Raw genomic sequence first — 72,089 nt, forward strand, 5'->3', positions numbered from 1 at the left:
TGACCCCAGAACATTAAGGGTCATCGACTTTGTAATTCCTATCATCGTGATTGAATGTCCTGTCTCAAATGATTCTAAAGTTATTGGTTGGAAACTGTTTTCATATGTGCTGGTGAAGACAAAAATCCCTTGGCCCACTGCTATGATCTTCGGGTTGCATTTAGTCAATTTTCAGCTGTAGATTAATATAATATGCCTCATAATCATGCCAATATGCATGTTTTAGTGTTGTTATATTTTCTGGTCCTTTGGGATCATGGAGTCCATTCAACATATGTGTAATAAAGTTCTGCTTAAGCTGGCGCTAGGGGCACATTTCATTACCTCGCATGAACAGACTCAATCAAACCGAGTCTAGCTGCTATCTGAAACAACTGATACGTATTAGACCTTCCTGCTGCTATTATTCTTCTTAGCTGCATTCTATGCATCCAGAGGAACTTTTTACGAATTTTATTGTTCAAATTCAAATATTAAAAACTGGAATTTTTCCAACTTTGTTTGAATGATCTGAAATTATTTCATTGCAGTTTTCCAAATCCCGCTATTGTATAATTATCCGAGAAGAAACCGTACGCCAGAACGTGAATATTTGGGGACGAAAACACCGCAAAATTACCGGCGATTAAAAAGGCGAATTTGTTAAAAATAAGGTTTCTTTCGAATTAATTATACTCTTTAATGATATGTCAATCACAAACACCAGCTGGAATGTAATATTAAATCAAATTGAAGTGCATAAAATCGTATTTTCGGGAAACAGGTACGAATTTTTCCCTCCGTTACGGCTGCAATTATTTTCCTACGTCGTCCAAATAAAAATTATCTACGTAAATATTATGAAATGATAGTATCTTTCTTTATGAAAAATAAATAGGCTAACACCTCTTCTGTTGATTTCATGCAATATATCTTTCCATAAACCCATTTCTATGCTACAAAGTTCAACGGATGCTTGGGTGCAATTTTATCCGAAAATAGAACGCACGCCGTGCTAGTTAGATGTTTTCTGATCATGTAACCAAAACAAGCTCTTTGGTGTTGTTATGATAATAAAATTTCGATTAACTTTTCTAGCAGGAACTAAGTTTTAATTTAAAACGTTCACAAAAGACGCAACTTGGTTTTAATACCAATTATAGATGTACGCGGATGGTGCTGAAGTAGCCTACTATACTGTATTTTCGTAGGTTATTTATAGTTTATTTTAGTCACGTGATGAAGAATTGTTTTGGTCATGTGATCAAAGCAAGCATGCTCATTTTCATACGCGTTGTTTTTGTTATAAAATATAGATTACTGCAAATTTGTACTTAAGCAGTGCATTTTTGATAAAGTTGAATCTCTGAATCTTTCTGAAAGTTAAACAGACTTGAATTACGTAAAATTTATGGAGGACATGGAACTACTTGTTCTTCGGTTTCGGATAAGCATTTACCATACCACAAATTTACAGTCAAAATCTGTGGTCACGCTTCGCTGCCCACAAAAATCAGCTATGTAGACGATTTCTGTCACAAAGTGATTTACAAAATTAAAGGTAAATTTAAGCTTTCATTTTCAGAAATTTTGTATTTTGTGCGCAATTATTTCATCATGCTAAACCCATTGCCCTGTGGAACATGTATTTTTCGACGGTTAACGTAAAATCAGTTTAAGGATGTTAACTTTATATATACGAACATAATTTAATGCAGAGTCGCAATAGAACAAATTTGGACTACTGTTCTTGATTATTCACATTCTTGTACTGTCTAAAAGCTTTGCAAGTTTTCGTACATTTGGCAAGAACAAAATTTTGGCCACGTTGCTGTGCTTAGAGTAAAAACAGATGTCTAAAATGAATGTATCTTTTTCGTAAAGCAGAAACATAAATGTTTGAACAAAGGTTAACAAACGATTATTCTGTATTCAAACATTTTGAATTCCTGTGTCAAGATTATTTAAGAACATGACAATGCTTGTTTCACCCGGATACGGAGACCCACCAAGCCGTACTGAGATGAAAATTTCAATGCAAATTTGACGGACAATATTTTATAGTCTATTTCCAAGGCAAATCATAACGAATGAACAAATGGTCGTTGTTCCCCAAGTCTAAACAAACTAAGCAAACTACTTAAGTAGTGGTTCGGGTATATATATTAATTCAACAGTATTCTACGTAAGGGTATGTTTCAAATCCAAGCCTTATTCAAATATAGTCAAATCATATAGTCGTGTAATTCAAATTTAATTTTTGTAGTAAGAAAAGTCAGTTTAAGCTGCACTTTACTGTTCTTTTGAAATTTTGGCTTAAAATTTTGAACGGATTTTTGAAGGACGCCATTTGTCCATATTTTTTAAATGACGTCAGATTGCGCATGAATGCGGAAAGGGCTATCCTTGACGTCGTTACGCCAATGTCGTTTATACGAAAATAAACGCTTTTTTTTGCAAATTTACTATTAACAAATTTTATACATGAACGTAATGCCATTTTATATTCATTGCGTGACATACAAACACGTAGTATACAAACATGTTTCAACCAATATTTTTGAAGTATCTGACTTCATTACATCTGCACTTGATATTCAACTATTCAAGAAAACGGGGGAAAGAAATATTTTAACCCAACAAAACAGAAAAAGAAAAGAATTACATAATTGGATATTTAGTCCTTTCCTTCCTCATTAAAACATTATTATCAGTCACGTGGAACAGATAACATTATAGAAGATTATGAGAGTTGATGTTTTAGACCTAGACAAAAATATATCCTGATTTTGTAAGACATTATTAACGGTATGTTATCAGTCCAAGAAATATTCCGGTAACTTATCAGTCACTCGTTTATCTTTTAAAATAAATAGACAGATAAAAATTGCAAGGCAACAAATGCTATAACGTGATAACTGAAGCATTATTTTCAACACGAATACTATCATTTATATGAATAAGCATTCCAGTGTAAAAAGTTGATTTGTAACGTTTACTTTTTATCAGTGGAAAACAATCTTTATACCCTTTATTATATAGGATAAATAGAACAAGGAACAAAGTAATTGTTGTAATGGTATTAATACATATAGGACTTTGATGAGCAACGTCCTTACCTTGATTAAAGATATCCAATGGCCATCTTTCTCTTAAATATCTTATCGTTAAATATTTACTTCAGCTGTATAAAATCCTCATCACATGTATTTAACTTTACTAAATATATAAAATAAGTTAGAATATAGAGCTACATTCATAATTAAATGGTATGCAGTAACAATTGATTGTTTAAAAACAGCGAGTTGTTTTGGTTTTTGTTGGGTTTAACGTCACATCAATTCAAGTATTTATCATATTGCGGCTTTCAAGCTTTTCGTGACGGAGGAGGAACATAGATGCCCCTCGATGCTTTATCTCATCATGGGCTGGCACCTGCGTAGAACCATCGACCTTCCGTAGGCCAGCTAAATGGCTTCCTCGCTTGAAGTATTCAACGCCCAAAGCAAAGCTTGAATCCACGCCGGTGAAGGGTAAGTTATTTGAAGCCAACGACCTTAACCACTCAGCCGCGGAGGCCCCTGTCAGTTTTTTGGTTGCAGTACACTTTTAAACTGTGTCTATCTATAAAATGTATATAGTCTGTACTATTTTAAACCCGATGCTGTAATACACATAAGCTTTGTAATGTTATGTTTACATAAACTATATGAAGTAATGATTGTTCTTATTTTGTTATATGAAATTTGGATCTAATATAACTTTATTAATCACCCTGAATTTCTCAGCACTCTTATTAATACAATCAAGTGTGCACTGACGTCGTAAAAATCGTTTTCCTGAATAAAAAAATTATATTTTGACTTCAAGTTGTTTTGTTGTTATTATTATCAAAAGATAATATTACACAAAACTTTCGTTTACTTTTTTCCTGCCCAATTCTCCAGAACTTCTTTATAATTATTTGAAAAACTGTTTTCCACCACTAAATGAATATTTAATTTATAATTAAATTTTCATTTTCTCATGCCCCTACATTCCTGTGCAAAATGTAATTACACCATTTTCTAATAGAAGCTAATCACATGACAAATTATGTTAGCAAGTCGGATAAATAGCTTCATTCTGTCGTTTCCGGACGGATTTCAAGGTAAATCCATTGCATTGTAATCTTTTAACACCTTAGAAATAGCCTTTCATATGAGCATGCTTTCATCCGCCACCTGTTTTTTTCTAGCGTAATAAGTTGTTTAATTAAACCATTTGAGTTTGCCAAAAGTCACGCAGTTTGATATTATTTTTCGAATTCATGGATCTAACGAGATAACTTTAAAAGGATTTCATAACAACATATTCCTTGATACTCTAAACAGGAAGTATTATTAAATCAGGAATTCTAGGTTCGCCTCTTGGCCGGGAAAATATCGCATAATACTAAGTTCAGAGGTTAATTCACGCAGTTTGATATTATTTTTCGAATTCATGGATCTAACGAGATAACTTTAAAAGGATTTCATAACAACATATTCCTTGATACTCTAAACAGGAAGTATTATTAAATAAGGAATTCTAGGTTCGCCTCTTGGCCGGGAAAATATCGCATAATACTAAGTTCAGAAGTTAATTGTTTTCTGCTTTAATTAAAACGATAGCCCTTTTATAGGCTGTCTATAAATTGGCGAAATACATTTTTGCCAGGTATTTCTGTTCTTAATAACCTATAGTTCTTAATCAGATCTGAATTTTGTTATTTTATTTACACCATTATATATCTATATCTATATGTCTATATCACTCTTTTATTCTTTTATCCTAGCTGCTTCTATATTGCTTATAATGCCAGTTTTACCAGTAATTGAATGAATAAAAAAATGGACATAAAACATTGATACTGTCGTCTGGTAAACGTGGCAGAATGTTTAACAAATTGAGTAAAGTGTAGTTTAAAAGATGGCGCTATAAGATAAAAGACAATATACTCTAAATGCAGTTCACTGCATTACTTGAATTATGACTCTAAGGATCTTACATGGCTGCCTGTGTAAGACGGGGTTTTCCCTACCCGAGGAATGGAAAACTTAGCGTTAGCGAGACTTTTCATCCAAGCTGTCCCGAGGGTTGGAAAAACAGCTGTCTCACACACTGTCAGGCAGACATGTTAAATAATTTTTCTGGCCTATCCCGTTCAAAATAGATCGTGAAGACAAATAGATCTGGGTATTTCCTGACATTATTTATACAGTTTGTGACGTAACAATAGTGCCAGTACTTTGTGACGTCACCTTAGTGCACGCTATTTTAGACCAGGTTTTTTCCGAGGGAAAGACAGGAATACCTGTCCCCGGCGCGTGCTCGGACAAATGTACACATTCCCTGCTAGGTAGGCAAGAAATATGTTTAGCTGGTAATACATGATCCAAATAAAGAATTTAGATGATGATACGTGATGTACAATAAGTGCACTTAGATTATAATACATAACCCGCATGAAGTACTTAGATCAAAGTAGCCTACATGATCCATACCATAACTCCTGATCCTATTGAAGCATTTAAATGGTTTACGTTCAGATGAGCTACCGTATTATTAATATCAACATATGAACACTGATGCAGTTCCAAGCTCATCGATAGAAAAGCAATTTATAGAATAGACCGATCGAACAAATGAATAAAACATAATGTCCTTAACATATTGCAAGGCGGGTATAAACTATTCAATTCTTGACATGATCCAAATATGTAGCGCGGAAAAAAATAACTTTGTCTGTCACTTTGTACCAATGAAGGAATAAAACAAGAGGAATTCAAGTACTTCTTATCGTATCAATGAAGGAAGGTTTGTGTAAATGCATATGGATAATTCTACTATCTAAGGTAACATGATTTTTTTTTCTTATAATCTTATTCGTATTATCATTAACATTTTGATATATTCGAAAACAGCCCTTAAGCCACAGTTTGCATGGAAATAGTATAAAGCTGTTCCGAGAAGTATAATTATAAGTAGATGTCAATTCAAATATATTTTTGGAAACGTTTCACACTAGCTTGTTGTTGACGCAGCTATCCAGATATAAAACAGAGAACACAAGACAAAAACTCACAAGTTGGAATAACAACATAATATAAGAATTGTGTTTCTAAACTTTGCTTCCTAGAGGACAACTAGAAAGTATTATAGCTAGTACAAGCTGTTACTGCTATAAAAGCTGGCTTTGTGGTTCAAAGTAGTTCAAAATTGTTATGCTGACTAATGTATTATTATATTAGAACTCTAGTGCTTTGCATCTCCAATATTCAATATTATACTCTTGGTTCCCTTTACGCTGATAACATAGACAACTTGCAAGATGAAACACACGAAAGAACAGTCTTCTTTGCTGCATGCTAAAATCAATTATGAATATTTCATGACAAAGGTACATGCATAATATACACACGAAATGATGATAAGATGCTATATGTAGTGAAGACAACGGATATCAGAATCTTGATGATGTCATAGGAAGCAGTTTTTACACTAGATCTCTATAAACATTTAATAAAATGCATGTATGCTTTATGACAATATTTGAAAAATCCTAAATGTCATCTTCATTAAATTTTTTGTAACTTGTAACTACTTATTTGATATAATTGTTTTGATATACTAGATGAAACGAGTATTTTAAAGAATACAACGGCTTTGTTATTTCGCTTTTGAAACATTTATTTGTTGTTTTTTCTAGAAATATTTAAACATACGAAGTTCAAATATTTGTAATACACAAAACCATTATCTTTCCATGTAGATGTTCATATGCTTTAAGAATACGATGTGAAATTATGTCAATCAAGACTGCGTAGTATAATGCTTCTCATTTAAGTGTTTACATTTTTATTTAAAATACTAAAAAGTAATAAATGTATTGAACAGTAATAAGGGAAATCAAACTTGATGAAATCAATAAAAGATAGAGTTTGCGAAACTGACTGCTACGGAGAAATAATTACATGCATCTTTTCAAATGGAATAAACATTAATTTAGTCTGAATGAATAACTCATGAGACTGATAGAGGAATATTGAATGCAAAATCAATTACCGTGTATAAATCGCAATAAAACAGAGTGGACTTCAAATTGTTTTGTTTTCGAAACATGAAGGGAAGCAAAACGGATAATAGTATAATATTGTTATGACTATAAGAAAGAAAACAGTTCATTTTTGTTTGAATTGGTTTGCGCATGGTCCATTGATATACGCTAGAGGTCATCCGTGACTTCATAGAAAGTAAACACTTTTTCAGTAAGCTCAGCAAAATGCAAAAAAAAAAAAAAAAAAAAAATGAAATATAGGGTGACGGCTTAGACAATTTTAAACTGAGGTTTTAAGGTTAATCAAATCTGTGAGAATAACATCTGTGAGAATAACATATGTGAAAAGAGCCTTTGAAAGCATTGAATGCAACAAAACAACACAATAGCAGATTCGGTTTGATTGTGTCTGTTAATAATAGGCTATGAAATGTGCAACCCCCTCAGGTCCCTAGCGCCGGCTTAAGCATGATTCTATCATAATAGTTACAAAGGATGTTCTCCATAATTCCAAAAGACCAGAAAATATATAAAAAAATCATTGTGTCTAAGTACGTAGCGCCATATATTTTTATTATTAAATACCCCTGTTAAGACAGTTAATAAAATTTGTGAATCATAGAACACAACAAAACGACATCATATTAGACTCGGTTTGAATGAGTCTGTCCACGACAGGTTATGAAATGTGCAACACCCATCACCCCTAGCACCCAATTAAGCGGAATTCTATTACGGTAAAAATGAATGCTCTCCGAGGTATTATAATAATTATTTTCAACATCTTACTGAGGCAACATTGTCTTAGATAAATAAAACAAGTTTTGAATCTTATCTTATTCTTATATTATCTATTAATTGGGGTGATGAAACAAATAGAACAAGCTTTAACATTTATTAATATAAATGAATATAACATAAATTCATTCAACACAATTCTCAAATTATTTACCATTCGGAGGCATCTGCTCATAATATGTTTCAGGTTAATATGAAATATATATAATTTTATAAGGATGCACAATGGAAAGAAATGACAGCTCAAAATATGTGCATAACGGTTGCTGCAGAATTTTTTCGGCGAACGCCGTCTAAATTCGTTTTCGTTACCTATGCCACGTGACTTTAGTTTGCAAATCAAACTACTTGATAACGCATTATAGATAATTTATCAAAATGGAAGATTTTTGCAACACTCTGCCTGATTGGACGACAGTGTCAATTTCTTTCACTCTGTTGATTGTGCTACGCTGAGTGAAATGTAGACAAAGCGTTTATCCTAAACGACGCTGTTCACAGTTTTAAAGCTAACTTTGGCTCAGTATATTTAGCAAGAAAATTGATATATCTCAAAATGATAAGTAAGTTTAATGAATATGATAGAAACCTGTTCAAATACCAACATATATCAAATTAAAGAAAGAGCTGAAAACGGTCTGCGTATCACATGAATAAGGGTGTGATAAGAGTCTTTTATGTAGAGAAGTGCTTTTTAAAAGATTTTCTTTGTTACAATTGTCGTCTGTATACGAAAAGGTTTCTTGCTTTTGTGACTTATTCAGATTGCATATTAAAATGAGTACTTGTTTGCTTTGATATATTTGTTATAAATTATTTAACTGATTTATTAAATATGAATATTTTTCTTTAGTATGCTATGCAAATATTGAACTCAGTTGAAATCTGTTTTATTATATATATGCTATATAATGACTGAATCTCATTACAAGGAAATGAAGGTACGCTGCATACAGTTGATCTATGTGGGCAAACTTTGCTTATGAAACAGAAATATCGAAATAATAATTACAATTGTATGTTTTGCTTGACCTTCACTTTTTTTATAGGTGTGACGTCATTGTCCAAAGATTCATGAATAGCGAATATGCATTTGTTTAAGCGGGATCAGTTGGCCTATTTTAGAAATAAATAAAAATAATAAATAAAAAAACCCTTTAACTGATTTTTTCTCATGTATTCTAATCAAACTTGATTTGTAGCATCTTTATTTAGCCCGCAGCAAACTTTGTTCAGCTGGGACATTTGACCCCTTTTAGGGGCTGCTAGAGCTAAAACTAGAAATGCCTTAAAAAAAGTTTATACAGCGTCTTATGAACAGCTTGGTGGATCTTTGTCATACTTGGTCTGGAGCATCATTATAAGGTCCTCTTCCAAATTTATTTATATAGGAACTTAAAAGTAGATATGCCTTTCTTCGCATTAACCACTAAAATGTAACGGATTTTTATCAAACTCGATGTGTAACAATATCGTAAGGTCTCCTGCTATTTTGTTACAAATGGGGATAGGGACCAACTGAGCTAAAAATATAAACACGTTTAATGACCTCTTCTCATGAACCGCTTCATGAATCTTCATCAAACTACTGCTGTAATTATTCGTCTAAGGATAAACGAAACAAAATTGCAACCCTACGAAACCTTTGCGAAAAAATAAAAGAGAACCACTTAAATTGTTAAAGTGCGGTGTTTAGTTTTGCAATTTGAAAAATGTTAGATGAAAGATGAATGTTAGATGAAAAATTCATAAACTTCTTCCCTTATTACAATTCGCCGACCATCATTTTTAAAGATATTTCTTGTTTATTTCAGCATTCAGAAAATTGACTGTCTCACTAGAAGTAACACATAAAGTCATAAAATATAAATCTTCTTTCTCTTTCAGAGGTGACTAATCTAGCCGGAATTACGTCAAACTCAAACAGACAAAAAGACTATTTAATAGATTGTTTTTACAAACACCAGTGAACAAGTAGTTTAGATTTCAAATATTACAAATTCTTTGAGGGATCTGCACGATTGTGAACCAGACAGATTGCACGTGAGCTCAGTATTTGCTAATCTCAAAGGTCATGCCGCATGAGGACATCCAATATCTTCTATATCTTCTTAAATTAATAAACGCATTGACATAAGTTTCAGAATCGACTTAAAACTAAGACATTTCTGAACATTTTAGTATTAAATCACATTGGCAGCTACTCTTTTCAATGACAACAGAAAACAAAATCGCGAATAGATATAATTATTTATATATATTATACAGTTAAAACTGAATGTACTCGCGATCCAAAAGGACCAGAAAAAATGATACGAGACATATGTTCCTGAGTGAACCACAAATCAATGTTACATATTATTTGTCAGATACACAAACTGTATGAAACATAATACTGAGCCTTAGATCATCTCAACTGCAAATCTTTGAAATTACCTGTAATTGTGAAAAATCAGTAGCGCTTTTCAGTCGGAGGCTTATGTACTGAGGTAATGTTTGTAGCTTTGAACCATTCATATTAGTTCCCAACTGGTTGAAAACCAGTTTCGGGGACTCTAGGATTGTGCTTTTCCATCCGTCTTCCGTCCGTTTACAATGTTGAGTCCGGTCCATTTTACTGTCAGTCATCAAGGGATTTTAATACTAATTTGCACAAAGATTTCCCATGATGAGACCCCTACCTCAAAGATCAGTGTCACAATTGGAGGTCAAATGTCAACAGAGTTCATTTTTTTCCTGTTCGGTCTATAACTCTACTATCCATGAAGAGATTTTTACATTACGCGACACAAATGTACCCATAACAACACGATGATGCACAGCTTTAAGACCCCTAGCTCAAAGGTCAAGGTCACAATATCAATTGCTAACATGACATGAACAGGGTCTGTTTCGCATCCGATCCGAAACTCTGTCATCAATCAAGGGATAAAAAATAATTTCTGGGCATGAATGTTAGCCATTATCAGATACCCAGAACCATAGCTTATAGGTCAAGATCACATCTTGAAATCAAACGTCAAAAAAATCCTGTGTGGTCCATAATTTTGTCATGCAAAACATGATTCAAATATCAGTTGACACAAATACTTCCCTGGATGAGACCACGCGTCGTGCGCAAAACCCAGATCCTTAGGTTAAAGGTCAAGGTCACATTTAGAAGTTAAAGACCAACAAAGCTTTTTCCTGTCCGGTCTTTAACTCAACAATCTCAAAGGGATTTTGATATTTCTTGGCACAAATGTACCCCATGATAATACAATTTGTCATGCGCAACACCAATACCCATAACTCAAAGGTCAAAGTCACACTCGGAGGTCAAAACTCGATAGTTTTGTTTTTTTTGATTTTTTTTTTTTTTTTTTTTTCGTTTTTTTTTTTCTCGTTTGTGATCAAAAACTCTGTAATCCATGAAGGAGTTTAATATTATTTAGCACAAATGTTTTCCATAAGGTCACTGTCAGTGGTCAGATGTCAATAGGATTGCATTTCCTTTCTGTCCATAACTCTATCACCAATGAAAGTATTTTAATATAACTTGACACACGTGTTCCCCATTATGAGACAATGAGTCAGGTGCAAACCCAGACCCCTAGTGCAAAAGTCAAGGTCACACCTGAAGATCTAAAGTCAAAAATTGATATTTTCCTGTCCAGTCTGTAAAATATCTTTATATAAACTCATGTGTCATATGGTCCCAATTAAAGAACGAGTTGGTGTATTGTCTTCAGAATTACTTTAATATGATGATTTCTTTCATATTTTTTCTTATATTTCCCAACCAATTTCAAAATGAAGTGTTGTTTTATAACATTTTAGTATATATAGTACAATATTGTTTATACATCATTGGTAGATATCAGATCAATCATTATGTTATACTACAGTAGAAAAAATTAGGTGCCTTCCAGTAGGGGACTTTATATTACATGCCAATACTTCACTCACTTGTTCTGCAAAGTAATCGGCTAGATTTCTTGCGTTGTATGGCTATCAAATTGATTAAAAACATGGACTGAGTTACATGTATTATAAGCATACGCAGTTTACAAAATATCTGTACATTGTTTTTCCAGCTTTTATGGTTAGATATTTTACGCAATTTTCAACTTTGTCGGAATTTAATTATAAAAACTCGTATAACAAATTGGCATGATAATACGTCATTACATGAAATGATGAGACTCAATCAAGCTATTACTTAGCTTTGTAGGTTCTTTCGTATCCGATGATGCTCTATAACGATTTAATTTGCATTTGTCGCTTAGCTATTCAGATCACTTTTTGTAGACATTAGAAGAAATTTTTGTGGAAATGTTGCTGAATGTAAAAATGTTATTTCTATCCCATTAGATAATTATAAGAAATAGATAAAAACGATTTCTTTAAACGAAAATTTCAAGATATAGTTTTATATTTTAGGTCAAAATTGATTACGACTTCGGTTTCAATGATCATCTTTGAGATTTTAATCAGTGATCATCTCTGAGATTTTAATCAGTGGTGCTTTTCTGTTACATTTAATAGAGAGACTGTCGCAGTAAAGTGATGCCGTTATTTTTCAGTTTAGTTTCGTAGAAATGGAAAATAAAACAATGTTAGTTGAAATTTACTTTCAATGAGAAAATAGTAAACTTAGTGAATATTTTCACAGATATAGGAAGTAATATTTTGTGTGTATGAATTATGGAATATATCTTTTGTATTTAGTAAATTATTTGCGGGAAAATATAAAGACACCACTCTGTATGTATACCTTCTGTCTGTATTTTCACGAAACTAAAACACAACTATTATTACAAAGTTGAAATGACAAAGATTGTCGCACAAAAATGTCAACTTTATCATTACAAAAATGTCATTGCTGCATCTGTGCTATCTTCATAATATCATTGTAGAGATTTGGGTGTCGAAAACCGCTTTAAAAGGTTTTAGTCTTCACTGTTTTCGTATCCAGTCAGTCATTCGTATATGTCCCACTCGGCCATTCCCAGGACTTGATTAGAAACTTGATATAAAGTTTCTTTGTACGTTTAAAAGAGGCAGTTATACGAAACCATCAACACGATACATATAAAAAGAACACAGTCCTCAAGCATGTATTTGTTAATCAATGTGTAGCTATTTCCGGTGTAAGTTTTCCCTATCGGTCTTTGTACGCTTCACAATATTCGTACTCCAAAATTGTTTTGTTTCAAAAACCATTCTTTAAACAAACTATTTCAGATAAGGCATATAGTTAGCTGAGTTTCTATTGATATGTCAAGTGTTTCCTCTCGGTCTGTCAGCATCAAGTAATAGTGCATGTATATAGATATGAAAAGGAATGAACGAATAACAATTCTAAGAAATGATAAAATTACTAGGTTATCTAAGCACTGACTTCATCATTTAAACCTGATTATCAGTCATATGGAAGAGAGAGATATGTAACAAATGAAAAAGAAGATAAGGGAAGATGTTTTTATGTCCTAGAAATATTGCTTACTTCGAAAGACGTTAATGATATCATTATATTATCATTCTAAGAAATATTGCGGTAACTTATAAGACGTTTATAGTAATGCTGCAGCTGACATGAACTGATTATTGGAGCTTTCTCTTGTGCTCATACTTACATTCAGCAACAATAGGTGATTTAAATTAATGTAAAAATATAATTCTAAGTGTGTATTCAATTTATCGTTGCTTCAGTGAAAACAAATATTGTATGACCATGTGACTGAACGCGATAATGATAAAATGAATGTTAAAGTAATGTATATAAAGCCTTTGAGATTTAAAAAAATTGACATGCATTTAATGCATTTTGTTTAACAGCAAGACAATCGTTTATTTCAAATGCTACATTCATGTATTTGTAATAACAATTACGTAAGCATTATAATGACAATGAACTTAAAAACGTGAAATTTGTCGATGGTAATTAAGTCACTTATTGTCACAATAATATAACCAAGAAGCTAAACAATTTTAGAATTCACTTCCATATGAAAAAAACATAACAAAACCCTGCTATTTCTTCAAAAAAAAAAACTAAAATAACTTGGAACTTAAAAAGACATTTCTACAATAAATTGGATAAAACGTTTGTAGCTAGTTTAATGTATAAAAAAATGTTGAGTACCTTATACTATGAGATTTCACAGAAATGTCTTGGATGAATGCCGAGTCATTTTTATACATGAAAAACATGTGAAAATTATTAGATTTAGTATGATTCTTGTAACAAAATGTTCTCTGCTAAATACTATTTACATGAGTCAAACAAAAAAAAAAAAAACGAAAGAAACATCACAATATGTTGCCCACGAACTGATATTGATTTATACGTTTTGTTTCTGAGCTGTCTAATCTGTATGATTATTTTATTGTAAATAAATGAATTCTAAAGCTACTGGTTTTATAGCATTGTAATGAAATAGAGATTTAAAACAGCATGTGGGATTAAACGTAAGCATAAACATGTTTCGCAACGCTGCAACATAACGTTATCGTAAAAGACAACAACATAAGTATTTAACTTAAAAATTAAACCGTCATTTCTTTCAGTAGAGTATTAGCTGCATTATAAAATAAAGGAATTTTGTCAGTATATCCTATTTTACAATGCATCTACAGGAAATTTCGTCTGTGGTTATTACATTTTAAAGGGGTTTCGGCAAATTGTTTTTGTGCGGTTGTGGAAAGATTTTTGTTTGTAGGTAGCACATACGAACTTTATTGAAATATTACTTTTTAAAGTTTTTTTTTAATCTAATAGTATGCTTTATAGAGATGGTCGTCCGTCCCTTACGATTTTGCAAGGCATTGGAAATTTCGGTACAATCTGTCATTTAACTTGCTGCTAATTGTTGATAAATTTAAGGCGCTAGGGCAATAGTGAGGTTAGGTACCCATAAAACCGTAAAATCATATATCCCATGTACTTTTTTGCTGCAGTCCATTCAGAGACAGTACCAGCATGAGTACTTTAATGGATTTTGTGGTGTTCTGTAAGTTTAAGTTACGGAGTTTATTGTTTAAAGCTTAATGTACGCATGCATAACAAACATTGTCTATTTACAAATGCTTCTAATAAATATCATGCTTTCTAACTATCATGTAAGAGTCTGCTAGCAAACTGAATGCTAAATCACCAAAATTACACATTGGTTGCAACTGTATTTATGCATTGTAAATAGTATTGTAATGTAATGTGATTGATTTGTGACTTGTGACCATTCCAAACAATCACTAAATATAACCTCTGTATAAAGTGTCAAATATTTCTACGTAATTGGTATGTCCTGGTGTTAATAGAGTCATGTTTTTGGTCACTAACGTAGATAGAAGTGATATTTTTTATCATTTAACAATGCAGAGTGTCTCCTTCACATATTTCTGCAGAATATTTTATTAATAATGACACATATTTCATAGACATCTGCAAGAATATTTTTGTTTTACTATTTCGAATCAGTCGTCTTTGAAATGTTGATATTTTGCTATACTTCTTTTAAAACATAATACCTTTTTCAGGAATCATAACAAGTTTTAGATATATACATTCAGATATCATACCAGGTCTATTTCATGTTTGATATGATTTAACTTTATTTGTCTGCTTTATCAAGCCGGTTCTGTTATACTTCAGCTTGTTTAGTGCGGTAGTGTGAAGAGTACTAAGTTTAAATACAGATTCCGATACGCAATGTTCCTTAGGCCGGAAGCATATAATTTATCTAAATTAAATTTGAATGACTGTTGAAAAAATGTGATAATGTTACAAAAAGTGTTTTTCTTTTAAATACACACGCGACACAACTGTATAATTGAAAACTAAACGTCACTTTTCTCACGCCTTCCAAAACGAATGTATCGCTTTAGGATATACAATTCATATGAAATAAAATTCTTAGATTTTCTCACATTTCTTAAGATTTGTCTTGTCAAGCTATCACCATCGAGCTATTTTTAAATCTGCTGAAGGCTAAAACGTGCTGCATACTGGTTTCAGTGGAAACATTTCAAATTAGTTGATAACCTTCTTAGAAGTTTACTTTTTAATTTTGACACTTAGCTTTATTCATTTTCACTTTGGCACTAATGTTAAATACAGTTGAATAATTCAGTTATCACAATAGAACCTTCATCTAAATAATAACTAAAGTACGTAAAGGACCTTGTTCAGTTAAAAGAAGATTCGTTATTTTTTTTATCCTAATTGAAACAAGTGTAATGTTAGACAAGGGTAATACCAATTGGTGATTTTTCAAGTAAAGAAAATCAAATATTTCGCCGGTGATATAAACTCAGGTTACTTCGGAAGTAACTTATAAGAATGCTAGGATTAAAAATAGCCTGATATTCTATTTTCTTAAAATGGAACACTTGACTACAAAAATAAATATGAGATCTTAACAATATATTAATGCGCTGTCAGTGACGAAGTGAATTATCTGAAGTGGTTATAAATGATCTACATAAAAATGTATGTGAATGTACGGGATGAATTCTATATTAATGTATCTCTTTCACAAAAACACGTGAAGATTGTCTGGCAAATTATTATTAACCTCTAATAGGTATCTACATTTTGTACATTTCTTGTCTAGTAGGGAAAATAAGCATGTACAATAAACCATGCATTTTGTGCCATTTGTTGAAAAACGTTCAGTGTTTAGTGGCAGTAAACATTAATATTATGCTTAGGGTGTGAAATGTTTTAAACTTAAGCACAGTACTACTACATACGAACATGATAATTTCATGTTTGAAGAAATTGTTCTTTTTTTCAAATACAGATTTTGCTCTTATATATCTTAAATACATTTGATGAAGATTCTTTATATCTAAAGTTAATAATATATAATGTTAAAACAGTTTTAGGATGCGCATTGTATTATCTTTAAGCCAGTTTTATGAGACTGTATGTAAAATATATGAACAACATTTTATATCAATTCTATAGAATATTTTCATGGATAGAATAAAAGCTGAGCATGAATTGTATTTTCTTGGCATCGGTTTAAAGCGATGACAACTGCTGAAACGATAATCTGTAATGCAACCCAACTGAATGATACATACTTGGTTTTATTCAGTCTGTGCATGAGAGGTAATGGAAAGTGCGAAGCACTTCTCACACCCCCCTAGCACAGGTTAAAGCGGAATTCTATTACAAAGATATTGAATGGATCCATGATCCCAAAGGACCAGAAAATATAACAAAACTGTATCCAGATAAAATAAGGAAGCGAATATATACAAACAATCTCTCAATGAAAGAACTATTCAAGTTTGAAAAACAAATACAATATATGATTTTGTCGAAAGAAGTGTTTTCAACATTGCTTCCTAGACGAAAGCTTGAAAGTAAGTAAGCATGCATTACATGTTAGGAAAGCTTACGTAAGGATTTTGACATTTTAAATAAAGCTTCTGAATGTAACGGTACTGTTTAAGAGCTGATATAAGGTTACGTAAGGTTTCTGACAGCTGACATATAGATATAAAGCAGTGAAACTATCACTTTATATTCTTACAAACTAAATTCAAGAGTTAATCAGATATAGCTGTCGATATAGCTGTCACGTTTCATATTCAGTATTCCATATTCAGCCATGATTCCCAATACACTGATAAAAAGGAACGCTTGAAGTATCAAACGGAAAGAACTACACTGTGCATCATTAATGTCTGCCTTAACTAACAAAAACCCCACATCTGTATTAAAACCAGTCATAAATTCTTCATTGGAAAACAACATGAATGAGATACTTGTATAGTGGACGCAACTTGACCCCGATGGTTGACCTTTGCATTATAATACATAAGGAGGCACAACCTATTATTGAAAAGGAGTGTACATAAAACTCGAGCTGCACGGGAAAAAGGAAATATAAATCTATGTAAATATAAATTAGTGTATTGGAAAGTTTTAACTGATCAAATGTAAGTATATATACTTTCATACTGCAATGTATACAAACTAATTCAATATAAATGTACACGGCTACCCCAAGCACCCTTGAATACTATAATGAAATAATCGATATGAATAATCAGCCTAAGGTCAACCATCGCGGTCAAGTTGCGACTACTATACAGTATTTTACTGGTACATTGTTTAGCTTTTCATTCTGAGCATTTCTGCTTTGACTGTTTCAAGACTCCAACTTAAATAATTCACAACTTAGATGTAATGTCGGCTTTTTAATTTTGTCTTTAGCTTCTGTGATGTTTATTCCTGTGATCTTAATTCGTGTTTGTTTAGTTCTACACATTTTAAGGCTTGTCCGTTATTTTAAGTGGGTACCACACACACACTTTTCACGGAATTGCATTGTAAATGTATATCGTTGACGGCCCAATGTGCACAGCTGTATGGACACAAATGCAGATGTGTCTAGGAATATGGTTCCTGTAACATACGTAATTCTTGGGTTTTGCCAGGGTTAAAGTTTAAACGACGGACAAATGGTCTGATATAAAACGTCACCAGTATCAAAGTACGAATCATCCATTTAAAAAACAAAATGTAAAAAGCAAAATATAATGCTTGACACAAAAATGTTGCATAGTTTGATGAGATACAGACTGGTGTATACAAAAAAAATACAAAAATATGCAGTATATTGAAACAAATCTGTTGGCACGGCGTTTAAAGACATTATCATATGTTTGAAGACCATGTTAAAGTACAGGACAACCAAGGCATTGTTTGATTGAATCTGTTCATGAGAGGTAATTGAATGAGAAACAACCCGTATCAAAAGCACTGACTCAAGCGGAGTTCTATATTTCTTTTGCAAATGGGTTCCTAGTTCACATAGGGCCAGACATAATGAAAAGAAAGAGAAATAAAAATCATTTCTTATGTTCTTTTCTAAATCCCCTTTGCATATAAAACTGTCTGATTTTAAGTTTAAAACTGTTTCCATAAACTGTCAAGAATATCGAATATTACCATATGCTTCTATTCCTGTTCTGCTAGACATAAAAACGGATGTAAACGTGACATTGCTGGAATTATTCATGAACATTACGCTGAATTGTATTTTTTATTTCAATCAGTTGTCGTACTTAACTTGCAGAATATTTTCAAATGAATATGAGATGGATCTATCCATGTTCCTTTCCTGTAATTGTAGAAAATTTCAGATATTCTCATCTGTAGTTGTTGAAGTAATTTAACCATATTATACTTTTATCAAGTTATTCAAAGACCCACCACAACCTAGTGACCTAATTCTTTCCTCTCACATGAATATCGTACTGTAAAAATTATTATACAGTCATGCCTAGTAGTTTTTATGTTTGTTTTTTTTTAAATTTATTTAGTGTTGAAAATGTGGTTCGTACTGTTCTACTATTTACTTGCGATTCATTTTTGATAACCTTTGTTCTTTTCATTATATCATTTGATGGCTTTTGTTATATCTTTAATTGTAGTTTATTAAACGATATCAATTATTACAAACTAAGATATCATTAAATATATTTTGTGTCAAAAAGATATCATAAAATGCTTTAAGGATATCACAAAATAGAATACAAAATACGAATATTTTTTCATATACTTAATTCGATTTAATATTATCCTAAAATTATTTTATGATATCACATTATACATTTACCTTTTTGTAGGGCCTAACGTTGCACCGACATAATTATAGGTTATGGCGACTTTCCAGCTTTGATGGTGAGGAAGACCCCAGGTGACCATCTGTACATTATTTCATCACGAAAGGGCACCCTGGTAGAACCACCGACCTTCTGATATTTATAAATTATTTAAGGATTTCTCAGAATATGACTGATTTTTATGCTATCCTAAAAATTGATTGACGGACATGAATTTTCCATACACAATCTATTGTACCACTTTAAGCTATCAAATTATATCAAAATGCTCGATTGTTAGATATTAAATATAGTCCTTATTTTTGAATATCAAAAATTCAGTTACTGATATCCAAAAATCGAATTTAAAATATATGTGATTACTTTTATGAAATTATCTTAAAATGAATTTAGTTATATCGCAAAATCGATTTATTTGATGATATCTTTAATTGTATTTCATAATGTTTTAAATTAATTTCATGAGACCTTAAGATCATTACATATTAGAAAATAAAATCAAGAATAACAGTAAAATGAATTAAAGATATCATTAAATAAACCTAATCCAATAATCAAACTATAGATATTTATAAAACACTTTGCGAGAACTATAAAGGTTTTCAATTGATATCCAAAAGAATTAATAATATCATAGAATGAATTAATAACACTACAAAATGAAATTGTGATATCCCTAAATGTTAAAAAACATCCATAAATGAATTTGTGATAGCAATTAAAGAATTGAGGATATCACAAATTAATGAATTAATAATAAATACTGTCTTTTGTTGTATTTTAAGCCGCTTACGCTAACATTCTAGTATATTGCTTATTATTTGCTTGGTTGCATTGCATTTTATGCTTCTAAAGATACACCATTATGTTAACTTCAGTCCGTTTTCAGGACTCTTAAAGTGTTACGTCAAAACAATGGAAACCTACACCACTGACACTTTTTAAACAGATTTATTAGACATAGTGCGCTTATGTAAATATTTAAACCTTATTTTGTTCCCAGAGTTGCTTGAAAATCTCCATTGCTTTGGCAGCTGTCTGAGTGCAATCAATATATTACGTAAATATTGAGAGAATAACGGCCAAGTTGTTTTTGCCTTGACTCTATTTTTAAACTTTTTGAACATTCTATGTCAAATCAACGTAGAAGCTCATATCATTCAAGGTGCAAAATCATGAAAATTTCCTGTCCTGAAACTAACAGTTCAACACCAACAGGTTTGAACAATTATCAAACTGCTAATTTTACCGACGCTTTGGTGCTAAAAACGAATACTTGACTTTCAAAGTATTTACCGTAATTATTAATGATATATGTGAAGCATATATGTGAAGCAATAATATCATTGTCTGCATTTTTTGTGAGTAGAATTTACTTTTGTCGTATCACCAGTTTACGCGAATACTCATTTCCTTTCCTATTAGATTTGTCTATTTCTTGCTACAATTTGATAATATTAGCCTAACTTTTGTTTCGAAATAACCTGAAACGGTTTGTCCTTGAGTCATAAAAATCTAATATGAATATTTCCCGATAGACCTGTAATATCACAGACATGTTTGTCATCTGCAGAATATAAGATTAACTTTGATAAAAACTATGAAACGATAGCTATTTTAGTACTTTATGAAACATATTGTAAACTTTATTTGGACATTAAAAATCCATTATGACAAACGTGCTTTTTGTCTGTGACGTTGAAATACAGATAACATCTAAACTAAATTAATTCAGTGCTTATTTATCTGTTTTAGCTTTATATCTGTGTCTGCTTCGTCATAGCCAAACACAGAAGGTTTTATAAAGAAATGCTTGGTACAGAAAACAAATGCAGCACTCTGGTTTATTTGTTCAATTAATTCTTTGTATCTCTTGAGATTAGAGATTGTTTAAGGTTAGGTCCGAATGATATGCCATCCAGTTTCTCTCATGGATATTAAAAGAAAGAAATGAATGATAAAATTTCTCAGAATAATAGAGCTAAGGAATTTTTCGATAAAGCTAGCCCGTGGCCCGTTTAGAAAGCATACATATACTGGTATACCATATTCAAATTACGCAAATAGTTAAGAACTTTTAGCTAGAAAAAGTCTCTTTTGCTTTATAAATTGCTATAACTGGTTCTCATTTTGACAATTGCTCGCACAACAAGCAAGGTAAAAAGACTTCCATGGGATCGAAAGTATCAGTCATTTTCGTTTTTTAAACGAAAGTCCCATTGCAATACCAACATATCGAGACGTGTCGAATAATTGATATCACGGCTTGTATTTAATATATGTATTAAATATATCAACTTTTACAGTAGGGGACATCATATGCTGCATCGTTCCAAATCAAGCCACTTTTGGTCCAAAACCTTTATCTGCGCAGAAAAAATTAGATAACAGTAAAACAATGAGGATACAGACTGTTCGCAATTAAATATTGTATTGCCCCCACTACACGCAAACTTTGAAATCGTTCCTACACAATTGTTATGGCAAACCCTTCTTTCAATAACATAAAGTAAATCTAATGACGGCTTAAACTTTATGAACTTTACAGCTCTGACTTATGCTCGAACAATTCAATTGTAAAGGTAGGTCTGAACTGATTTGTAGAAGATACAACCAATATTGGAATATCTATTGTTAAACGTTTTCTAACAAAAAGATTTTTATATGGGCTGTAGAAAAAGTCCTCCAATAACCTTTCTCACGAATATTTGTAAAGATTGGCATTTTAGTAAACTTTATTAACAGAACATGTTCAAATGAAGTTGGATCTTACCAGAAAGTACGGATCCTTCGGTATGAATTTTTCTTAAATTGGTTTCTCATGTGGGAGTTGTGCACCAATTCGAGAGACAGAGGTAGTACGTATCTGCTGTTTATTAATGAACAATGCATCTGATAAGACTTATCCATTATGTTGCAACAAAACATAAATATATACAAAGAACATTCCTTAAAAATAAAAATATAAGATCACATGTTTGATTTAATTTGCCAGACCGATTTGAAAATGTATTTTATTTAATTTTTACAATGAATTTATTGTTGAGTAGACAATTTCGCGTATAGAAGAAAATCAAAAATGTAGATTTTAATGAACCATTTTAAGGCGGTTAATGGACAAATTAAATATATCTGTCTTTAAGTTTAATACTAAACGGAGATAAATACTTAAGAACAAGGGAACATTAAAATGGCATTAAGTATGGATATTATAACCAGACTAACTCAGTGTTATATATGGTGAAGTTCGTTTGCGGAAAGCAAAATATTATCATCGGCGTCTATATTAAACAGACATTACGCTGTTTTTATGTATCATAACTGACATGGCATTCTAAACACAAAAGGCCTCATATGGCAAGTTGCGTAAATCTGGCTTACGTTTTTGGCAAAATTACACCCTTCTTCCAATTTTTAAGTTAGAAATTTCGATAAAGCTTTTTGTTAGTAAGCTATTATAATATGGAAGGGCTTCAAATAGTCAAATGTGTTATTAGAGAGCTCTTGTTTAATATCTAGTGTTTGTAAAGCTGACACCAAAACTTTCGAAATCATATTTCACCTAATGTTGCTTCGTAATCATGATCATTGGATGTGAAATGATCTAAGAAAATAAGAACTCAGATGTTTTGTTCAGAAATAAGAAATGTATCGTTGTTTCTTTCTATTCCAATGTTTCTGCTGTGTGACTAGCTTAACAAAACCACTCAAAATACTTTAAAGTCACGCTGAAATATAAAAAGAAAAAACAATTCATAACCGATATTCAAATAAAAGATAGCAAGTAAACAATTCGTTTAACAATGAGAAGTTTACCTTATACGGCATATACATTGCCGATAAATTCTCGCCCCGAAATTTACCGGCAGAGTATATTCAATTTTAGGGAAAGTTCTCTTGTAGTATCTAAGAATAGGCGTTACATATTCATCTGAAACATTCCATATATATTATAAATTCTCTATACGCTGATTAAAGAGACATTTTGAACCATCAAACGTATAAATATACTTTGTGCATTAATGTGCAATAATGTCGTCTGACTTAATTGGCAAAAAACACTCCCATCTGTATCAAAATCAGTTAGAAATGTCTTATTGATTTTGAATGTCGCACGACTTGCATTGAGAAGTACTCGCAAGAAATAATCATGATGGAAATATTCATATGGAGAGATGACAATGCGAATTATGTATTTTCTTCACTAGAGCTACATATCGAACTGTTCATAGTTCTTTATCAATAACGTTGATCGTATATCACTATTGTTATATGATTTTAAGCTCTCTTAACGAGTATGCACTGTACTGAAAAATAATTCGTCATATTCACTTATTTTCTCCTCATCTATGCACACTTATCAAAGATAAGTGGCATACGGATAAAGATATCGCAGCATATGACCCTGGTTCTAGATGTAAAAGATAGAGTGGCGGAACTAACATGACATCTACGGAAGCCAATATGGGTCATTTGCACTAAGAACGCACAGATATTGAATTTATTACTTAGAACCTAACTGTAACGTTAGATGGACAAAAAGTGCTGTAGGATGGTTTGACTTTATAATCTTGTTGGGAATTCAATATCGGTTTTGACAATGTATAGTTCATAAGACGATAGAGCATGTCATTATAACCTTCTAAGCTTGAATCATTGATATAAGAACTTAGAAGTTAAAGAAAAGAACTTAAAAACTAACACTACCACAGTACTGCCGTAATGTTAAGTTAAGTCATTCTGTTAAATGTATAATTTAGAAACGTTTGCTGTAACTCTGTGATTCATGTTCTCTGTGAAATGTTGCTTTTCAGTTTTAAAGGTTTTTTCGAACTAAGCAAAATTTAAATAAAACAAACCATGGTCTGTTCTGGAATTATATACAAGATATGTTAAGCGAACGGCTAACTGACTGTCATAGTTTTGCCTTTGTTAGCAGTTTTTCTTCCAGATTTCTCTTGCCAATTGTAGGGGCATGGTGTTTTGAAATTCCTCCCTACTTTTTCACAAAAGGTTTCTCCACATTACTTCTTTACTCAAAAGTGGTGTTGCTGAAGAAAGAAGTTCCATTAGTTGATTTGATTCAACCCTTTGCTTCTTTGCTTTTACTTTCAACTTTCTTTCTGTATACAAGTCCGTTACATACACAAACTTACAGTTACTGGCGTAGAATTTACGATAGCCGCTATCTGTGACTGTGGCTATATTGGGTCTATATTTTCTTTATCTACACCTTCCTCGTGTAGAAACTGAAAGGAACGTATTTGTTTAGATAAATGGGTTTGACATTGAATGTGAAAAGTACAATTTCAACATTACAATAATTTTTAAGATTTGTAGCAGAGTGGATGAAATGCACAGAAAGGCAGTAGTTTTCTTTTTACACATAATTCATTGGAGACAAAATTATGATCTAATGACATCAGAAACAATGTCACCAATTGTAATACACTGATGAACTGATGCAGTAACAGACCATTGAAAACTTTATTATGATGGGTTATTTGATTATATCTTCCTGTTCTGTTCGACCGATTTATTCAGCATATTGTCGATGAAAATTTAAGACTTGTTTAATATTTTCCTATCTTATTTTGTTTAGTAATCTCAAATGTAAAAGAAACAATTTCGGTATTTGCTGTAATATACACTTAAAGTTCCATAAGGCTTTAAATTTTATGTTAAAATCAGATGAATCATATGTCTTAATAGATGTTGTGTATTATGACATACTTAGGAACATAATACATTCAATACTGCACATGAATTCATACAGATAGATCTAAAATGAAACTAATAAAAACAATGGATTCAATAAAACGTATGGCTATGTTAATTATTATCTAAACCTTTGACAAATACTGGCAAAACAGTAATAAATAGAATTTAACTAAACATTAATATATCTTTTGTTTGTAACAAAAATGTAGTTTATACTAATTTATTTTATGTCGAACATGAAACAAGTTCTACAACTTATATTAATTACACTCGACACCTTATTCCTGATGACACTTTATTTTTACTACTTTCCCCCATATCACGATGGTATGAGAGAAGAGGCCAATTTAACTTTTACTTTTACTGCAGAACTTCAAGCAAAGCAGCTACTGGTACCATTTTTCACGTCTTTGGTATGACGCGACCTGTGATCGAACCCACGGCCTCCCGCACTCAAAGCGGACGCCCTACCACTAGGCTACCAAGGCGGTTTAACAAAAAATGTGGCAGCAACATTTTAAACAAAATCATTATAACACTTCAAATTTTTCTAATTATTATATAAGTGGAACACGAACATAATATCGACTGAATGTGTTACTTCTTGCGCTTTTATAAAAGTACGACAAACGAAGACCTTGGCACTTTATTTTTACTATTTTCTCCTTGAAGCAATTGCAGTATCTAAGCTTTTCTTCATTTAATTTAGTACTGTCTTGTCTAGATATCGTCACCGTTCTATTAGAAGTAGCTATTAGTTATGCTTTTACATGCTGTTTTCAATTGAACATGATACCATAATGAAACATTATGTCATTAACTTTATTAACAATTTGATAAACCTTTTTATACTATGACATATAACTAAATATTCCAAGAATTTTACATTTTGACTTTTGTCTGTTATAAACCCATTCTTGTAAATTATTCTTGAGTGCTCATTTCAAAGCTACTGAACAATTTGGTTATCACGCAATATTTACAAGAGCCTTCAAAAAAAAAAAATAGGCTCAATCCAATTATTACTAAATGACGTCCTTGGAATATTTTAATTAAACAACTATCTTTTTTTTCATCTTTATTGGCAATGCTTAATTCTGAACAAAGTTAACAACGTTCGGAGACCTCTCCTAAAATTAAATAGAGAATATCGTGCTCGCTGCATAGACATACGCTCTGGTAAAAAATGAAAATTGTATCTAAAATATATTTGTGATATTGATGATATTTAACTAACAATACGGCATTGACATTTGATGTCAAGTTTATTTTTACTAAAAGTATGTTCTTCTGAAATATTTGAAAAGGTAATCAACATTAAATACTAACACGTATAGCGTACAAATATTCTTTGAAGGAATCATACTTATGCGGTATATTCTAAATAAGTTTCAAAAGCTATCTTCAAGGATTTATTATGCGATTTTTTTAGATATTGAACAACGAATAAGCATGTGGGCAAGTTTTGAAAAACATATAAACCGTTGACCTGGTCCCGACCGTGTGATAATCACACGACACCGGGTGTATACACTGGATAAGATATATTGTGTGTGTCATTCAAATAGAGCTAAGTCAATAGGTTTATCGCGGCCAGAAATTTGTACAAACCGGACAGAAGTTGCGAAATTGTCATTTGTGCAGGAATGAAGCGTTAACCATAATGTCCAGTACTGGACAGGTATAGTGACCATGCACGGACACAGCCAATTTTCTCAGAGAGGGTCCGATCCCCTGCCCCCACCCCCACCCGCCCTGGAAATTCTGCAGTTTGGCACTTCATTTTTTGCATTCTGGGACAGTTTTATAGACTAACCTGTTAAATTTGCGAAAATGATAAAATCAAGCTTTCTTGAAGGTAAAATTCTTAGTTTCTTTTAGATAAATAATATGAATTATGTCGGGGTCGTATGTAGCAGCAGCCGCATATACCTTACATGCAGTCCTAATGTTGCCTTTTTCGAAAAACATTTTCTTTCCTTCTTGTCTTCTTTCCTTCTTTAAAGATTTTCCAGAGGGGGTCCGGACCCCCGGTCCCCACCCCCATCTGGGTCCGCGCATGGTGACATATCATGCTTTCTGTTTATGCAGGTGAACTTGTGTTTGGTTAAATTTCAACAGAGCACAATTGTCTGAACAGTGTACAAACTCATTACTGTTTTTTCAGGCAAGGGTGGAAAAAAAGTGGTAGACAATGAAAGCAGTAACATTTTTATTAAAAAAAAAATAAACAATGAGACAAACATTTCCAACATCTGTGGACGGTTCAAAACTGCCATGTTAAACATACGATAAAGCCCGAAACGCGTGAAAATGTTCCGAATGTAAATCGGGTGAAGTAAGCGCTCTATGTAGATTATGCGTCTAGATTGAATAAACTGGGCGAGTCTACTTACTTATTACTTGAGGATGAAAAAAAAACGTGTTTTTTAAATGTTGCTCTTAAACAAGGGTTGCGGTTGAACTACTAAAAGTACAACAACAGTTGATTCACAACAAATCGTACGGTATGTTTTATAATCAGTAGAAGCTAGTCGTATTTACGCTTATGAGACCTGTTTCACCCATAAGTAAAGAATTGACAGGTCCATCATGAAATATTTTCCCCATCGTGCAAATACTTGTCCTATTCAATATGATCGCGGCGGCCGCGATCAACCAGAGAACCATGACAGTACCGTTTAGTATTGTTACATTTTGAGAATTATGGAAGTTTTGTGTAAATGTATATGGATTTTCTTGCTTTCAAAGGTACAAGAATTTAATAGTGTGTTTTATCTATATTTGTATATCATATTTTGTCTCAAATTATTTACGTCTACAGCAGTTATCTAAATAGAATATAAACAACTTCTATTTTGACTGAAAATAAATCGTCACCAGAGACAGCCAAATTGTTTAAACTCTCGGGTCGAGTTTAAATTAATGATTATTTACTTACTCATTAAGTAAATGCTTGAGATAAGTATCACCATTATGTTGTCAACGGCGTCGTTAATGTGATATCTAATGCGAATATCTTTTTGTCAGTGTAAACTTTATCTCCGTTCTATCGCTAAAATCAAAATGTATAAGAATTGTGGCACAAAAGTGTTTTCCTATAGAAAAACTGAAATGTTTTTAAGCAAACAATACATACTCGAAAAGGGAAAAGTAAGGTTTGTTTCTGATATTAAATTAAATGTAATACAAGCCTCAAACCGTGTCATTAATGCTATAAAGCAGACTTTTACGAGGTATACAGTTGCTTCAGTTTATGATATGAATGTTTGAACAATAAAGTCAACAAGTATTTGCACGTTACATCGCCAGTATTCTGTATTATAATCTAAATACACGGAGACATCTCGCAAGATCAAACGCGGTCAAATACGTGGCTCATCATTAAAGTCAGCCTAAAGATGACAGGAAATCCTGGCTGTATTAAAATCAATGAAGCATTTTCCATTAGAATGTCACATGAATGAAAATCATATGATAGACATGATAAAATCTTATGCATAAAGAAGACAATTAGAATTTAGTATCTGACTGATGATAGGGGAGAGTTAGTTTTCTACAAAGCTAGGCTCTAAGCATGATGAAACTAACAAAACAGTCAGCGAACCATATAAACTTATAAATGAATGGTTAACAATTTAAAAAAAAAAGATACCTTATGTTGATAAGTATTCTCATAAAATCAATGTGCTTTATTATAAACTTGTATTTGAATTTTTGAAAAAAAAAAATAAATCTTTACATAGATTTCATATGTATGTCATCGTTGCATGTACAGCTATTAAAATTCAGAAGGCATGTGTATATAAATATATTGTAGAAACTACATATGGACTTATTATATGGAGTGTAAAACGTTCGTTCCCATTCCCTTGTTTTCAGGCGCATATTACATTAATTTGACTTTGAAATGAGTTTTCTATTTTATTATGTAGAATTATGTGGTCATGTTACCTTCATTATAAAATTGTCGTACTGAAAATTCATTTTGAAAGAAAATACATTTCAGACATCACCATTTCGGATAAAATCATGTTATTTCCATTTTCTGTCATCGCTTTTTCAATAATATTGAAACCTATTAAATGATGCATTTTATAAAACACATACCTGTGTAACGCCGAAGTTTTAATTTTTTATATACATATTTTTTCAACTAGCAATGTAAAGTGTAATACCATAGCCTTTTAATTTTGTTTCTAATCAGTTAGTCAATTTGACTCTTTAAACGTTGTCTTTCCGCATAAGATATTTAAAGCAATGCTTATTAGAGGCCAAGCCATAATCTTGTTTTTGGTTCAGATTGTCTTAGAACTTTTTTAATTTTCATTTGTCACTAACATCTTTTTCATTTTGCTGACAAGGAGAATGTTTTGAATGTAAAATACGATGTGTAGAAATTGATTACGTTATCAAAACAGTACATGGCTTATTAATTTACAGTCAAATCTGTACTAAGCAGTCATTTATGGCAGCAGCATAAATCTGGCTTCTTTAAGGCAGGTAGCTGCTTAAAACAAAGTAAATTTAGAACAAATGAACCGCGCCATGAGAAAACAAACATATTGCCTTTGCGACCAGCATGATCCATACAAGCCTGCGCATCCGCGCAGTCTGGTCAGGATCCATGCTTTCAAAGCCTATTGCAATTAGAGAAACCGTTAGCGAACAGCATGGATCCTGACCAGACTGCGCGGATGCGCAGGCTGGTCTGGATCCATGCTGGTCGCAAAGCCACATGTTGGTTTTCCCATGGCGCGGCTCAAATAGTTCTTTGGGAAGTTTAGCAGATCTATAAGAACCTCTAAATCTCTAAGAACATCCTTTGGAAACAGTACACAACGAAGAAAAATATAACCCTACTCGTCTTGACTAGATCTGATCACGAGAGGTAAATAATAATATTTGTAACGCCCGTAAGAGCCGCCTTCAGGTTAACTTATTATGCTTCTCGGTGTAATACTGAATTGAATCATTTCTAAAAAGAAGTTATATTTTGAGTATCATTTTTATTTTCCTCTTTTACAGAATAACACTTGAATGCGAAAGTATATGATAATAGATAAAGAAAATTATTTGCAAAAATACACTTCAATAAAGATATAGTTAATACCTATACGAGTATGAAGATGTATGTTACATCTAAATAAAATGTAAAAGAAACCCGAAAACTTCAAATATACCATAATGTCACGACATTATGACGTGATGACTCAATTCACGTGACTTTGCCTGGGTGAAATGGGTATAATGTAGTTAAAACAGTTGAAAATCAAAAATAAAGAGAAATTTCGCTTGTGAGATCGAATTATATTTCACTGTGAACACCATAATTTACATTAATTACTCGTAGCTACGCCATTCTTGCAATATTGCATATGGTGTTCACTAGGTGTATATGTTGCGATCTTACATTAAAACAAACAAATATTCTTTGAAAATTGGAATGAAATGCGCGATAACAAAAGACAACAATTGATATCAGCAATTAGTATTCATCAACACAACTTGTTTCTCGTGTTTTTTCTTTGCATTTGAAGCATAAAAATGTTGTCTAAAGGCTGTCACACAAACCTTAATTTCCCTGGCATTCCAATGTGTTTTACCTAAAATCCTGCTATTTTAGTTATTGCTTTGAAGGAATTATTCATAAATATCACGTTAAGTGGTAATTTCTATTGGAAGCAGTCCTGGTAGTTAACATGTTGAATATTTACAAGCGTGAGCGAAGCAAGTAGTCTTTTTCTGTCCTAAAATATATTCAGAATATGTTTAATAAACAGCTTCTTGTGTATTTGATTTTAAAGTATTTCTACATTTTCCTTTTTTAATCATTTAAAAGACGTTGCTTAAGTATGTTCACTTAATTGGTTTTATTGAAATTAAATATATAAAAAAGATCCTCTTGAGGCCTTAATTAATATTAATAGCAGACTCGGTTTGACTGAGTCTGCTCATGAGGGGAAATGAAATGTGCAACACACCTTGACTCTCCCTAGCACCGGCTCAAGTGGAACTTTGTTAATTTAAAAGCAAAATTGAATGTAGTCCATGATCTAATAGGACCAGAAAGTATAACAACACTGAATCCGTGTACAGGGTTATATTATTTAAACGATTTTTTAGCATTCGATGACAATTTCGTGCAATGTTCGGGTATTTCATTACTAAAAATTTGTATCCAGTTTGGTTAGAATATTACAGCATTAGAGAATATAGTTTGACCTAGCATTACCTTACAATGATATATTTATCTTTATTCGTGCAAGTTTCAAGACGCATGAATAAACATCGTTTTGATATTACAAGTTTTATCGATCCTGCATTTTCTAGTCATGTAGCAATTCATTTTAATCAAAATGGTCATAGCTTAAATGACTTTAGCTTTATGACTATTGATGTTATCCATGATGATATGAGGAGGCTTCTAAAGGAAACTTACTGGATTCACAAACTAGATACTATTTTTCCAAAAGGAATGAATTCAAAAGTAATGTATAATTTTTCATAAATTTCTTCACTTCATAGTGTTTTCTGTTATGTAACACAAACTGTGGTTTTCTTAATGTCAGTTAGTACTGTTTTTGCTGGTATTTTCCTTTTTTGTCTATAACACAATTTACCCAGTGATTTCGTATCTTTGTGATCCTATACTTACTGTTATTATGATTATTAACATTATTATTTTAAATAATGTCTATCATCTTACTATGTATTAAGTATAACCACTTTTAATTTTACTTTTGTCATAATATACTTTAAACAGTACTTTAGATATACATTTGTGTAAACATTATGTAGCCTATTGTACATTGTAATTTTTACGCCAAAACGTTTGTAACGTAACGTCATCTTTTATGACGTCATATATTTATGACGTTGTTTATTTCATATCATATTTGTTTACTTCCTGAAGAAGACTAATAAAAATAGTCGAAACGTTGAATGAAAATGGAGTTAGCTTTGTAATTCTCTTGTTCTCTTACAATGATATAATAATATAATGATCGACTCGATTTTCTGTGCAGTTTGTGTGTACCGTTTAGCAAAAACATCACTTTAGTAGATCAAGAGATATCAAGTTTATGAATATTCAGCACTGTAGATGATGCTTATATCAGGTGATTTAATATAAATGGATACTTCTTCAAGCTGATCTCCTCATTTGTGTATGTTTTGTTCATGCATTTAGTTGATGTTGTTTCTCTCTGCGAGGTTAAGTTCTTCCAGGAATTCTACACTTACTTTATACTTTTCACAGCCAACGTCTGTGGGGCCTTCATGGCCGAGTGGCTCAGGTCACTGACTTCTCGATGTGGGTAGGAAGGTCGATAGTTCTACCTAGTTTTCCACTCGCAATGAAATAATGTTTGGAGGGTTACTTAAGGTTTTCATTTACCATCAAGAGCTGGATAACGGTCTTCCGGTAAATTCCTATATAAGTGTGACTTAAATTCCACCAAAAACAAAACCAAAACTCGTAAACCTTTACGTGTATTCAAAACTCATTCTGTAAGCAAAGCTGAATACTTTCATGTACGGTAACCCTTAGAATCTAGTAAACATCAAGTTTCCCTTTGCTAAAGTGCACTCTCAACAGGGTACAAGAAATTAATGAAAAACTAAAGAATCATATGTGAAGTTTGAAGACTAAACTTGCTTCGTTTCGGTTGTAGCAGCAAAAATTGAATACATATTAAAGCAAGCAACGTTTTTAGGGTCCTTTCGTATATAATTCTAAAACATGTTGGTGAATTTTTTTTAGTGCACGACGGTACTACTTAAACATACGTTAACAAGAATCGAAGGAAGTGCAAGAACTTTATTTAAAGGATGATGATTTTTTTCAGCTTAAAATAGATTTATCTTTCACCGAATGAGCAACATGCAGCCAAGACATAAAATGTGATATCTGTTGTTCCCGAAGGAAAGATATTTTGATCCAACTTATAAACAAACATGCGTTTTAACTTATACCTTTTTTCTAACTCATTCAAATGTGTAGTTCCGTGCCAAATTTCATTGTGAATGCACTAGACACATTTCAGTCAAGCATTTCGGTCAGTTTGGAATGATAATTAATGCCCACATATGCTCTTTAAATCATTTCTGTTTCTGATCTCTTGTGTTTCATAGCTATACGAATTCAGAAGACCTACGTACATGGCAATTTCCGGTTTTCATAGTCTAATCTTCAACACAAGAAGGCAGAAAATCCAAGAGAAAATATGTTTTCACTCCATATCCTCTTAGACATATTTCTCATTCGTTTGGTTCCAGTAAATTATTAACAATGCATAACGTAATACATAAAGTGGTACTCAAGCTATATTGTTTGATAAAATGTCCTACTGTTGACATGTAAAAAGCTATAAGTGTAAATTTATCTTACGAGCTCGCAGCAACAGCATTGTATTTTTCTAGCCAGAAAGTTTATAAATATTTAGAAAGAACTTTGATCATGACTGGCATTTCTTTTAATTTGTCATTGTAATGCATTCCGATTAAATGTATATCTGGTCATCCATGGCATAACATGAAAACAAGAAAAGTAGGGAAGAAAAAAGTATTCAATATTTAAGGTATCTTTTTTCTAGGTCACTTTCGGACTTAACAAGACAAATCCACATGGTTTAAATTCACATTGTAGTAATTTCGTTTGCACTGTAAAAAACAATAATCAAATATCTGATCTCAATTTGTCAGAAAGACAGAGTGCTTGTGAAGTTCAAAATTAGAAATTTTCATAAGTTTGTATATAGAAAAAAAGTATTTTCTCACTATATCTTTCCCTACGCCCTTTACACTAGAACGAATCTTTCTGAGAAGTATTCTCCAGATTGATAGAAGTGACTGAAGTCAGTGCAGAGTCTGGAAAACAATATTGTTTAATGTCAAATATGCATTACTGACATTTCTTCTCTTCTCATCGTTGGTAATAAAAGTTAAAATCGCCTTTAAGGTGATATCAAAAATATCAAGCACGAATGGCAAAACCAAGAAGCTATTAGACGTGACGCTGTACCAACGTGTGTTGATTTTGTTTCACATCATGTTCTGCCTGTCGCTACATTAGCTCTGGACAATAGACAAGGTGTAAAATATGCATTATCCATTTTTTTTACGCCGGTTAGTTAGATTTGAAGGTTCTTTAAAGAAATATATTTATGTATTTGTAGATGAAATATCTCTAGTTCAAACCTAAAAGCTTTTTTACGTGGTGATTGTTAAAATTTATCTTAAAATAATATAGGGGAAAAGAGTCAAAATTAATAGCCATGATCAAATACCTGTGCCCCAATAAAACAATTGTAAACATGATTTATGTGCATATATATATGGAAACTAAGTGTAAATTCAACAAAGACAAAAATTATGATATTTAAGAAAGGTGGACAGTTAAAAAATGATCTACAATTTTTGTTTAAAGGTCAGGTTTTAGATATTGTCAATAATTTTACATATTTAGGAATAGATTTTACCACTGGTGGCTCATTTAAAATGACATATGATACATTAGCAGGACAGGCTACAAAGGCAATGTATAAACTGAAATCAGCTATTGTTAAATACCCAGGTATGCCAATAAAAAGTCAGTTGGAATTATTTGATAAGCTTATTTTACCTATTTTAAACTATTGGTAAAAATATGGGGGTTAAACGAATCTATGGTGCTAGAAAGGGTACATTTAAGCTTTTGTAAAAGATTACTTGGCGTCAAAATCCAAACACAAAATAACTTCATATATGGTGAGCTAGGTAGGACATCGCTGTTAACAAGAAGAGCTATGGGTGTTATTAAATATTGGTTGAAAATTATACAAATGAAGAATGAAAAATATGTAAAGGCTGTTTATGATTTGATGTGCAGACAATTAGAAGTAAAACCAAACAGTAACTCCTGGGCAAAATCTGTGAAAAATCTGTTACAATCCCTTGGCTTTTATGATGTGTGGTTATTTCAGGAAGTTGGTGATAATGATGCATTTATATCTTTACTAAAAACTAGATTAACTGATGTATTTATTCAAAACTGGACGGCGGATATTAATGATTCAACAAGAGCAAAAAGTTAAGCTTTGTTTTCAAGTTTCAAGCTTCAACCATATTTAAAATTAATAACATTAGTAAGTTTACAAATGCACTTTGTAGATTACGAGTTTCATCTCACAGACTAGAAATTGAAACAGGCAGATGGCATAAACCAGTTCCAATCCCTTATAATGAAAGAAAATGTCACTATTGTAATAGCTTAGAAGATGAATTTCGTTTTATTTTAGAACGCTCACTTTATAATGATCTGAGAAAAAAGTATATCAAGAAATATTACTGGTCAAGACCAAATATACCAAGATTTATTGACTTAATGACTGCAGAAAATGTTAATATTAATAAGAACTTAGCGATGTATGTACATAAAGCTTTTGACATTAGAAATCAATATTGTTATTATTTTAATTGATAAAAAACCTGTCTTTCCTCATGCTGTATACATGATACATAATATATGAATTAATATGTATATGATATAATATTGCAGTTTATAATATTGATGTGCTACTGATATTTACATCATATTCAATTAACTGATACTTGACAATGTAACTATTTGTAAATATATATTTATGTTTGCATGTATGCTCAGGGACCTATGGTCCAATGCATGAATGAATAAACTCTAAAAAAACTCTATATGCAGAGGGAAACAAAAGATGAAGAGGATATAATAATCAGAGAAATATAAAGCAATGCATACGCCGCAGTTGGACGGTCAGTTACAAATCACAGCATCGCTGGGCAGTTTGATTTAAACGTTCAATTGTGTACAAACTGTCACTCTTTTAAACATATTGAGCGGTGTAAATTGAAAATGTACCCAGATTATTCCTTACCACACACAATGTTAACAAAAAGCAAGATATGTACACAACGTTAGTGGTCATGTAAACAGTACATGTATATAACAAAAAGTAGCGGACCAGTAATGCCAGTAATGCTGTCCAATGTATGTAGGTGTCTCATAAGCCAAACGTTCAGTAGGGGTGACACTATAATAAACAAACACTTTACTTTACTTTTACTTTACTTTTATACAAATGCACTCAGTTCCTTTGCAGAAATAAACCAAGAAAACAATCAGCAGTTATGGCTGAATGAAATAGGCCATATGACAAATGTCAAAGCAGATCAATCTCTATCGGCTTTTAGAAATGCCGGTGTTTCAGTCATCTACCTGTTCCGGCAGCCACAATGTTCTTTTGTCCGGAACAGAACTCAAAGACTATTACAGAGATTTTATTAAGGTTTTATACAATTAAGACATGGAGATAAAGTGTAGCGTAAAAAGAGCATAACTTAACATTGCGTACTTTATCGTCTCCCTTTATTGAAAGTAACTTTTGCTAGACATAATTCTGTAAGTGTCGAAGGGACTTAATTCAAATTGTAAACAAAGATGGAAGACATTAGGAAAATGTACATTCTATAAAATTTATCAAATTACAATGCTTACTTCTTTTAAATCGGTGGCCTTAATTACTTCTTTTACTTAAAACACATTTATCAGAATAGAAAATAAAATCAATTTAAGGGACTTTTTTTACAAAATCACACAACAACAAAAGACGCTGAAACAAAACGTTGTGTACAAGAACCACACCCTATTTCGTTTACCTTTTTAATGATCTCCTAAAGCAAATTTACAATATTTGTTTAAAAGGAATTCATTTAAACTTCACATTAAAGTAGTGAAGAAAAGTTGAAGAACTGCAGGGTGTTTAAATGATAACTCGTACATAGCTCTTGATAATATGCTTTCTCTTCTATGCGTGCTATTCATTGTTTCAAATTATTTGCTGTTTTATGCGAAACATCTGCTTTGGTCCAAAGATGGCATGTCCAAGATAGTTTGGTAATTTTTAAATGCAACAGATAAAATAGAATCAACTGCTTTAGTCGATTTAAAGCCAATACCCTAATGACATGTAGTACAAATGTTATGTCTTTTCCCAAATCGAAAAGGAGAAATTAATGAAAAGAATTAAAAATAACTGACAATTTCCACAACTTAATATGAAAATGCATGTCTGACAATGCATTATATTGATTAATCTATTGTCATAAAGCTTGCTTAAAGCATACACCAATATATGATAATTGAAAATAATAAAATATTTGGATGCTTCTGACACCTCGACACAGATGTCCAAAATGTAGAGGTTCCCGATCCGTTACAAACTTAGTGTATAAAAACGAAGGAATTTATTTTCGGTTTCATGGCCTGAGGATCTTCAGTTTTATATCAACGGAGAACTTTTAATTTAAAAGATACAAATATTAGTGTGATCCATGCAACTTGTACTTCATCAAAGAAATTGTAAAAACTTCAAGCTAACAATGAATGTGAAAGTGATAGATACAACGGCCAAAACTGATCATGAGCAGCTGTTTTCTAAGTCACTGTCACACTTTCATACTAACCTATGCACTGAAATAACTGCTTGTTTCTAAAGCTTACAGAAATACAACGTATCCAATATAAATGTAAAACAAGAAGCCAAACCAACCACTTTGTTAGTGAATGCATGTCCTAAGGAAGTTGAACCGGATAAGCTATGCCTCAAATCGCTTATGTTGAATGTGTTGCTCTGGAGGTTATGGCATATTCTGTCGAAAAATGTACTGGACTGTATTTTAAAACTTGTACAGTAAAATTATTTTAAAGCGGGTAAATGCAACAAGCCTTATGTTTAGGGTGTTGTATTATTCTGTCAAATTGATAAGTTTACGCTACGTGTTTTAATCCAGAAAAAGATAATATTGTTTTGAAGGGCTAGTTCAATGTTATTCTGATTCACTGGCGGATTTTAAACTGTTCAGATGTAACAAGCTTGCGAAGAGACGCGATACCATAAACAGTGATAAGCCATGCATTCTTTTTCCAAGTAACCAAGCGATGGATATTGTTCCACTGGCCATTTCTAAATCTCAAATGCCAATAAAACGAAAACAACAAAGTTTTGTAAAAATACTGGTGGGCTGTATGAAAAAAGCTCTTATACTTTTTAAATAATCGCATAATCCACTTTTTGTCGTATTTTTAAAATATTTATTGCTATAGCGACAACATTATTTTAAAACAAAAGGACTTACATATTTCCAAATGTCCATGTATGGACATCCGTATACCAAGTTTCATGAAAAAACTTATCCAGTGCCTGGATCGTGGTAGATTTTTCAAAGTCTGAGCTTTCCCGCAAGTGGACCCTAGCATGGACATGGCATGGACGCGGGGATGAGTAATTTTTCATGCATTACCGAAATCTATCTTACAGCTTCCATCGCGACAAATGTAATAAAAGCGACTGCGTTGTGTTGCGAGGAAACGTCGCGATCTTTTACAAAATGACAACACAATTAAAATCTGATTTGGTTACATACAGGGAACTTGTACTCAGAAAATTAAGGATGCCTCTTCTTCTTTATCAAGCTTCATATTTTGTTACAAATAATATTTAGCCTAAAATATTCTTTAACACGAAACTGTCCATTTCTAAGCTAGAAGGCATCAATAAATCATTTTGCGAACTGAGACATTTTTTCCAAGAAAAAACAATGATGTAGAAATGTCTCTATTCTTTTGTGACTGATTCATGTTATTTCATGTCTTCGAGCCGACAAAACTACTAACTTGTCATATCTTTGTCCTCGTATAACGGGACATGAAACACTGAAGTCGAAATAACGAAACATTACGAGCGAACACATGAAATATTCAAATAGAAAACTGTCGTATCGGTGGATACTAAACGTCATGTCGTTGCCTTGTATTTTGCGTGTGTTCAGCGCGACAAGCATTGATATGAAGATACGACACCTCACCATTTTTCGTTCTTTCTTGGCTTGAATACACAAAATGGCAGAAAGCAGCTACGCTAATTTCCGGTCAATTTCTCATATAGTGCTATTTTATGCAAATCAACTACATACATATTTATAACATTTTTCATTGTGTTTGACGTACATTTCATTGCATAACTCTCTTCAAGGGCAAGTTTGGATGCAATGATGTGTCCCAAACATTTCAGGATATCTAAGTTCTCACCAACAAATACATATTCTCAAAGTTATTTTACTAAAGAAATACGCTAATTCGACTTTAATTTCATAATCTGTCAATCCTATAAATCTTTCCAGATTATCGGTAAAATTGGCAAATATTCAGCAACTTAAAATATAGAACAGGAAATGATAGGGGTAATTTTCTACCTGGACTTCTGATCGTCAATATCATTTGTATATAGTTTTAACTGTTAACTTTTTTTATCATCCTTACAAGGTCAGAGTTAATATTGTTGAGCAGCGTATCTTCTGACACTGAGGAACCTTGTAGAAGTTATAGTCTGAAATCCAACGTTGAGGCAAACTTTCCTGAAGTCAGCGTTCAAAACATAATCGTCATATTGTGGTGCTAAGGATATACTTGTAATGGTATATTCAACTGTGAAGCTCTTTTTCTGATCTTTGAGGTAAAGTTTGAGAACATAATTATGCTTCTCGTTGATACAAAATTAACAGCTTGAATATTGAACTCGAAGGCATAAATAACATAAAAATACAATTAAACGGGTTTTATTTGCGCTAGAGGCACAACGTACAATGTATTTAATGAAATTGCATGGTGTTGACGCGTAACATTAGAATAAAGAAAGCTCATTATTATAGCATTCCTAAGAATCTAATTGTTCTGTGATCACTATCAGTATAAATGAATCGTACAAATAAACCTCATGACAAAGATAAAAAATTTATGTATGACCCAAATTTACTGTTTTGAAATAATAATTTTTATTATTTTTCATTTGTTACGTTAAAACTTAATGTTTTCATTGTCAATGTTCCTATCCTGTTTTAAACGGAAATGCCTGACAAATGTGGTCCAAACTGCAATTTTCCGAAACTGAGGATAATCCTATTACAGTGACAATAAATAAAAAAGGTGATATATCTTTATGGCTTCTAAAAGCTTTTATAAGAGTCGAAGATAATGTCACATATACTAGAATACATCCACTGCCTACTAGTTCTGACTTCTTCTTAATATATAAGTTACATCAGTATACAACAAATAAAGAAATGAAAAACCTGTTGATATCTAGTATAAGTACCGTTATTTAAGTTAAACATATTTTGATACTCTTATTTAAAAACAATTTAGTCAACTGTGTCACATATATTTAAAATGATAAATGAAAACAACTTGCATTTAAGGACGAGGGTTGAATATTTGAGTATATTTCCAATATCTATTAATTAAGCAATTTGTTTGTCTTAGCAGAGACATAAATCCATCGATGAACTTCTTGTATATGATTTGGCCAAAACTAATAGCAGAAATAGTCGAGAAATGGCGATGACTCTGAACGAAACAGGTATGTGTTACCACTTACATTTTAGTCTGATCATTACCGATAAGATGTTTTCGAATACCTATTCTTGTGCATATGATTAGCGAACTTTTATGTCTTGTTTTTGTCACTAAAGAATCTTTTCTGAAGCATAAAAATTGCAATGCAATCCATACTGTGTTTTGCTACATTAACTGCCAACTCTAACGCACTGCTTTTACTCACCATGATTACTCCCTTTCGAACGCTGCAAGCGAGGCAAGTTTTACACGTTATTCGTAGTCGTAGTATTACAGTTAATAACAGTTATTTTACAGTTAAAAAAGAACCATCTAACATGGAATAATGTTTTTGTAAGGAACTTTTTCCTCAGCACGTGTAATAATATTCTAGTCTATTCATTCAACTAAAGTAAGAATGCAGTGTAGGAACTTCATAATTGTTAATGCTACGATATGTCTAACATGGGTTTTATGTTTAATGGAGGTCACAACAGATAAATAGTGTCTACACTTTTTCCTCTCACCAGAGGTAATAAATGTTACAGCCGATACTAACAAAACAATCAAAACGTCTATGAACTGATATTGGAAACTCGAAAGGCATCATTGGCAGAACAGGTATATCACCAGAGTAGATGAAACACTTGATTTGTTTACAAGAGTTTAAGCGGGAAAAGTAATACTGTTCGTCTACTTTCTGTGGAGAGCAGCTTTACAGCTATTTTAGTGTGTAGAACTGTATATTCAGGAACACAGGTTATCACAAATTTGCATCTGATGTTTTAATTGCTTAGTAATACATGAAAGAATCATAACCTAACTATGAAATGCTTGTTTTGAAACTCGTTGTCACTAGTCACGGTATAGATATCGAAAGAAGTTTTATATCTAATCAAGCAAGTAATATTAAGGTTGTCGATCAGTAATGACAGTCGGTTATTTCAGTTGGATTACATAACTTTTATGCTCTATATTTGATTTCTACATTTTCAGTTTTCACCTACACAATTGCTTGTATGAGTCACATTTACGACCGAAGAATGTCAAACTAACAGGCGATCATACGGAAACGTACGATAATTGCCGAATGCCAATATGGGACATTAACTTTAAGACAATTTCTTACATTTAATGTTGATTTATAGTTACATACATCTTGCATAATGCTTTCACCAAAAATCAATTCTTTGCGAATTATTTCCCCTATTTTCATAAGTGGTCTTTACTCTTAGTCCATAATCCTAAATGGTTGTAAAATTACAGCTCGTTGACATTAACACATGAAACAACATCTGAAAATTAGAATGATAAAAAAGCGATAGCAGCAGTATGTATTTATTCAGTATAACCGTTGCAAATGCATTGTGTTGATATCAACGTATTTACAGAATGTCTTTGTTTACACAGCGCTAAAAGCATTCTTTGCGCAACTGTTAGTGCCCACTTTCACGCGATGCAGGATATAAAATTGTATTACGCCAGATTTTCAACTAGATCAAACGTCAGGTTTTCAATTTATTTGTGATGTGTGAGCAAGTGACTGGTATAAATGAAACGATCTGTATTTTATTTTATCTAATGAATATATTCCTTAACACTAAACTCTTACGGCCTAACTGGCTATTACTATACACTACGATTACATGTTGCCTTATTATACATTAAACTTTATGTTCACCCTTATCATGCTGGACACGATTGCCTTTGCGACCGGTGTAGATCATGATCAGCCTGCACATCCATTCAGTCAGTATTGTTTTGGTAAGCACCTCTTTTAACAGTTAATGGTACTGTGGACAAATTCATCATATAAACTTAGCAGGGTAAGGGTTAATAGAAGTCAACAGAAATAACGTCAAAGACTAAAGTTTTTGAAGAAAAACTTCATGCAATCAAAAGTATTTTTGGCAGAAAGCAAAATACAATGAGAAAGATTAAATGGTAAAAAAAAAATGACCGTGCTTTTAGATAATATGACAAAATACTGAAAATACTTATTTTATATGTACAGCCTATATTTTGCATGAAACAAATGTGTTTCTATTATTCTTCACAAAGCGAAATCAATTAATATGCGCTAGAAAATAAAGTCAGTACAATGGAGAGATTTCGTCACAAGTGGCCAAAAGTAGAAAACCTATAAATGCCAATTAAGTCATTAAATGTTTAGATTTCTTAAGAACGAACTGGCAGATTCAAATACAGCAAATAGGTGTATTGGAACAGTTAACACTGTACATTAATACGAAAGTGTAGAGATGAAGGTAGGTAGGTAGTGGGTAAAATCATTGATTTACTAGTACGCATTCTAAAAGCAAAATAATCTAGGTTTAGTGAAATCTCGTGTAACCGTTCCTTCTACGGTCAGTCATTAAATTTGTTGATGCCAGGAACATAATTATCTAGACTACATTGATGTAAATAAAAGCGATGAAAGTGAAGTATCATCAATCTACATTGCAACTGATTATTCCATCGGCATAATTGAGGTATATTTGCCAAACACAATTTCAAATTGTTTTCAAGATTTCAAAGGTAAATTATTACAGACGCTACACTTACAGGCTATTCAATGCAAGTAAAAGAATTGAACTGATTAAATCAGTATAATTATGCATGCAGCAGTACAGAATATTTACGATGCTTTAAGATATGCTAAATGTGTATCTTATATCGATCAATTTTGACATATTTGTTTTGAGATATTCTGATATGTGGTAAGTAAAATGGTTGATCTATAGAATGGCGACACTATATTGGTTCCTTTTTAATCTAGGACATTGATTTCTATATTTCTGCACACACATTTCACAAACTTAAGCACCTGATAAAAGTCTTTTATCTGCAATTATTTCCACTGTGGTATATGTAGAACCAAATGCAAAACTTAGGTAATTTATTAAAATCAAAATTTACGTGAAAAAGAATGCTTAACTTACAGTTGTGTGATGTTCAAAAGAAGGAAATCTTAAGTTTATATAGCTTCTTGTCCACTCCTTACATTTATTGTATTTTGTTTTCATTCTACAAAAAGAGTACGAATAACATACGTTAAAACAAAGAGTATCGATGGTAAATGGATTTTCGAGAAATGAAGTAAAAAATGGTAATCTGTTTGTAGACACTGGTTTTTACCATTTCTACACAAAGTTGTGCTTGCAATGTTTGACAAGATAAAATATAATGAGTCCCAGAAATAAGGAACATGACACATTGTTAAACAATATAAATTAGTTTCTATTCTCATAAAAGCCACAGCATCAAGAACTTTCCATAGGCTACAAAACAAACAAAACCGAGACATTTATTATCAAAAACCGACAATTTACAAGTCAAACAATTCCTCGTGTAACCGAATATTGCCTATATGGAATATATCATTGAAATGTGTAAGATCATGAAGATCGCGATTCTTCATTAAAGTGTAAATAAAATGACAAACAGTAGAAAAAGATAGTTATTTCGAATTTCAAGAAACGATCAAGGCGAATCATTTATAAACACAGAGGAAAATAATTCACCTGATAACTAATCGTTTTGATGAAAAGCACGGTGCTTATCTGATTTGTCCATGTTTGAAATGTCATAATACATCACACTGTAGTACAAATAATTGCAAACAGTATTAACAGAAAACATACGGACGTGGCAATGCGAAATATTTATTGTGTACAGAGTGTTATATAGAAATTGTGATGCTTAGTCAGACAACTGCTATGTCACAAAAGTTGTAACAAGTTATGTAACATAAAGGCGATATTATTTTAAGACTCGTTAATTTCGCTTATCTCATTGGTCGGCAACTGGTCATATAGATGTCCATAAAAAGTAATATTAAAGACGAAAAGTAAGATTCGTTTAAACTAACCCACGCGAAGTACCAAGTAAAGAATTATTTTTACATAGAAATATCGTATGTATAGGGATAACGTCTCTCACCGGGGTGATTAAGTTTTGGCAACAGTTTTGTTAATTTCTATGTAATTATGGACGTTTTAGTAGAAGAGGGTTGATGGCTCAAAATATTTTTTCTTAATATGAACAATCTAGCATTGATCAAAACATAGATACTAACCGTACTGCTCTTCTTTCAGTAAAGTCATAAAAATACCGTGTGATTATATCGGCGAATATAAAAGGCTATAGATCTGACATTCACCTCGGCCTACCTCATCATCCTACAATAAGTATTTACTATTATGTAACTATAGAACATTCTTTAACTGCAGGAATATCAGAAAAAGTTAGATTTCACACTTAAAAATTCAATTTCCTTTACACTTTGTAACAGATCAACGGGCGCGAATAAACATTTCTGTAATACTAAGCCAAATCGTTTCACATTTGCGGCGTACGCCGTTTCGCCGCTGGCAACCGGCTAGGCATTGGTTCAGCCTCCCGGTACTGTGGTCAATCTGGCGTACGCCGCTGTGCGACGGCCGTGCGAGATAGGCAAATCAATATATTTCGCGACATAAGTTCGGATAGATATTTGGACATTTGTGGCCAATACCTGTGAAGGTAGAAAGTTTAACATACCAAAACAAAAAAAAAAATCGCAAAAAATTTTTGGAACAGGTCATAACAGAAAATAATAACAAATTAAAAATTTGTTACTTTTTACTTACAGCTCACGTGGCCGTCGTACGCCGGAACTGTCGTTTAAGCTGGGGATAGTTTTTTCCTACCTCTCACGACCGGCCGAACCCGAAATGGGTGAAACGAAATGGCACACTCTCTGCTTTACAGAACCGGATGGTTAGATAAATATACCCATACTTCTCGACTGCTCCCACTTGCAACTATTCTTCTAAACATCTGCACCAAGGAAATAGTGAATACTAGACTACAGTTACTGTTCAATAATTTTCCATTACACGATTTTAAAATGCAATGACTTCCAAAGATGGACATCTGCGTACACTGTATTTACTCACTTTGCAAAAAATATCTAATTTTCAACAACTCTATTAATAAAATATTGTATCTTCTTTCTTTCCGCATAAATAAAAAACTGCTTGTATTGACGACACGATGCAGCAGTCGTGTAATGCGCAATCTTTGCAAGATATATAAATCAAGAAAAAGTTGTGTAATCTTTCTTGAAATAATAAAAAGTAAACGTAGACGAATCAGAATAAATGTAAGTTTTGCATAACGCTCAGTACGATTCTTGTCAGTTTTGAGTCGAGCCGGGGTACAATTTGACTTGACAATTTTAGAAAATGACAAACATGTATTTATGTATCTATTTGGGCACGAACTGTTGTAAATTTGCAATGTTCATTTCTCAGAGATAATGAATTTACATGCTACCAAATATTTATATATTTTATGTCTGCAAATTTACCGGGGTTACGTATGAATTAATAATGAATTCAAAACTGTCTTGCATTAACTACAAAAGCATGTTCATAGATTTCTGGCAGCCTAAAACAAATCTTAGTTTCCTCATCATTTTATTCTTCTTAACATAAAACTATATTATCTTAATCATATTCTCAATGAATTATTCATGAACGTTACGCTTACTCTAAAACTTTCCAGAATATTTCTCGTAGTTTAATTGCTGAAGATATAAAAATATAACGGACATAAATCATTTTCTGTGGTGTCATAGAATTGAAAACAAAACAATTGAAAAGCACAGTAATTGTCTGAACTTTGCTGCTGTTGTAAATTCTAATGTGAATTCCTCGTGTAGTGTGTTACCATTCTAGGGGTAAACACTTTTTGGGTATCATCGTTTTGGTCTGTCGCACAGTTTTATATTACGTTTTAATTACATTTCGTTTAAAGCGCTATAAATCGCTGTTACTTGAATTAACTTTTTTAAAGAAAAACATAATCTTATAACCACGTACGCGTATTTCTTAAAAGATACCCAAGGCAAAAATGAAAATATCAGTCAGTTTGATTTTACTTTTAAATTAAAGCATGTTTTCCAGTCATGCACTTATTTCTAAAAGATGGCAAATGGTAAATCAATTTACAAATTGAGCCGTGCCATGGGAAAACCAACATAGTGGGTATGCGACCAGCATGGATCCAGACCAGCCTGCGCATCCGCGCAGTCTGGTCAGGATCCATGCTGTTCGCTAACAGTTTCTCCAATTCCAATAGGCTTTAAAAGCGAACAGCATGGATCCTGATCAGACTGCGCGGATGCGCAGGCTGGTATGGATCCATGCTGGTCGCAAACCTACTATGTTGGTTTTCTCATGGCGCGGCTCAATTCATTTTACATTTTATTGATTACATTAAGATAGTTAAGGTCTTACAGGATTATTTTAGACAAATTTTAAAGGTTCCGATAACGTTATTATTATAGTGCTGTTGATACTGTAGTAAGTTGATACTACTGTAACAGTTGTAAATCATTCACGTGTCTGAACACATTACATATTTCGTAAAATACATTTTCATGGTTATGTTTAACAAGTCAAGTTGAAGTAGCATCTTAAAATGATTTCATAAATCATAGGTAACATTTCCTAAATCAAAACTATTCAAGTTTGAACACATCTTCGCAATGTTCTGGTATCAAATTTTGGTTACACTTTAAAATAATAAGTGGGACACATAGTTTCTCTAACCGCAACAAAATCATCACAAATATAGAGACTAAATAAACTTAAGCATTGGTGAATACTATAATCCTATATGCCTTTTGTACAAAACAGGCATTCTTATATGCCAAAAGTAAAGTACTTCTTCAGGAAAAACTAAAAGTATATATAAGGTTCTATTAGTATGACGAGAAATTCCATGAATGAATGCGGTAGAATTTGTCTACTATTTGTCAAACTATAACTAATCCATTTTTATGTGCTATACACCCTCTACATTTGTTTGATAAACGAATTCCACAGTTCTGAATCTCCAGCACTCTTTCTATTTCCTTGATTCTTTACTCTCTGCTTAATAGAAACTGACGTAGAATTAGTGATTGCAAAGTTACTGTCGGATCCAATTTTAATTTTAATCAACTAAAATCATAAACCGCATTCATTTGAATCTAGTAGTTAGACGTTAACAAGATTTGTGTTGCCCAAATTGTAATAAAACAGTATGAAAGAGCAGTAAACTCATATTTTTCCTATAAAATTTTAGTCAGGCCTACTGCCTTCTTGTTGTCACTCTATCAAAGATTAGTTAATAATGATTGTTTGAGTGATGTAAATTATAAATTATATTGATTAATTTTCAGTGCATTTGTTTACAAGAAAAGAAAAATTAAGATTATACAAATTATAAAAAAGAACTCTGATGTTGCAATTCATTGTATACATTTTGCTGATACATGACTTTCTTTGCGTTGGGTGTGCTAATTACCTACATCCTCACGATTCTAATTCCTATCGAAAGATATACAGGATTTTTTTACTTGAAAACGATTACAGATAGCAGTTTAGGTGTTTTGTATTAAATAGCATGATAAGATAAGCAGTTTGTCGATAAATACTTTACTAATCAGAATTGTATTTGACCCTGGATTGTTATATACAATGTACAACGAACTCAATAACAAGATAAGAGCAATAAACAGTGTACACATAAAGTGTTTTAATAACGTATGTAGGTTCCAAGTTAACCAGCTGCATTCTTAGCAAGAACATTACGTCTTGTCAGTGGTCTTAACAGCTATTTTATGTCACATTATCATTTTAAATGCAAATGTCGTTCACCACCAACAGTAGAAAATACGCGCTTATAGGAGAAAATTCAAACAAAGCGATGAAGCCGTCGGGAAATTGCGCTCTTTATATTATACAAATGTGCCATTTATTTCTTATCTTTAGTGGTAAAAAGTTCATCTTGAATGTATACGTGAAAACTAAATTGTAATTTCCCGATCCGAAATATAGAAGACATCGACTTTAATGATAATGTTCGCACAAACATTTTTCAGAGAAGAAGTATGTGGAATGTTTAGGCTTTCTCACAGACAAGGCTGTAATATACCCACACTTACATAAATATTTAAAGCCTAATTTTGCTCATCTTATTTGATGTAAATTCCTTTGCACACATTTGCAATGGAGGATGCACAGATATGCCCGTAACATTTCTAGTGTCCATTTACCACACTTATCATTATGATTGAATAAAGCATGTTAAATGTAAGTTATTATAAGAAAGTTCTTTTATGTTAAAAACCAATGAAAAAGCTATCCAAATAGATGTTATGCATATTGGTTAGAAACGTTTAATACTGCACTTGAAAAAGGGAGTTGATCACTACTCATATTGTCAACAAAAGTGTTTACTGTATTCATCAATATTCAAACGTTTGACAAATATCAGAGAAAATAATTATCAGAGATAGGATTTAACAAGAAATTAATATATTCTATTTTGAAAAATGACATTATGAGCCTTTAAATATTAGCAATTTTCATTTCAAATCGGTCTTACAAATCTCAGCAAGTATCAACAAGATAAATATTTGCTTATGTTGCCGAACAAAAAAAAGAAATTGACCTCTTTTCACCATTATATTAGACGGTATTCTATAATATATGTTTGGTGAAAAATGGAACGGGGAGAAAAAAAACCATGACATTTGTCATCTTTTGATGTCATAACTAGACATAATATCAAACTTTTGAATTTAGTCATGTACTTTACTAACCATCTTTAGTTTTTCATAGTTTGTACAGTTTGCATCACTGAATATGATAGCTTGTCCTCTGGAATTTAGGAATACTTTGGAACTTCTTATCCAAAACAACTATTGAAGTTAACTCTCCTGAGTGTTGTCTTGTTTCTGCTGGGTTTAGAGCCACACTGACACAATATCATTTGGCAACTTTTCCATATTTTAATGGATGAAAGTACAATGTTTCAGACAAAGGCGAACACTTCGGTGAAAAGAAATGCCTTACCGTTAGCCAGCTTGATGGCTTAACAGCATAAAGAATTTTACACCCAAAGAAAGGTTTTGATCTAATAACAGTGAAGGTGTGATTTGAAGTCAGTCACCTTGAAGGCCCATAAACACTCTTAAGTCAGCAGTAAAAGCAAGAAGCATACTATTGTTGTCGTGAAATGTAAATATAAAGTTCAGGATACATTTGTATCGTATAATAAACTGCGAAGCCACTTTGGGTGAACTTTGACAGCTCACGCGTCCCCGTGATACAAACGTTCCTATTACCACCCTTCGATCATTGCAAAATTCCGAAAAGAAACATTCTTTTAACAATTTAATCTGTTGCTTACACATCATTGATTTCTAGAATTGTATGTGTATTTTCAATAATTACGGACCTTCATCTTCGAAATAGTGTTTAGTGCCAAGTATAAGACGATAATCCTACAATACATCCGCGTTCGACGGATGTTTTTTAACATTTCAGTTACGTATGGAATTCAACAAATTTTGAATAGAAATATCTGATATTTATTAGTAACTGTTGTAGTGCCATTACTTGCTATACATCACACTGTTTTACATATGTTTTATGAAATATGAATATTTTTAAAGTAAGGACATATTGCTCCAGCCTCTACACTGCTATTCTAGTAGAATCAATGCATTTAAAAAATAAGTACGTTCCTATACATTGTCAGATTTTTATCCGACAAACAGTATGTAATTGTTACAATTTGTCGAAAGTGGTATTTACGTTACAATGGAATTTCTTGTGATGTAATGTATTGGCAATGGTATAATGATCAAGTTAGAAATAATACATGTGTTAAAAAGATATACTGAGAGCTGATCTCCTGATAGAGTGGTAAAGGCGAATTGTGTTTTGAAGTATTTTATTTTCTTATGTCAAACAGATAAACATATACTACAATTTTCTTCTCACTGGGAGTAAAAAATGTTATAGTGGATACTTTCAAAGCAATCAAAACGTACAGAAACTGGTATTGGAAACCTGAAAGGCGCCTTTGGCAAAACAGGCAGTTCATATGAGGAGGGTAAACACTTCATTTGATTACAAGACATAAAGAGATAAATGTTATATTGCTTGTCAGTTTTGTCTGCTTTGCTGTAGATCTACCATTTTAGTATGTCAGGTTGTTTATATGTAAAAGCACAGACTGCCGAGAAATTGGGCTATTATTGTCTTTCATGTATCAGAATTCAATCATGGAAGTAAATGCTGTTTTGAGACTCGTTCACCAGTATACGTTACCACTTGGTACGTTTCATAATAATTTTATATATTAAAATACTTTCTGCTTAATTAGACTAGTATACTACAACCATAGTAATACTGGTATATTTTCTGGACCCCACCATCTCAATGACAGAAAAGAATATGAATATTGATGTATATTTAGAACCACAAGTAAGTGTTACATTTCAGCACTTTAAAGCTTTATTTGGTATATCAGACTCCTCGGCCAGGTGCCGCAATCAGAATACTCTATTTCGATGTTTAAACAGCAAAGTCGTAGATACGATGAGAAAAAAAAACGAAGACAAACTTGTCACGGGAGCAATTCTTTGAACCGTTTAAGGGTTTTATCTCTGGGTTAGTTTCGTCATTGAGCAGGTCATTTGTTATATTCCGTGCAATTAGAACACATATCTAATTTAATAACGTTTACAACTTGAATTATCACATGATAACAAAATGTCCTCTGTGAGAATATTACGGCAGAGTTTCCAATTATTCTAATAACGTATGAGTTGCGGTAAATTAAGTACCATACGCATAATACATGTGTGTAATAGTATTGTTGTGCATTGACTTGTCTGATCATAAAAATCATTCACATTCCCATGTATTTTGGTAGAAACGAGCATGTATTGTTTATGATCTGTGAACGTCATCCTCATGATTTAGTAAGTGTGTCGAGCTAAAACATTTTCTATTCAAAAAAAAGTGAACACTGCTTAACTTGACATTAAATATCGCCCTTGTTTCTGACAAATTCATTCTTATATAATAAGAGAAATATGTATGTCAGCTTCGATCGCCTATTCAATACATTCACATTTGGCAAGTTAGATTTGCCTGTAGCAATTAGGGATTTTAGTTTAAATTGTGTATGTCTGAATCGTCATGCAGTGCTTTAAGAAGCTTTCAGTTTTGGCCACTTTTATTTTTGGACTGGTGTACACAACTCCATTTCAAAAACAATTATAACTGTATTAGCATTCATTTGTATTTGTATTTGTATTTACTACTGACCGGGAAGTAAAGATTATAGTGATATATTCGAGTACAGGTAATACAATTGCATAATGGGTAGTTGCTTGTGTAAGTAGAAAAGTTTTGTTCAAAAAAGTGAACTCCGGTCATATTGATTCACAAGCTATAGAACAATTGTTGTTATTAAAGTATGATGCAAGCAATCAATTAAAATTCTTTAAGTACGAAATGTTTTGATAACAGAATTAAAATATCAGGATTTGCTGAAACATTAATTTCAGTTACTTGTTTTAGAATTTCATTTTAACACTTTTATTGTCTTGCTAAAAGCAATGACTGTGCAGTTATCGTCCGAGTCTCATTTCTGGAAAATGCTCATCAACTGTCATTCTGTGAATACTTAACAGAGACAGACTTTTAGAATAAGCTTTTTAATCAATTTCATTATTCCGCTGTGCATCACGTTATAATGAAAATGCATAAAATAAATTACATGAAGAGATTTCATGAATTTTAACATCAAAACCTGAATGTGGCTTTGCTGCTATAGCCAAATGTCATGTTTTTTACTGAAATAATTTAAACATTTACAAATCCGCTTTATAAATTTTCAATATATGTGTGTTTGGTCTCCTATATAATGAAATGCACAATAAAACATATACTATAAAGATATTTCATGGATTTTACAAAAAAAAGCAGAAGGTGACATTGCTGAAGCCAATGGATCTCTTTTCAAAGAAACAAAAACAATTATAAATTGTAAAGGTATGTGCTATTCTGGTGCACATATTACTTTATATGAATTAAAAAAAACACAAACGGACTTACATTGTATCAGGCATCTGACGAATATATACTTAACCTTTAGCCTGTTGGCAGCAGGAAATTCTAACTTCCGACCAGTACAGACCAGGATCGTTGGTGCAGGCTGATCATGGTATACGCTGTTCGATATTCAGTCAGTAAATGTTTCGAGTAAATGGTATTGCCCAAATTGAATGGACCTGTCCATTTTAGAAATTATCTTGCTGCTAGAACGTTACTGTATACAGTATCATTATTTCTGATTTTAATCTGCTATCGGACACAGTTAAAATATATATTCAATAAATATAAAGGTACACTTACCACACTGTCAAGGTACAGATGAATTTAAGTACAAATATGTCGGATAACAGTATTGTAGAAGCTGACACATTTTAAACTGTACAGTCCAGTGTAACGTAAACTACTCTATTTACATTAGACATCTCCCCTCCCATAAATTACTAAAGCAATAAATTGTTTTTATTGCATGTTGTCACACTCAGCATGACTGCAATACTTTTATGAAATATATTTAATAATTCTGTATTTCATATGTTGCACAAACTTACAGATACAACATGTTTAATGGAAGTGATATGCAATAAAGAAAGTGTTTTTACATGGAAGATGAAAATATATTCCACTCGGTAACATCATATCTTTCATTTTCAGCTGAAGCTACGGCGCTCCTAATATTTGCATCTAGTGTTCACTCGATGAATGAAATTAAAGGTCTTTTACTTTATCTGTACTATCAATAATGCAAAAGTATTTGACAAAAATACATTTTTGTTCATTTTACAGAATGTACTTGGGAAAGTTGTGTGATCGAGTAATTTAATAAACTTAAAGAGAAAATAAAATCTTTGAAAGCAATGAATAAAAGAGCACCCTAATCACATTCTTAGTTAAGAAGTTTACCATACAAGAATAACAGAATAACTAAGCATGACCTGGTTTCATGTAAATTTAAAACACGCTATATCATTAATTCTGGAAGGCAATTAATAAACAAGTGAATCTTGCTAATTATTCATTTTGTGAGTCGTAGAATATTTCTTGATTTTTTTTTCTGATTAAAAAGTGTAATTATAATAGCTGATCGTAGAGCAATAAGCTATTTCGTATGATGAGAAATGTTGTAGATGAATGTTCGTATGATGAGGAGTGAAACATAATTCATCTCGTAACAAATTAATATATAGACATAACAAAGTGCAATATTGTAATGTCTCGGATAATGAGAACAGATCACATTTATTTTTCTTCAAGTGCTAATTCTAGTCAATGTTTTCACTCATTTTGCATCATTAGCTGCAAGTAAAGTAACACAGAATTGTACACATATGTGTTGATCTAGACAAAATGACCGATCAAGCACATATTATACATGTTTCAATCTAATCTGAAATTTGTAAATTTTGTTTACTCTCTGCTTATTCCGCATATACCATCGTTTCTCCAGAATGTAAATCACTGTAGCCGCATGCTATTCACATGTTCGTTTAAGACAAGTGGCGTCCTTTTATTCTTTCTAGTCTCGTACAAATCATCTTTATTTTCTTGAGAACTGACTGTGACTGTCACATTTTTCTGACAGGAAGTGCATTGCTTGCACTGCATTGTGGGATTGTTTACTTCCGTTACTAAGCAGCAAACAGTATCGTTATCATCCTTAAACATGTTCAAAAATTATAAAAGTATTAGATTAAACCTCCTGGTACATAGTTTTACTGTATATTACTTTTATTGTATAAGGTATCCATTTTGAAGAGTTTGACAGAATCCTCCATGTAATTTTTTGTGACCAATTTTAGATTTGGTAAATTTACCCTGTAACAAATTTTTGACCATTTTTTTTTTTTTTTTGCAACTTGTAATATAATACTAAAATTAGACTTCATGAATTTCTAGTCTTTGGCCTAATATATTTGAAGGAGTTTTATCATGTTGATTGGCCAAGTCCTCTCGAAGGTATCTAGTTCTTAACCGAATGATACATCCAGACTAAATAACCACCGTAGCTCGTAACAATATCAATCGTAGTAAAAACTGTGTGAATGACAGTGTACATTAAGTAATACCTGTTATGTTTAAAATCTTATTAAATAGATTTATAGGTTGATGAAAAGTTTTCTACAATTTTACTTTTTAAACTAGTGGAATAGCTGCCTTACTAATATGTGGTAGATCTGCATCAAGTTTATTTCTTTAAGTTTCACACTTTTTCCATCAAAATGGGGTGTCAAGCTGGCCGCTCTCATTTTTATTGTTTCGGGGGGGGGGGGGGGGGGGGGGGGGTTTGCTGTTTTATTTTTCATATAATCATAATTTCTCATTTCCTATGCACTCCCATGTAGAACCAGGAGGGTAGATATATATAGAGATATCAACATGTCACTGACAGTCCCAATAGATAGATATTATGCATGTAACTAGCCGGCGAAATCAAATAGTTTTGTTATATAATCATGATTTCTCTTCTTTCTACGCAGCTATACATTTTCATCCTGTGAGATAAAACCGTTTTATGATATAACCCCTTTCCCTATGCGATGCTATAAGCTCGTGCAGTATACAGAATCAGTCGGCGAGATCAAACCTAATATAATCAAATATTAGTTTTCCCTGTACGCTGTTAAATAGAAACAGACGTCATGATAAAACATAACATCACTGTCTGGTCATTTTTCTTGCCTTTAACAAAAGGGCTCACTGTGTTACCATGCGGGTCAATTAAGTTCTGAACAATAGGCTTAAGGGCACGTGTTTGCAGGTCCTTAGAATTTATCAGTCTTTAGCTTAGATTCAAGTACTATAGTCTGAGCATGAATAGCATGAATTATAATGTTGTTACCACATTTAACATAAAGCTGAAGTATTTTTGATATTCATTTAGAAGATTTAAAGGAATATTTATTTTAGTTATTTTTATAAATTAGCCTGTCTTATTGAAATGAATGCTATTAACGACACATGCACTCATCGTTAGAAGTTATAGAAAGCCTATGCAGTCGTAATGTTAGATACTTGTATTGACGTTTTACACATCCTCACAGCTGAACTGCGAATTAGGCAGGCTTTTTGAGATATACAAACTGTAGAGTCTAACATTCTAATAGTGCATTTTCGTTATGGAAAGCTAAAATGGTCTTCTACATTTTTACTGATTTATATGATAAACACTGTGTGGTATCTTCTGAATTGCTAAAGTTCCTTTAAACTGTAACGTGATCAGTATAATGTTTTATTATTTGATATTTTAACAATAAACTGTTTATGCAACTTGTAATATAATACTCAAATTAGACTTCATGAATTTCTAGTCTTTGGCCTAATATATTTGAAGGAGTTTTATCATGTTGATTGGCCAAGTCCTCTCGAAAGTATCTAGTTCTTAACCGAAGGATACATCCAGACTAAATAACCACCGTAGCTCGTAACAATATCAATCGTAGTAAAAACTGTGTGATTGACAGTGTACATTAAGTAATACCTGTTATGTTTAAAATCTTATTAAATAGATTTATAGGTTGATGAAAAGTTTTCTACAATTTTACTTTTTAAACTAGTGGAATAGCTGCCTTACTAATATGTGGTAGATCTGCATCAAGTTTATTTCTTTAAGTTTCACACTTTCTCCATCAAAATGGGGTGTCAAGCTGGCCGCTCTCATTTTCATTGTTTGGGTTTTTTTTTTTTTTTTGCTGTTTTATTTTTCATATAATCATAATTTCTCATTTCCTATGCACTCCCACGTAGAACCAGGAGGGTAGATATATATAGAGATATCAACATGTCACTGATAGTCCCAATAGATAGATATTATGCATGTAACTAGCCGGCGAAATCAAATAGTTTTGTTATATAATCATGATTTCTCTTCTTTTTACGCAGCTATACATTTTCATCCTGTGAGATAAAACCGTTTTATGATATAACTCCTTTCCCTATGCGATGCTATAAGCTCGTGCAGTATACAGAATCAGTCGGCGAGATCAAACCTAATATAATCAAATATTAGTTTTCCCTGTACGCTGTTAAATAGAAACAGACGTCAAGATAAAACATAACATCACTGTCTGGTTACAGAGTAATACTTAATTAATGGAAAATTCAAACCGAGTTATAGTCACTAATGATAATAATTCACTTATTTTTATGCTATGAATAAAATGTACACATGTCGAGTAAACGATGACATGACGAGGCATGTAGTTTAAGCAGTGGTAGGCAAGTACTTCATAGGTTTTTTAGTGCTACAAATTACATTGAATTGTTACAGTAGTGTTTCATTGATACGTTGGGGTCCTTTCATAATTTTAAGCATTTTAAATACGGCGAAAGATGATCGTCAAATATCATTACTACTGTCAGGAAGTTACCACAGCTCGAAATCCTTTGTGGCATGTGTATTATTGTTTAAAAACTTATTTGATGTGTGTGTATGCTTATTCCCTGCGAGTACAACCTCTTAACTGGCGTTGCAGCTCTTTCCAATATAGGATGTAAGAAGCAATATTTCTTGTGCTACATTACTTTACTGTAAAACTTGCTATAAAGAACATTTATTTTTTCCCCCTTTCAGTCAAGCCTTTGCATGACAACCCCCACCTCTGAAACACTTGGACGTTTTCTCGTTGAGACGGGAAATGGCATCTCAGTTGTACCGGTTCAAAAACAAACTTTATTTTCAAAATATTCTGTTCAAAATTAAGACAAGCTATACAGCTGATATAATATGAAACTAAGTTTGACCATAAGTGACCATTGTTTCGTATGATTAGTAAATGAAAATGCTCTCCCTGTTGCTTTTCTCGCTGATGTGTTGTTTTATATCTACTTTGGGTTCAGAATATTTTTTTAATATCGTTGAATATTGCAGACAATGCTACAAAACTAAGGAACAGGTAGTTCAGTTCTTGAATATTGCAGACAATGCTACAAAACTAAGGAACAGTGTAGTTTAATCCGAGCGATTACAATACAAGGTAATTTGGCTTATTGAGTGTTAACATTTAACAACAGTGAAATACAACGAAGGATTCGAAAATTAAACAATAAAGTTTAACATCGCATCAAATATATAATTAGATTTAACACTGCGTATTGATTCAAACCACACGGGATTGACGGAATAAAGGAAGCTCATTGTGACATTTTTGCTAAGAAAATATCTGCTTTATAATCACTATTAAAATCAATGGAATACCTCTTTGGGATGTAACCGACCAAAGACGTAGACATAATTTTAAAAGTCGATCAAATAAACAATGTGAAAAGGATATATGACGCATTATGCATTGATGAATTTATTGGGAAGTTAGTGTAATTCTCGTCAATATTCTTGTCCAGTTCTGACGCATTCAACAACTAAATGATGAAAACAAAATTCATTGTATCATCTGACAGTAAACAAACATTACATTGCCCAAAAAAAACTGTGTCAAACCTAATTGAGTGTGTTGCGTAAGGATATGATTATTGCAAATTGTCATGCATTACGGGGTATTTGAAGCTCGACTTCAATTTTCTGTTCTTTTTTTTAACATTGATGTAATGTGGTTAGGTCTCATACTTAGTTTAAGCACTGATGTAACATGTTTCAAATATTTATACATTGTTGTCTTCACTAATAATTGTATTTGTATTTACTATTATACCGACGTTTTAATATTCCATGGTCATTTTGAATAATTACGGTCTTTAATGTTTGGACTTAAATAGCTTCCCAAAGCTTTCATGAGATGACTTATTTTAGAATATATACGCTGTACGTTGATAGACGTCTTCGGTATTTTTAAGTTACGAAATAGAAACGAGATTAGTAGTATTCCATTTAAAATTGCTATGTTTAACATATGATTAAAGTGTCAGAACTTATGTTTATGTTAATTGTTCTTGTTAAATGACATAGGGTACCGATAATGGTGCAAATGCATATTAGAAAATTAACTCTTGATCAAAATTAAAATTGTAAAAGAATCTAAAAGAATACACATTACATTGATTGTTGATCTCCATGTAGATATGAATGACTCGTGTTTATAATTCTATGTCTTTATACATGACAACAACAATTAAAGTGTCAGAACTTATGTTTATGTTGATTGTTCTTGTTAAATGACATAAGGTACTGATAATGGTGCGAATGCATGTTTATTTTAGAAGAAAATTAACACATGATTAAAATTAAAATTGTATCAAAGAATCTAAAAGAATACATTTAACATTGATTGCTGATCTCCATGTAGATATGAATGACTCGTGTTTATAATTCTATGTCTTTATACATGACAACAACACCCTTCTTCTCAGGGGGAGTAATAAATCTCTTTTAGCTTATACCAAAGAAACAATCAAAATGTCTATAAACAGATATTGGAAGCCAGAAGGGCGCCATTTGGCATAACAGGCAGTTCAAATGAGGGGAGTAATCACTTCATTTGTTTACATTATATAATGCAGGAAATTTAACCGTTTTTGTCTGCTTCGCTGTCGATAAATTTTATTGCTACATGTATTTTTAAGATTGTTAGATATGAATATCTTGTTTTACTACTAAATGTGTACTGAAACTGATGTCGTAAGAAAGATTTATTTCACGTTTTAATTACCACCCTATCCTGTACTCAACCTTCGTTATATATAGACTTTCAATTACTGAGACACATGTATGAAATTAATGTAGGTCATTGACATGCCTAAATACATGTTACAGCCGAATGTAATTGACTTAGTATAGTTCCTTCTTCAGTAGTATCTGTTGAGGACAGGTCACAAGTATACCGTCCCGTTGAAGCTACAAATTGCAGCATACAAGATAGAATATTGCAAATATCCTTCAGATGCATTGTGTTGATATAAGCATATTTACAGACTGCTTATGTTTACATGGAACTAAAAGCTTTCTGTGCAAACCGCCGGTGCCCACTTTGATATGATGCAGAATATTAAATGGTATTTGAACAAATTCCAATTTACATTTCATCAGACTTGAACAAACAGCTTAATGGTGGTGTCCAAACGACTTTCTTGTAATTCTGATAGAAATCGGTATGTATTTACATGTAGTCTATATTATGGCTACCTCTACATGTTTATATAACGGCTGATTTCCTAAAGAAATTAACATCGTTTCGTAACTTTCGCTTGTGAATTCTCTAAAATATCTATGATCTATCTATCTTCCATTCTCTAAAATATGATAACATGATAAAAAAGAAAAATTACGTATTCTGTCTAGTAATTCTTCTCTTTATAAATATAACTAAAACACTTTTAACCTTCACATCTTAAAATTTCTTCTTGGACAAATGATTTGACCATCTTTGCCATTGCGAGTAATGGCAAATTTCAAATGTCCGCTACTTGCCATCTTTTAACCATTTCATATGATAAAACCTTGTAACTTATTAAGTAATTCATTTTTGGAAAATCGTAATCACATTGTTTATCAGATCTATAAATATTTATCGATGAAATATTTTATTTACTGTTTTTCGCTCGATATTCCGCATTAGTAGCTGTTTATCACGTAAAGTGAACGCACGAAAAGATGCCTACTCCCGGATACGTTTTAAGTGTTCATGTAGTAGGTTCGTGAAGAACAATCAACACATGCTAAATTTTGTATTCGGCTCGAGTGGATTTTTCCAGGCCTGGACCCCACGAGGCACTTTATTGAATAATTATGCCTACTTTTCAGTGTTATATCTGCAAAAGTTGATTATAATTTTAGTCAAATAAGACTGAAACAATTACATCGTGACGCCATCATCACTCATTTCTGATGTTACATCTGACGTCACAACTAAAAAGCAGTAGTTCCAAAATAAAAAAAAAATTCCGTATCTGATGTGTTTGAATCTAGTGTTTTTCATTCGTTAGTAAAATACATGCTGTATTTCAGACAGAAAATTCGTAGGTATATAATATAGTGAAAACAGAAGACGGAAATTCTGAATTCAAATCAATGTAACATCTATGTAAATTAAAGATATAATCGGTAAACTGATTAAGTCCACATGTATATGTATGTACACTCAGTACATATTAAAGATATGTAAGACAAAGTAATATTTGAAAATATGAGCTATTACTTTGTTGTAAGTGTATCAACATATCTGTGTGTATATACAGTACTGCGTTCTTAGTTTAAAGCAGTACCCATCGAATATGTATAGCTACGGTAGGTACAGTATGAATGTAGACTTTTTATTCACAAATGACTGTCATACATGTCATTTAATTGTCAGTGTGTTTCTACATACACAGTAAGTATAAGTCATTTTATTCAAGGTTTAAATCATGATTGCAAATCTTTGCATTCATGTGAAATAAACATTCATCACAACTGAATATTCATCTTGTATGTACAGGTGTAAAATATCAATATATCCTTGAGCATATGCGCATGGTAATTGGGTTTTTATGAAATGAATGAAAGAACTACAGAAGTGATAAGAAACAGAATTCCATTTATTAATTGGATGATTTCTTCCTCATGGAACACAAAACTTATTATATGACAATAAATGGAGCACTTGTTTTGTAAACCCTGAACTAATTGTTTGTTTGTAATAAGTTTACAAAACAGCATTTATCTTATCGGTAGCAGACACGTGAACTCAGCTAAAAACTATAATTAGATTGCTTAATCATTTGGACACTTCTAGGAATCCCCACAAAAGATAGATACTGAATTAATATAATAAATTATTCTGATATCAGTCTGGAAAACATTTTGATAGCTTATAAAGATCTGGGAAGAAAATCGTTCACACTGAAATGATTTATTGCAATTGTGACTCTTCAAACGCTTGTCTAATATTAAAACAAACTATTGTACGGTAAATATCTTGGTTGGAACAAATGCATGCTTATCAAGCTATTTAAATATTCTACGCTGTCCTTTGACGATAATGAAAAGAATGATCATCCATTTTGTGTGACATTTGTGAAAATATCAGAAGATTACTGTAATGGCAAAATTACATGAAAATTACTAAATATTAACTTTACCCTTTACATACAACTTGAAAGTTTGGTTTATATGGACAATTTTCAAAAATTATATAATACGTAAATTGTTCTTATGCGAATTCGGTGTGCTCCCCTTATAGCTAAGGTATGTGTAACAAAGATGTTATATTAAATATGTCAAAGTTAGAAAAACAAGACAAAAGACACAGAAAATTAACAATTTCTAAAGATTTACCTGGAGGGTTTCTTAATATAACTAAATGAAGTTAATAGGTAATTGTTATACAAATGTACCTGTATTCGTAAGGACTGAGCACTCTTGCTAGCCTAAGGTAGGTATTTAGGAGATCTTTGTCAGGTGTCTATGAAGTATCCTTCCATTGGTTTACAGTAAGGGCAAACCATCACGGAGGGGAAGTGCAATTTTCTTTAAAATTATAGCAGTTTAAATTCAATATCAAGACATAAACACTCCTGTAATAAGGTAAATTATCACTATGCCATTAAAGTATCCCCTCGTAGCCTCATGATTACAAAACAATTTTACTCGCATCTGACTTTGATAATGAAATTATATCTGTCACCATGTTGATATCTTGATTGCATGTTAACAATTAAATGTTAAGTTAATGATTACATTCAAATGACTAGGAATTGATGGTAAGTCTCATTTGGAATTTAATATATAAGTTCTAGTAACATTTGCTATTAAAAACTTTCAACCTAAAGCTCGACTGAGACCGAAAAATTGACCTACACAGAATGGATTACAAAGGTATTAATATGGCAATGTCTAGTACTTTGCCAAAATACACATTAGTTACATTGCATAGAACCCTTATGTTTAAGTTAGTTCTATCATTTACATTATATATCTTATTAAATCATTTTGCAAGACCGTACTTGAAGTAATGCTAGAATCGTCTTTTACATTGAATGAACATTTGCAGTGATGACAGAACATACAAAAGCGCAACTTATTTTCATAATTTAGTCAGCAATCAGATATTTACATTTATACAGTATTTACTCCAAGAAACGACATCTTCCTGTTTCCATTTATTGGCTGCGTAATTTGAAATAGATAAACCATGAATCTAATCTTGAAAATACCTTAATATATCTCTTTAATCTGGGCCTATAACACAATCCACACAGTCAAATTATAAATGCATAAACTACAATTTAATTAAATGTATTTTAGTTTAAAATTTCCAGACTATCTGATTCTTTACGCTGGATATCTATATTATGCTGATTTGTCAATTTAATTGATATCAACATTATACGCTCCAAAGTAGAACCAGGAGGGCGGACATACATAGAGATATCAATATGTCAGTGATATAATAATAATAATTTCCAGTCCCTATAGACTGATATACATACATACAAGTAATTAGCCGGCAAAATCAAATAGTTCTGTTATATAATCATGTTTTCTATTCTCTTTATCGCTGCTACATGTATACATTATCAGCATGTGAGGTAAAATAGTTTTATGATAGTATCATAATTATTTCGTATTTCCCTATGCGCTGCTACAAGCTCGTGCAGTATACGGGATCAGTTGGCGAGATTAAACTTAATATAATTAAATATTCATTTTCCCTATACGCTGTAAAATGGAAACAGACGTCATGATAAACATAACATCACTGTCTGGTTACAACGTAATTCTTAATTAATGGAAAATTTCAAGCCGAATTATAGTCAGTAATGAGAATATAATTCACGCATACAATGAATAAAATGTACGCTCGTCCAGAGAACTATGACATGACGAGGCATGTAGTTTAGGCAGTGATAAGCAGTTGTACTTCATAGTGTTGCTAGTGCTAGAAGTAGCGTTGAACTGTAGTGTTTTAATGACACGTTGGGGTTTCTTTTATATCTCTAAGCATTTAAAATACGGCAAAAGATATGATCATCACGTATCGTAACTACCGTCAATAAGTTTTATCAGCCCGAAATCCTTTGTGTATGCTCATTTCCTGTAATTACTACCCACTTAGCTGGCTTTGTATCTCTTTTTAAGTATCCAAGTTTGGATGTATTTTGTGTAGCATTAGTGTTTGTGCTACATTACATTACTCCAGAACTTACCGTAAAGAGCAATTGGTGGGATTCAGTCAAGCCTTTGAATGACAACGCTCACCCTCTGAAACAGTGGGATGCTATCTCCTAGAGACACGAAACGAGATCGCAGTTGTACCGGTTTTAAAAATGATTCTTCTCAAAGTGTTCTGTTAAAAATTAAGGTATACAGCTGATATTATGACGGTATACGAAACAAAGTTTAAACACTGGTCACTTATGTTAGAATTGTTACAAACCCAGTAACGAGCCGTTACATATTGAAGCTTTTACAATGAAAGATCATCAAATAATACTTTGAACACTGAACAAAACGTGTAAAAAGCAAATTTGCTTTGATCATAAATCGATAGAACACATAAAACAAGTAAAATGTACTGTTATTTTGTATATCAAAAATTGTTAAACAAGCTATATTAGTTTCAGTACTCATAAAAGTCACAATGTTAGTAACATCACATTTCTTGATTATAGTGTGAAAAAGAGAATGAAGTATTGCCATGCAATACAAAGTCACTTACTGGAAGGCATCTTATTTTCTCTACTGAAGAATAACATAATGAACTGACATCTGTCAATGATATATAAACAGTATTGTTCTATATAAACAATATGTTATAACAAAACACTTGGATAAACTTTGCATATACAGAAACCTACAGTTGATTTTTTATAACATCTTTAAATATAAACATGAGTGCCAGAATGTCACAATATATGCCCGTCATAGCAAATAACATCACACTAGCACCTGCATTTTCAAATGCAATTTCTTTGGCCAATTATAAAAAGCTATAATATAAGTTGTTTATAGTAACAACAAAGGGAAGATTATCCTAAAAATAATGTTCTTTATAATATAAGTCCAAACAAAACACTTTACCAGTTAGAGATTTATCAAAATACACCTAAAAATTGGATAAAACATGCATGTTGTTCCACATAAAGTTGTCTTGATTTTTCCCTACGGCCAGAAATATAAAAGTTACAATATTAGCTACATGTTTTTGTATTTAAAGAAACAACAAAGGAAATTAATTCTAAAAACAAGGGTGTGTCATAGTGGTGAACATTTGTGCCAATTTAGATCAAAATCCATCCATGCATGAACAAAAAATGCTCCGGACAAGTTCATTCTTGAATTTGACCTTTGACCTCTAAGTGTGACCTTAACCTTAGACGTAGGAACCTGGTTTTTGAGCATGACACTTCGGCTCATGGTGGTGAACATTTGTGCTAAGTAATATTGAATCCCTTTAAGTATTGTTGAGTTACTGACTGGACTGGAAAAAAACCCTTTTGGCCTTTGACTTCCAAGTGTGACCTTGACCTTTCAGGTAATGGTCCGGGTTTTACGCATGACAAATCATCTTATCCAGGGGGATATTTGTGCAAACTGATATTTAAATGCTATCTTGCATGACAAAGTTAAAGACCAGACAGGAAAAAGTCCTATTGACCTTTGATCTTCAAGTGTGACCTTCACCTTTAAGCTAGGGTTCTGAGTGTTGCGCATGATAAGTCGTCCCATCATGGGCAACATTTATGCAAAGTTATATTGTAATCCCTTGATGGATGACAGAATTCTGGACCGGACAGAAAAAAATCCATGACGACATTTGATCTCTCCAATTGTGACCTTGACCTTTAAGCTAGGGGTCCGGGTTTTGCGCATGACACGTTGTCTTATCATGGAAAACATTTGAGCGAAATAATATCAAAATTTCTTGATGAACGACAGAGTTATGGACCGGACACGAAACAGACCCTATTCATATCATGTTAACATTTGACAGTCAAGTGTGACCTTGACCTTTGAGTTAGTGGACTGAGAGTTGTGCATGACACATTGTCTTATTATGAGGTACATTTGTGCTAAGTTATATTAAAAGCCTTTCATGGATGGCAGAGTTATGGAACGGTGAGGAAAAAAGCCTTGTTGACATTTGACCTCCAATTGTGACCTTGACCTTTGGGCGAGAGGTCCAGGATTTGCGCTTGACACGTCGTCTCATCATAGGAAACATTTGTACTAAGTAATATTAAAATCTCTTAATGAAAGACAAAGTTATGGACCGGACACGAAATTGCGGACGGACGGACGGTGGAATGACAAATGGACGGAATTACGGACGGACGGAAAACGCATTTCTATGGTCACCGAAACTGTTTTTCTACCAGTAGGGGACTACTAAAATGACAGTCAGTTGAAAAATAAGTAATTGCAAACTTCCAGAAAAGATCTAGGTCAAACATTTGTAAACACATTGGAAATAATTCACCTGATAACTAATAGTTTGGATGAAAAGCATGATGTTAATGTGAGTTGTTGTTGTCTGAAATGTCATACTATATCAAACTGTAGTACAAATAATTATAAACAGTATTAACAGAAAAAATATAGAAATAGCAATACGCAATAGTTCGGGTAAACAAATCATTTCAAATAAATGTGATGCTTAGTCTTACAGCTGTTATGTCGTAAACTTTTGTAACAACTTATGTAGCATACATTTATGAAGGAAATAGGACCCACCACGACCTAGTGACCTACTTTTTCTCCCAAATGAACTTGTTGCAAATCATTCTGATAATACTGGTATAATAGATGATATAAACAGATAGACAATTTAGGCCCTTCTTGAATTAATGTGTTTCACAACTAAACTTATCTTAATACATCAAGTACTGTGCATACTACTACATTAATTTAATAATATATATAGACATTAAACAAATTATCTTAGCCTTATATATGTCACTGTCAGTTTGTAACTAGATATTTCTCACTTTCTTCATACAAAGCATGTATAATTACCATCATGTAAATACGAAAGGATACAGTTATTTTGTGGTGCGTTTTTAAAAATTGGTTAAATTCGCTTATCTCATTGGTCTGTTACTAGTCATACGGATGTCAAAAGAAAGTAATATCTAAGGCATAAATTGATATTTTTGATGTAATAATAAGTATAAAACTATTATACAATGAAACCACGTTTTGCATATTATAGCATATATAGGGATAAATAACCTCTCTCAACGAGGAGATATATATTTTTGGCCAATCGTTTTGCATTTCTAGTTTTTTACGCACATTTTAGTAGAACAGAGCTAACTTCTTTAAACATTTTTCTAAAGAAGAATCATTAAATACGTACGGTTATGGAACTGCTCTTTTTCAGTGAAGTCTTAAAAGTTACTGTACATCACGTATAGCACCTATTTCATTGTCAGGTTAATAAACTTACAATTCAGCTCATCCTCATGCAGTAAGTGTTTACTTATCTGTAACATTCTTTAGCTGCAGGAATATTTGAGAAGTTTATATATGGTACCTCTATACTATTTTTCTTGTTTACATTTTGATCTAAATTCCATACTAAGATTATTCCCTATATACGCTATGAAAGAAATGTTTAGTCTGCTAAAATCTGTTATATAGAATCAGATAGAGAGATAAGACAACACATATGTTCCAACTGTTCATATTCCCTAACCGCTACTATGTAGAAACTTATGTGATGATCAAACATGTCATCACTGTCTTGTTGCAGTGTTATCAATGATTAATGAACATAGTAAGACAAATTGAAGTCACCAATGATTTTTTCGTTCAGATAAGATAATAACAAGAATAAATCATACGCATGTAGAAAAAAAGTATGACATGACCATACATGTAGTTCAGTGATAGAAAGTTCAGTATGTGGCTAGAGTAATAATATGTAAACCTTTGATTAGTTTAAAGGCATTCTGGCTACAAAACAAGTGACAAATCAAAACAAATGTAAGTTTTTCCTAATGCTGAATAGATGTCGTGTCATTTTTAGCCTAATCGGAGTGAAAGTTTAATTGATCTCTGAAAATGACCAAATTGTATGTATGCATTTCTTTGGACCTGAATCTGCTTTAAAAGTGCAGTGTTGATTTCTCAGAAAAAAAGAAATGATTTCAAAACCTACCAAGTGCTGTCGTATTTTATATTATTCTGCAAAGTTACCGGGGTTACGTATAAATCAATATTGAATTCATTGTTGCATTAACTACAAATGTTTTAAAGTATGTTCGTAGATTTCTGGCAGCTCAAAATAAATCTTAGTTTCCTCATCATTTTATTCTTCTTGACATAAAACTATATTATCTTAATCATATCCTCAATGAATTATTCATGAACGTTACGCTTACTCTAAAACTTTCCTTAATACTTCTCGTAGTTAAATTGCTGAATATATACAAATATAACGGACATAAATCATTTCCTGTAGTGTCATTGATTTGAAAACAAAAAAAAAGAAATAAAATAAGCTTGTATTAATTATAAAAATAAAACGCTGATGTTTCAAGCCATTGTATATATTTTGCTAATATGACTATACTTGCGCTGCATACTCTTTAAACCGGATGTCTGTCCTGTAAGGCCGTCGACTCGGGAACCCCGGTCGGGTGGCTCCTGGAGGGGAACCGGTACCCAACTGTTCGGACTGTCTTACCTGCATAGTCAGATTTCTAATTCTTTCAGCAAGATATACAGGAATTGTTTACTTGAAACCGATAACACAAAGCAGTTTAGAACATATCGGTAACATGATAAAATAGCAGTTTGTCGACAAATACTTAACTTTTTAATATAAGAATTGTATTTGGCGAAGGAATTTGATATACATTCTACTTCCTCAATAGCAAGATACAAACGATGATCATTGTTGTTTACATAAAATGTTTTATACGGTATTACATAGTCTCCTAGTTAACTATCTGCATTTTAAGAAAGCATAATTATGTCCAGTCAGTAGTTACAATGGTTATTTCTTGTCTCATGATAATTTCAAATGCATTTGCCTTTCAACCAGCAACGGTAGAAACTACGCTCTAAGAGGTTAGAAATAAAATTTGTTCAAGTAGATACAATGGACGCTTACCATAGTACATTAAAACGAAGCGATGACACTTGGTTATAAACCAAGTCGGGAAGCTGCGCTTTTTTAAAATTGAACAAATGTAACATTTATTTTTCTTTTTAATTTGAAAAAGGTTCACCCTGAATGCATACTTGAACACTAAATTGCAATCTCCAGATCCGAAGTGTAAAAAGAGATCGGCTTTAATGATAACGTTCGCAGAAACACTTTTCAGGAACGTTTTGGATTTCTAACAGACAGGGCTGTTATATACAAACACTTACATAAATATTTAAAACCTAATTTGGTTCACTGTGTTTGATGTGAATTCCTTTGGATACATTTGCAATTTTAGGTGCAATGGTGGATGCACACATGTGTCCGCAACATTTCTAGAATTTCCAGTAACCAAACTTATTATAATGAAGGAAATAAATATTGCTTTGTCAGTTAATTATTCTAAATCTTAGCTACTTACATTTTAAATCGATCCAACAAACTTAAGCAGATATGAACAAGATAAAATTAATATTTGCTCATGCCGCCGAAAGAAAAAGTGATTGACCTCTTTTTAATCGCGAACATATGATATATGTTTTTGGTAAAATAAAATGAAACAGGAAGGAAAAAAACGTTGTTTTTTTAAATATTTTTAAAGGGACTACCGATCGTCCACATAACTACACATAATATAAAACTTTTGAACTTAATCATGCTACTTTACTTACCATCTTCTGTTTTTCATAGTTTGAAGTACAGCTTGTATCGTGAATAGTACAACATATCTTCTGAAACTAAGGAACACTTTGGAAGTTCTAATCCGAAACAATTGTTGAGGTTAACTCTCCTGTTGATGTTTCGTGTCGGCTTCAATTTTTAACTATGAACTGTTTGTATAGCTTGTAATGTAACACACAAATAAACCTTCATGAACAGTTAGTACATAATTTCTAGTCTTTGGCCTGTTACATTGGAAGGAGTTTTATCATGTCGATCGGCCATTTCCTTTCGAAGGTATCTAGTTGTTAACCGAAGGTTACATCCAGACAAAACAACCACCCTAGCTCGTAACAATATGGATCGTAGTAAAAACTGTGTGATTGACATTGTACATTAAGTAACACCTGTTATGTTTAAAATCTTATTAAATAGATTGAGGGTGATGAAAAGTTCTCTACAATTTTACTTTTTTAACTAGTGGAATAGCTGCCTTACTAATATGTGGCAGATCTACATCAAGTGTATTTCTTTCTGTTTCATACCTCTTCCATCAAACTTGGATGCCAAGCTGGCAGCTCTCATTTCCATTGTATTTTTTTTCCATATATTAATCATAATTTCTCATTCCCTATACGCTTCCAAGTAGAACTAGGAAGGTGGGCATGTATAGAGATATCAACATGTCAGTGATATAATAATAATTTCTAGTCTCTATAGACTGATATATATACATGTAACAAGCCGGCGAAATCAAATAGTTATGTTATATAATCATGTTTCTATTCTCTTTACGCTGCTGTACATTATCAGCCAATGAGATAAAAAAAAAGCGTTTTATGATATAATCATATTTCTTATTCCCTATACAAGCTCGTGCAGTATACAGAATCAGTCGGCGAGATCCAACCTGATATAATTAAATATTCATTTTCCCTATACGCTGTTAAAAAAGAAACAGACGTCATGATAAAACAAACCATCACTGTCTGGATACTGGGTAATCCTTAATTAATGGAAAATTCAAACCGAATTATAGTCACTAATGAGAATAGAATTATATGTACCATAAATAAAATGTACGCATGTCTAGAGAACGATGCAATGACGAGGCATGTAGTTTAGGCAGTGGTAGGCAGGTACTTTGGAGTTTTGCTAGTGCTACAAATAACATTGAATTGTAGTGTTTTAAAGATACGTTGGTGATTCTTTTATATCTCTGAGCATATTTCTAAATATTTCCTTCTTCGCTGGCGTTGCAGTGTACATTGTAAGTCGCAATAGTGCTCGTGCTAAGTTAATTTACTTTTAAACTTGCCATAATAAACAATTCTTGTAATTTCAGTTAATATTTATTTAGTCAAGCCTTAGCATGACAATCCTCACCTCTGAAAACGTGCGGTGCTATCTGGTTGAGATGAGAAATTACATCTCTGTCTTACCTGTTCAAAAGAATTTTTCTTTGATAAAAATTAAGACAAGGTATACAGGTGATATTATACGAGGCAAAGTTTGACCATAAAGTGGTCATTGTCTCGTATGATTAGTTAATGAAATTTTCTTTCCTAAATTTGAATAAGAATATCCAGTGCAAATATTTGTGATTGTTATTGTTTGAACTGTTTATTTTTCGTTTTCCGTGTCAATAATTTACTCTTTTTCAACTGTTATCTGCTTCTGACAATATATGATAATTTGGAATTAGTAAATAGCTACGAGTACTTTGATCAATGAGAAGACTCGGAATAATATGGAAGACTCCGAGGAAAGTTTTGTGAAAACTAATGCTGACCGTGGACCTTCCCTATTACCTCCTTTAATGGTTAATGTACACTTGAAATGCAGAGTGTCCCAACTTGGAAAGTCATATACTTCATACTGCCGCCTAGGCAATGTTGCATACTAGTTTATATAAGACTTCTATTGTATTGTATCAAATTGCACCGACTTACAGATAATAGATATTTGATATTTATCACTTATTTTGTGTTTGATATGTTATTTGTTTTAATATATTCAAGGACTGTTTAAAGAATAACTGGCAAAATCGTAATGCTTTTTCATTATAATTGAATATTATTATCTTCACATGTTGGCAGATATTCGTTTGCTGTATAGTTTCAAATATTACGGATAGTACATTTAAGGTTACGTTAATTATAGAATTCCATTGAAGCCGATGTTTGGGGGCGTTAGACTGTTGCACATTTCATTACCTATCATGAACCGAGTCCTGTTATGATTTTACTTTGCTCGTTTTTTTCTCTCAAGAGTTTCATGTCTGTTATGCCAGATACCTTGCGGAGCACAATAGTGATTTGCTCTTTTTAGCATGAACTTCTGATCGTTGTAACAGAATAGCTATTGTCGTAATTTAGAACATCCAATATGTTGTATCAAGAAATAATTAGTGCATGCCCAAGTTAATTTAACATACCATTCAAAGGTATGTTAAATATTCAACTTCTACCTGTTGTGGACTCAGAGTAATTTTTTGATATCGTTGATAATTGCAGAAAATGCTAAAACTAAGGAACATTAGTTCTATCCGAGCAGTTACAATACAAAATAATGTTGCTTATTGAGTGTTTTACGTACTTCTCGGTAAAATTAAACGAAGGACAGGAAAATTGAACATCATCGCATCAAATGTATAATTAGATATGTAGGCTCGTGGCACTACGTATATGATTCAAATCACACGGGAATGATGGAATATAGGAAGCTCATTGTGACAGCATTGCTAAGAAAATATCTGCTTTGTAATCACTATCAAAATCAATGGAATGACTCTTTAGGATGTAACCGACCAAAGACAAAGGAATTATTCTAACTGGAAAGTCGGTTAA

The sequence above is a fragment of the Mercenaria mercenaria genome, chromosome 11 (genome assembly GCF_021730395.1).
Source record: "Mercenaria mercenaria strain notata chromosome 11, MADL_Memer_1, whole genome shotgun sequence".
NCBI classification, from domain to species: domain Eukaryota; kingdom Metazoa; phylum Mollusca; class Bivalvia; order Venerida; family Veneridae; genus Mercenaria; species Mercenaria mercenaria.